This window comes from Engraulis encrasicolus, chromosome 6, assembly GCF_034702125.1.
Source record: "Engraulis encrasicolus isolate BLACKSEA-1 chromosome 6, IST_EnEncr_1.0, whole genome shotgun sequence".
In the NCBI taxonomy this organism is placed as follows: Eukaryota; Metazoa; Chordata; class Actinopteri; order Clupeiformes; family Engraulidae; genus Engraulis; species Engraulis encrasicolus.
In genome coordinates this window covers 45,043,997-45,111,963 of record NC_085862.1, presented here as the reverse complement: position 1 = coordinate 45,111,963, position 67,967 = coordinate 45,043,997, and the positions used below count along the sequence as shown (strand labels likewise).

The following is a 67,967-nucleotide window of genomic DNA, read 5'->3' as shown; positions in this document are numbered from 1 at the left end:
AAAATGGCTGCTCATTCCAGTTCGCCTTCCTCTGCCAGGCAAAAAATTGCGCACATCGCTCACAGGCACTCACTTTGCCGTCCACCGGGCCTCCCTGTAGACTCCAGTCTAGTGTCATTTGGTGCCCAGTGATGAAGGCACGGGAGGGAGCCATTTTCATACACTGCCACTTCCTCTTCTCTCCACTGGCTCCTGCATGCGCCATAGCAACTACTTTCAAAAATATGAGAGAGAGAGAGAGAGAGAGAGAGTCACCTGACCTCAGAGCGCCTCCGCAGGCGACACGATCGAAAAAGAAAAGAAAACCTGCCTCCAGCAGGGGTTCTTTCAGAGGAAAGCATTTTTTATAGGATTTGCCTGTGGGGGGAGACCTGAAATTCAGCCTTAGAAGAGAAGAAAAGAGAAATAAGGGAAGAGAAGAGAAGAGAAGAGAAGAGAAGAGAAGAGAAGAGAAGAGAAGAGAAGAGAAGAGAAGAGAAGAGAAGAGAGGGGATGATGGAAGAGAGAGAGAGAATAAGGTGGGGTGGGGTGTGAAGGAGAAGTGGACTGTGTCATTGTTTGAGGTGCCATGCCTGGCTGTGTAGCCCACATGTTGGGATATGACCCAGATGTGCAGTGCCCTGAGAGGCAGTAGGCGCTGGTAACTACTGTATGAGCAGCCCTGCCACGGTCATTATTTTGCCCTGGAGGAAGGCTCCTCTCTCTCCATGCACTCCTCTTCTTTACTCTCCTCTTCTCTTCTTCATTCATCTCTCCTCTCCTCTCTTCTCTCCTCTTCTCTCCTCTCCATGCTCCTTCATCTTTCCTCTCATTACCGCTCTTGTTTTCTCTCCTCTCCTCTCCTCTCTTCTCCACTCTCATCTCCTTTCTTCATCTCGCTTCCCTTCCTTCTACTCTTCCACTGCTGCTTCCTGATGCCTGGTGCACTGCTGGGCTAGCCACTGCAGTAAGGTCGCTCTACTCAATGGCAAAAAATGATCTTACATCTCTAAAAAAAAAAAAGATCTTACATCTCTAAAGATATATCAAGCCCTTTTTATATATCCAAAACATCTTTCTAGTGTTGCAACATCCCAGGCTTAGGGGAATGCACTCAGACATTAACACATGCACACAGACAGGCAGTGCTAAAGTGTGTGTGTTTGTGTGTGTGTGTGTGTGTGTGTGTGTGTGTGTGTGTGCGTGCGTGCGTGCGTGCGTGCGTGCGTGCGTGCGTGCGTGCGTGCGTGCGTGCGTGCGTGCGTGCGTGCGTGCGTGCGTGCGTGCGTGCGTGCGTGTTTGTGTTTGTGCGTGCGTGCGTGCGTGCGTGCGTGCATTCGTGCGTGCATTCGTGCGTGCATTCGTGCGTGCATTCGTGCGTGCATTATTTTTTTGTAAACCTTTCAGAGGTGTTTGGAACTTGAGAATGACATCTTAGATGTCAATGATGCCTAATGTCATGATAATGCAGCCAATCAAAAGCTTTTTATTTCTAAATGCCAGTGTTGCACATAATAAAGACAAAATGAATATGTGTAGATACATTAAATATAAAAGAGGAAAAAGAGCAGTCCTAGGCAAGGCAAGGCAAGTTTATTTGTATAGCGCATTTCATACACAGGTGCAACTCAATGTGCTTTACAAGATTAACAAATGCAAAAAAGAAAGGAAACATGGAAGAAAGAAGGAATTATATTAGTCAAAGAACATTTAAAACATTAAGATAAAACATAAGGTAAAATGAGAATAATAAAATAAAAAATAAAATAAACATAAGTCCTATACATGTACATAGCAGCTGCATACTAGTAGTGCTTCTCACAAAAAGGGTGTCATCAGAAATGAAAGAAATTGATGTAAATGTGCCTTAAAGTTAATGTTTAGCATACATTAACATGACGACATCCAAAATACACAAGCTCAGATGTGACATGCACTCCTGAGGTGAAGAAGACATGAGTAATGAGGTTGCAATTTAAACCTTATATTGCCAGCGGTAGAAATGCAGTATGTACAGAATACGACTGAAATGGGAAAAGACCATTACAAGCTTATTACAGCAAAGAACCAGCAACACGAGGTCCCTATGGCTATGTAATTTAGCCAGCACAGGAAAGCATCAATACCAATTGACTAATTATGCAAACATCCTCCAAGGACACAGTCATGTTGTGCTGCAGTCCTGCACAGGACCGAAGGCAGGCTTGTCGATTAAAAGAACACAAAGAGGATTTAAGTGTGCAGACATTTTTCTGCATAGTTAACAAAATCAGTGTTAATTCAAAACTTAGAAACTCCTCTGGGTCCAAATGCACTCTATACAACGTTAAATCAACCCTCTAAGTGTTGAAATAGCACTACATGTTCCCTGCGTGCTGCAGTGTGCAAGGCTGTGTCTGTGTTTGTGTTATGTATAACGATGCCACTTGTTATTACATGTGCATGGCACTGATGCCGTCGCAGTGCCCTTCCAAATACTCAGTGTCCCATAAACAAAAGGCAGCGTCTAACTCAGAGAGAGCCAGGCCCAGGGCCCATCTCACCATTTGCTGTCAGAGGCAATATCTTACCCCACTGCACTGCACTGCAATGCACTGCCCTGCCCACACATAAACAAAGCTCTCCACGTCCTGTTCAGGTTTTTATTGCCACTACAGATCAATCTGATTCTCCTCACTCACAAACCTTTTGGAGGTAAAACAAAAAAAAAGTTTTAAAAGAAATTGAGCAGGAAGGTAAGAAAAATGAGCAGGGAGCTCCAGAGGCAGTGGCCCATAAGAATGGCCAATAAAGACGTCACCCAAGCTCAGCGGCACACCATTCGTTTTATTCCCCTGACTTCAGTGTTATTTACTATGCCCGTTCTTGGTCCACCTCCCCAACTCTATAACTTTAACTTGAACAACAACAACAACAACAACAACAACAACAACAACAAAAACAAGGCAATGCAGAACAAAACACCTGCACTAGAGCTCCTTTTAGCGACTGCAGTGGGTTCGGTACAGCAGCAAGTGTGGGTTAATGATCAGGGGACTGGTGTGTGTGTGGTGGGGGGATAGGTCACAAAAGGGCGCCCAAATTAACGCCCACACACACACACACACCGCTTTTCCCTTTCTAATTCCACAGGTAGCATGCAGGGTCCAGGACCATTTTGTGTCCAGGGACACTCAACTTTTTAATCTATCCATGGTACAACAAAAGAGATGCTGTATAACAAAAAAAAGTATCCTCACTTTTCACACCATGCCCGCACAGGAGTCATCATGGCCCATCTCTCCCCTTCTCTCACTCTCTCTCTCTCTCTCTCTCTCTCTCTCTCTCTCTCTCTCTCTCTCTCTCTCTCTCTCTCTCTCTCTCTCTCTCTCAATCTCAATCTCTCTGATCGGCTGGGTTTTTATGTCCTCAGAGCCAGACGGAGGACTGGGGAGGTTTGGCCAATGAGGAGATCTTATAATGAAGGGGCTAGAGTCCAGGCCTGCTGCCAGAGGCTCGGTAATGACTAGACTGACCTGGTCAGTCAGCATGGGGTTTCTTTTCAAGCCATTCCCAGCAAGCAAAAAAAAAAAACCTCACAAGTTGCTGCCGTGTTGGAGTGAGCGCATGTGGCACTCCTCTCTCTCTCTCTCTCTCTCTCTCTCTCTCTCTCTCTCTCTCTCTCTCTCTCTCTCTCTCTCTCTCTCTAATTCATTTTCTGTCTGTCTGTCTGCCTGTGTCTCTCTCTGTCTGTTTGCCTGTCTCTGTCTCTATCTCTCTCTCTCTCTCCCTCATCTGGAGTGCTGTCAGTGGGTAGGGGAAATCCGCGGTCCTCCTCCACGATCTGCTCCACTCAGTGCCAGACCATTAGCAGCAGCCTGCACACTAATTGCTTAGCATGTGGATGTGCAATAGAGCCTTCATCTAGAATTCTAGAATTCTCTTGAGTCTTCTAGAACCGTGTGGCAATGCAGCTTGGTGTGTGGTGCATTACATTTGTCTGTCTGTTGTTAATTGAGTTAAACCGTCAGGTACCCGTAAATGTAAGAAATGTCTTGCATCGCTGTGCACACCAGGGGCCTATACTACAAAGTTGGAAAGGAGTAAACTAGGTTAACTTAAGAGGTAAATCATCTAATAGAATAGCCTGTCCTCATGAGGAATCCAGGCTATTAGATGATTCACCTCTTAACTTAGCCTGGCTTACTCCTGAACCAGCATGATAGACCCCAGATATAAGATAACTGAAGTTGTTTTTGTTGGCTTGTATTTGAAAGGAGCATGCACACTGATGTATGGATTTAATAAAAACCACAGAAGTGTGCTTTGATTAAACTACCTGTGAGATGTGAGAAGTAGGCTATGCATTGTGCATTTTCATTTCCAAGGACAGAATGAAACATTACTATGCATCACAGAGCCTGAGATAAACAGAAATCTTATTTTAAATTAATGCATGGCGAGTCAGAGTAGAAAAATCTATAAAATATATAACAGACAGACCAATGTATGCAAGACACTACCCCACCGCTCTTCGAAAAGGGCCACAGTATTGCAACATCTAGGAAATAGCTATTACTGTGTGTCATCTGAATGAGATAAGAGCTCGGCAATGCATGAATATTTTATTTTGAAATGCAGCCTGGTATGGTGGCCTCTGTCTCAGACAAACGCAAGTGTGGCTGTGAGCACTTGCTGCACATTGTGCACCAAGAGTCTATTATGTCCAGTATATTTCTTGCTTCCTCCAAGGTGGTCATGTGTTCACCAGGGTTTGTTGTGGTTGGAATGCAAAAAAAATAACCTAACCTGGATTCATTAGGTGCCACATATATCCAAAATGACCTGATTTGACATACCTGTCCAATTCAACCCAGTGATTGCCTGGCTGAGTGATCACCTGGTTGAGTTGAACAGGTAAAACCGGGTCATTTGGAATATGTTGCCCTGGGTTGTAATTAATGAATACAGGTGGACCATCCCCGCTACCAACACCTAGAGGCATCATTTTGAAAAGTTGCCAGTATGTCGGTAAGCACAATGGCTCGATTTTGGTGCTGATCTAGAGCAAGGCGGAGGGCTGCGCTTGACGAGAGCTCTTTTGTTCTGGTGTACTCTGTCTGATCAGCTCTGTCATCAGCTGTATTTTCTGACACACGAGTGACTGAGCATTTATGGGCATGACCAGAGTGACCACACCTCAGCTGCATTTCCTTTAGAATATACTTACCAAGCTCTTATTTCCTCTGTGCGTGCGTGCGTGCGAGCGTGTGTGTATTACCATACACAACACGTGTGTGTTTGTGTGCATGTGTATGTGTCTCTGTCAGAGGAGTACTTAGTTTCCCTGTCAAGGCGTATTCATAGAGCACAGAGCACTTGATGGCTGGAGTGACCTTGTTTCCCCTACTCAGACGGGCTCAGCATTTAACTGTAATGGTTTGGGTTTGCTGTGCCAGCCTTGACTGCTTGATCAGAACTATTGTAGCTCCCGGACTCATGGCAATTGCTCTTATCCCTAAGTACCCCTGGTGTGTATCTGTATGTGTATGTGTGTGTGTGTGTGTGTGTGTGTGTGTGTGTGTGTGTGTGTGTGTGTGTGTGTGTGTGTGTGTGTGTGTGTGTGTGTGTGTGTGTGTGTGTGTGTGTGTGTGTGTGTGTGTGTGTGTGCGTGCGTGCGTGCGTGCGTGCGTGCGTGTGTGCTCCTGGTATTGCCATTACATGATGTGGGGGATCAAATGGGGATCAAAAGTTTTGGGAACCAAATCTCGGTTTGGCTATGGAGTGTGCAAAGGGTACTCTTGGATTAAACCAATGTTCCATCGTCTCTGTCCCATCACTCATCTGAGTTCCTTAATTAAACCAAAAGGCATTTAGTCTGAGATTTGCTGAGCCATTATTCTTCCTGAAAGAGATTTTTTTCTGTACAAGCGCTTTCAGTAAGTGGTGTCAATCAGTGGAAGTAATTTCTCTCTCTCTTTTTTTTATCAGTCTCCATATTTGGTCCTCTCTTAATTGCACACTCTCATTCTCTGTGAGTCTCCCTCTCATTATTTCATCCTTTCTCCACATCTCTTCTTTCTTTCTTTCTTTCTTTCTTTCTTTCTTTCTTTCTTTCTTTCTTTCTTTCTTTCTTTCTTTCTTTCTTTCTTTCTTTCTTTGTGTGTGTGTGTGTGTGTGTGTGTGAGAGAGAGAGAGAGAGAGAGAGAGAGAGAGAGAGAGAGAGAGAGAGAGAGAGAGAGAGAGAGAGAGAGAGAGAGAGAGAGAGAGAGAGAGAGAGAGAGAGAAACTAGGGCACTGAGAGCAGGACCTCTGCCAAGGCCAAGGGCCCTGTCTTGCACATTTTTTTAAGTTAAAAAAAAAGCTTCATCAGCTCTTTGATGCTTATCCAGATTTCAAAGGGTTCTCCTCCAGCCTCATACTGCCTCTCCCACTGGGTATGGGGAATTTCCATGAAATTCTGCAACACAAACAAATAATAACCTCCTCTACAAATTTGTACAGAGGATAATGAGAGAACATGAAGGAAGTACATGATGTGATTATTATTAGAAATGAAACATTCGGAAGCACAGAAAAAAATACTATTGTGGTAGATTGTGTTCATATCTCTACATATCCTGTGGGGGAAGTTAAGACAGAAATTTCCTCTGCTTGGTGACTTTTAGATTTTTAAGCACTTTAGGCTGATGAACTTGTCCAGTGGTCCAGTCTTGAACCCATGACTGAGTTTTAATGAAAGCTGCCAGGTTAGGGAGTTTAAGTAGCAAGCGTGGTGGAGAAGTCTTTTGAGCAGCGAGCTGGAGTACCAAGCAGCCCCCTTATGCCAGATAATTACGTCGCAAAAGGCAGCGTTTCTCGGGGGGAATCAGAACGAAACCATTTTTAATTAGTTCTTAATGGAAAACTATATGCGGCGCTCGAGCGGGTGGTTTCAAACGTAAGTAGATGGAAGGGGAGCGCTTTGTTAGCAAAATTGTGGTGCCTCAGCAGATTCCTGAAGCATTACTGCTGAGCTGGTTTCATGCTGGAGGTAAGATGGGGGATGAGAGAGAGAGAGAGAGGGAGAGAGAGAGACAGAGAGAGAGACAGAGAGAGAGACAGAGAGAGAGAGTGTGTAAGTGGGGTGGTTGGTTTAAAGAGAGAGAAACAGGAGTATGAGTTTGGGTAGGGTAGGGTGTTTGTGGGTGTGGAGGGGTGGGGCTGGGGGGTCTGGAAGTAAAGTGGATTTGCAGAATGAGAGCATGAGAGGACATGAGAGGTGGATGGTTGAGAAAGAGAGAAGGAGAGTGGAGAGTGAAGAGGTAGCCATAGGCTGTAGTTGGGCGACTGAGTGGTTTAGAAAGAAGTCGAAAAATGTTCGAAAGATGTTTGAGTGGAATGGTGGAATGTGTTTGAAGGGTTGCAGACACAATGGGGCAAAAAGAGAGCTTGAGAGTAAGGCTAAATCCCATTACACCCCCATTACACCGCCTTTCCCCTTCCCCTCCGTTTTGCGCATTCATGTGTAGGGGTAGTGGCATCTAGATTCACGTAAAGACAGAGGGGTAGGGGTACGGCGAAGGGCTTTCCACCACTCAAAACTGAGATTTTCCGACTAGAGACCACACTCCAGACGGAGGGCTACGTCAGATTTCCCTGAATGCATTGCGAATTACCGGTACTTTAAAAATTTGGCGGCAAGCCGCAGCATCCACACCTCCACACAAGTATTTTCACCACAATTGACGGTTTTAAAGTGGTATTAATTATTCCATTGTACTAGGTTTAACATTGCCCCAATGTGTCATTGTCTCCGTGAAACGCACATGAAAAAAATCACTATTAACTTCAACCTAATGCATGGAATTAGTGACAGCTGTGAGTGTTGTTCCGTGATTGTTGAAGGGGTGTCTCAATTCGTAGGGGTTGCGTTTAAAGCCCTACACCTTGCGGTTTCGTTGAAAAGCACGAGGGGCAAGAGGAAGGCGTAGGGGTAGAGATTAGTAATGGGAAAGGCCCTAAGTGAGGTGGATGGTTGAAAGACAGAGGAGAGGATAAAGTGACGAGTGAGGAAAAGTTAGTTACAGAACTAACAGAAGAAGAGTGAGTGTGTTTGTAATAAGAGAGTGATGTCTTACACAATACATTTAGTCCTGAGGGGCATGCAGGCCCACACCCTTATATGAATGATTCAGCATGTATTCTTTCTCCTTCCAATCCCCACATCCGTCCTCCCTCCCGCTTGAACTCTTTACCCCACAGGTATGATGAGCCAAAATGTGGCTGCAGAGTCTTCTGGGCTTTTCCAGAACTAGCCTAACCAGGCGGGCAGGAGGTGAATATTGGGTGTTAAAATATCTGTGTATCTGTGTCGGTAGATTCCCCCATAGCATTTATACTACATCACAGCTTGTTGTTGATAGAATTGTAAGTGCAATAGGCTCTTGACACAGGGTAGAGCACCATATCTCCTACACTGTGTGTAAACCGTGTGTAAAATTGTATACTGTATGTGTGTTAGACTCCCCATAGTTTTTATACATCACACAACTATTGATGTATTTGTATTTCTATAACTAAACAGGATAGAGCTCCACATCCCCTCCACTAACAGTGTGCTGTCCATGGCGGTCATTTTTGCCCCTTGGTTGTATGTTTCTGGGGGATAATATAGGTGATAGACTGTCAACGCTGCCAAATCCCAGGTTCAGAAATGCTCAAACCCTTCCATGGTTTCATTCTAACAGAGATGATTTTAGTCAAGTCAAGTCAGGTGTACTTTATACAAAAATCTGTGTTTGCACTAGTCAGTGTGCCGTAAGAAGATAGACACACACACACACACACACACACACACACACACACACACACACACACACACACACACACACACACACACACACACACACACACACACACACACACACACACACACACACACACACACACACACACACACACACACACACACTTTACTGGTGTCGCTGGTCTACCTGTCCAGGGTGCTCATTACGAACTGCTAATTCCTAACTGGTTGGATCACATTTAGAGCAGGATTTAAAAAAAATCTTTCTTTCAGTCTTTCTGAACCTCGTATTGGCAGCTCTAATAGCGGTCTTTCATATTGCTCCATTCCACCAATACTGTTCAACAGACCACACAATTTCCTCGATAAAACTAATTCACAGATGAAGGTGGGGGGAGGTTTTATGTGAATTATGTGCCAACGTAGATTTATCGTCCCCTTGTAGAAAAAAAAGAAAATGATTTGTGTGTGTGTGTGTGTGTGTGTATGTGGTGAACGAATTAGATCCCTTTTGTAGCGTCCAGTTTTGTCCAGTACTCCCTGCTGTGAAGTGTAATTTGTCTTCTGTGTGGCTTTTGTGTTGCGTTGGCGATAAGGAGCCCACTGCCAGGAGTCCCATTGCTCTAGCTCTTAGTGAAAGATCTAACGCATTGCATTCCTCAGGGAGGGAGATGAGAGAGAGAGAGAGGGAGGAGAGAGAGAGAGGGAGGAGAGGGAGAGAGATGGATGGAAGGAGAGAGAGAGAGATGGAGGGAAGCCAGTGTGTCGTTCTGGCCTCTGATCAGAGTTTGCAGGCAGCAAAGCCTCCAGTCAATGGAGAGAGCTCCCTCTGCAGTTCACACACACACACACACACACACACACACACACACACACACACACACACACACACACACACACACACACACACACACACACACACACACACACACACACACACACACACACACACACACACACACACACACACACACACACACACACACAATCTCTCTCTCTCTCTCTCTCTCTCTCTCTCTCTCTCTCTCTCTCTCTCTCTCTCTCTCTCTCTCTCTCTCTCTCTCTCACACACACACACACACACACACACACACACACATACACACACACACAGACTTTCTCACATGCACTCACACACTCTCACAACACGTGCATGCACTGCACACAAACTCTTCACACTATACGTACAGCAATACACACTTTACTATCGCAGATCTGCAGCAATGCAGTACTACATTTGGACAGGAACTCTGGTTTGAAATATTGTTCCCATAAAAGTGACAATAGGCAGATATATCTAAAATCTGTATCTGAATTGACGTGTAGTCCCTTTGACTCGCACAGAAACAAAATTTGCATACAGTATCGAATCTGGAGAAAAGGATTGTGGGTAGGTTGGGGGGTGGCTTTGCAATACAATATTGATCAGATGGCTAATAATGCTCTGTTCATTGCACATTGAAGTATATGTCTCCATTAAACTCGGAGCCAACACTCACACATCCAGATGCTGCTGTATTGTTTGTTTACTCTGAGCCCTTGGTTGTTGGTACACACACACACACAGAAATGGCAAATGGGGCAGTATTCCTTTTCCTTAGAACAATTGAACTGCTACCAATACAACGGCTCTTTTTCAGAAACATGTACTCTCGAACATACAATGTAATATCATACAGGATATGTCCTCTATTTTAAAAAAAAACACATTACACCTGGAGGCACAACATTGTACCGGATGTGTCCCTTTATTTCTCTGTGTGTACACCCTCCCTCACTCATACATCAAGAAGCTGTAGTGCGCCCCTGCGCCCTGCGATCCTGCGCCCCTTGGTGATCATATTGTCTGCACTCTGCATGTCCTCTTGCCTGCTTACATGTCTCGCTTCCTCCATCCCCCAGTAGGAGTCATGTGTTTAGAGGGTCATAGTGGGTGTGGTGTGGCTTGCCTTGCCTTGCCTTGCCTTGCCTTGTCTTGCCTCTGGTGCCATGAGGAGTCTGTAGAAGTTTTATGGTGTATGTGCGTTTGTCTGCATCTCTTGTCTTTGCATTGTGTCTTTCTATCTATCTCTCTGTCTGTCTTTCTTTCTCTGTCTTTCTCACTCTCTCTCTCTCTCACTCTCTCAGCCCCGACATGAGTACTTTAATGTGCCAGTGTATTAAATGCCTGCTGTCACTGCTGCTCCCGCCGCTGCTGCTGCCGCTGCTGCTGCTCCTCCCGCCGGCCGCCATTGGTGCAGCCAGCTGTCCGTCAAGCATGCCGCGATGAGACTCGTCCCCTCATGTTCCGCCCACTGCACCGCCCCTGCATCCACTCGGCCGCGTCTCCTCCTCCTCCACCTCCTGTTCCTCAGCCATCACCTCCTCCTCCTCCACCATCACCTCCTACACCTGCTTGTACACCACCACCACCACCACCACCTCCACCTCCTCCTACTCTCGCATCGTCATCAGCAGGGAACAGTCAACACTCTCCGGGGCCATGTGGGGCCTGGTTCTCCTCCATCACTCATAAACAACAACACAGCAACACCACTTGCAAACAACATTAAGAAAATCGCAATCATACACGTTTTTTATGTGACTGCTGTGTATATGGTTGGTTTGTTTTTTAGAACTTCCACCATGTCATTCTCATGCACTCATCATGACATGTTCTGGTGAGAGAAGCCATAATTTTGGTCACTTTTCTGATTTTTGAAATTGTGTTGCAGACACATACAGTAGGTTATTGTGTAGACATACCGTTCAAGTCAGGATGATTAGGAATGATGGTCAGTGTTGTAGGACTAGAACAACTGCCAGTGTTCTACTACTCCATGTAGGCTACATTACGTTACAATTGCCGTCTGAATTACTGTAAAACTGATTTAATAGGATATTTGAAACTGAATTAAGCCATTTAGCAATGCCATGAAACTTTTTGAAGCACTTCTTATACAGTATATGGACCTATTTAACTGTGTACATCACAGCAGGGTATTTTAGTGAGACATTTATTGTAGATTTATTTGTGTAAAAGTAAACATTTTACATGTATTTTGGATAAGCCTTTAGTAATGAAATTCTCTCTTTTACCATGTATGTGTTTGGATGTTGCATAATCAAAGTATTAGTTATTTCAGAATTTGCACAGTATGATAGTTAGTGAAATTATTTATTCATGTGTTGTCCTGACGATAAATAAAATTTGGTCAGTGAAATGTGTTTGACAGCATCTAATGTAACTGATTATTTGATATTTAATTCGGTATTCCACTTGAATCCCATCATATTGTGGAATACTCAGCATGACTGATTCAAGTGAACCAACCCTGAAGTTTGTGTTGTCTGAGGAAAATCTCTGCCTTTGTTGAGCACCTCACTTCTAAGGAAGATTATATCTAAGCATCTCTTATAGCATTCATCAATGCGTCTCATTATTCAGGCATAATGATCCCATTCCTCCTTTCATTTACATTCATTGCACGGGTGAACTTTTGTATCATAGGTGCATCTTAGTCCAATATTTTCCAGTATTTTAAATTCCCAAGGACCTCATCTGACTCATCAGATGTAGATATATTCAAGGATAGGTCCTCAAGGACAAAAAGCTTAAAACACAAGCTTAAAAACAACTCCTTCTCAGACTATAAAAATGTCTACTAATGAGGGAGGGTATGAACTCCTTTTGGTGTTTTTTTGTTCCCATTCCCACAACAAGATACTTTAACAAGATGTTATTTCAGAGTCAGAGATGTGATTAGGATATCATTCAGACAGTTGTCAGCCCATGGAGTCCGTAAGAAAATTATGGGCGTCTGTACCGCCTGAAACGGAATGGACTGGAACAAAATGATGTCCCTAAATTCTATTACACTTTGAAAATGTTAATGATCACGTTTTTTGGGGCACACTGTATTTCCTCCGTGTGACGCTGTGAGCTTTGCCCCCCCTTGAATCGTTCGGATATTACCAACCCCCACCCCCAAGTTGTTTTAGGGGCTCATCCCTGAGGGACCTATTAGTGTTATATGTAGAATATGAAATATAATCCAAGCTATTTCATCTCCATCACCAAAGATGAAAAGTACTCTGCCCTGCCGTGGCTCAGGCGGTGGGGTGATGGGCCGCTGCTCTGCTTCAGCGGCGACCCGGGTTCGATTCCGGCCCATGGTCATCTACTGATCCTTCCCCGTCTCTCTCTCTCCCGCTTGCTTCCTGTCTCTGCCTCACACCGTCCTGTCAATAAAGTCATAAAAAAGCAGCTGAGAAAAAGATGAAAAGTACTTTAAGTATTGCTCTAAATCAGCAATCCTCCAAATGATTCCCTATAAGCAGCAGCTCCTTGGCACTCCTCCTCAAGAGCCTCCATCGGCCTACACAGCGAAGCACGCGCTGCGCTGGGGTCTCCAGATACATCAAGAAATTAATTTGTCTGATTTTTGTTCCCCCGTTTTGCGCTGCCTCAGCAGCTTGTGGCGTTTTTGTAGCTGATTACTTGCATACGGAGGCAGTATTACGCTGCGGCAGGCAGGCAGACAGGTAGGCAGGCAGGCAGGCAGGCAGGCAGGCAGGCAGGCAGGCAGGCAGGCAGGCAGGCAGGCAGGCAGGCAGGCAGGCAGGCAGGCAGGCAGGCAGGCAGGCAGATTCCCCGTCCTGTCTCTGAGGGATTTCCTCCTAATGAGCTGGTGGCAAAACTAACTAATGCTGCAGACAGCACAACACACACACACACACACACACACACACACACACACACACACACACACACACACACACACACACACACACACACACACACACACACACACACACATCACAATCTCTCTCTCTCTCTCTCTCTCGCTCTCTCTCTCTCTCTCTCTCTCTCTCTCTCTCTCTCTCTCTCTCTCTCTCTCTCTCTCTCTCTCTCACACACACACACACACACACACACACACACACACACACACACACACACACACACAATTTAGACTTCATTACCCACCATGTCATGCCACCAGGAATCACAAGCTGAAATAACATTAAGGAAGGCCATGCAGGCTAGGATGTAGTTTAGTAATGACAGCATCATTGATAGCAGGAGGTGACACAAACTACTGCATTTTCTGGGTCTTGTGCCAGGTCCATATCAACACAACCACTACCTACTGTACGGCATTACATACTTTGTCCATTTTATTGCAAAACCTTTAGAGGGGTGCTTGTCTAGTGAGTCGTGATATACAGTATACACTGGTTTGTGCTAATTTATTGAATCCCTATATAGAAAAATCTCAATAATATAAAAGTTCCCTGTATCAACATTACACTACATTACATTACATCGCATTTGGCTGACGCTTTTATTAACCAAAATGACTTACAATCGAGGGCATAATCATAGCTGACATCACTTGTAGAAACACAGGAAATATACAGAACAACAAGTGCAGATGCTAAGTAGGGTTAGTTTTTTTTAAAAGGTACATTAACACATGGTTAAGTAGAGTACAATCTCACAATACACATCAGTTCAAGCATTAGTGTAGTAGATGGTCAACGGAGAGAGGAGGCCTCAATTAAAATACAACTCAACAGACCAGACATCCAGGATGTGATTTGTAGGGGGGTATGGGTGGGATTGTCCCCCCTTCTGATTTAGTTTTTAATGTATATCTACATTAATGTTGCTTAATAAATTGACACCCCCTTCTGTTTTTTTGGTCACATGTTTCACAAATTATATTATGAAAAATTATACATAACTTGGCTGAAGCACTCACTTCAGCCTTTTTTGTGACACACAGGCACGCACAAGCTTTCATTCCTATTGTTGTGGGCCACTCTCTTATAAAAGCAAAGGACCATGCTCAAACCAAGGCAACAGTTTTACTTGAAGTTTTGTCATTAACAACAAAACAACCAAGAAAAAAAACAATTGCAGATGCACGCTATGCAGGGACACACACACACACACACACACACACACACACACACACACACACACACACACACACACACACACACACACACACACACACACAAACACACACACACACACACACAAACACACACACACACACACACACACACACACACACACACACATACAACCATCACGGGCAGACAAACAAGACGTACAGACACACACACACACACACACACACACACACACACAGACCTGGTGTCCTGAGATGATTGACAACATCTGGGGATGGCTATGAAAGTAAGGCTCAATCCTGACTCTAATTGGCTTTTCCATCCATCTTTAACTGTAGGCTCTACTGTATATGATCATGAGTCATTCGTCAGCATTCAGCAGGGCTGCATAGGAGCAGTGTTGCCAGATGTGTCTGACCAAATCCTGCCCAAAATGCATTCAAAAACCGCCAAAATGTGCTAGATTCCGCCCAAATTCAACAAATTACATTGACTTCTATGGGCACAAACCGGCTGAAAAAAACGCCAAATGGCCAATTTTTCCCGTTTTTACCCGCAGACGCTTGTCGCAAGTAGCCCAATCTGGCAACACTGCATAGGAGACAGGGTACAGTCAGCTCTAGCTGTAGCTGCAGCCTAGGCGCCCCACTTGCCAGGGTGCCCCAGTTGGCCAAAGGGGGGTGGGGAATGGGAGGACAGAATTGTGAAAAGAGGCAGTATTGAGATTTGTCTGCAAATACTGTATGTTACTTCTTTTTTTTGCTCGTAATTGTGATGCTGGCTATGTAGTTTTGCAGTGAAATTTGAATTATGAGGGGTCCTCCATCAACCTGTAGCCTAGGGGACCCAGTCCATCTTAATCCGACCCAGGGTACATCACTAGGGTAAAGGACCATGGAACGGCAAAGAGTCCATTCTGATGCCTCTGCGGCCATCTTCAAACCCGACCATCTTGAAAGCATTAGCTTCCAAAAATTAACGACTTCATATGTCTCTTATATTAGCACACAAGTTTTGGGAAAACCCGCGCACCCATTCAAAAGTTACAACACAACACTGCTGTGTCGTAGGGCCACGGGGTTTGTCTAGTCTAACTGGTCTAGCTATTGCAACTTCAAAGCTCTGCAAGTGTTAGTCTGGCAAAGTTGTCTTGTAAACCGATTTCTCAGAGGGTGGGCCTTAAATCGTGTCTATGAAACACCTCCGTATGCAATTGGTTGAAGCTGCAATCAATCAGACGTCTCTTTCCTCTGATTTAGCTACCAACAAAGCCAATGACTGAACTGTCAGTGGCGTAAAGATACCCCATACAGAGCCATTGAAAATGCTCAAATTCTATTTGAATTTTGAATTTCACAAGATAGCCAACTTAGCCAGACTGACTCGGCCGCAGTACTTTGTGTAACGTCACAGGGTCAGTTGGATGGGCCCAGGGCCAGGCCTCCAGCTTCATGGACTAATCTGCTGAGAATGAATAACCTTTGCTCTTGTTCACACACTGCTCTTCTCTTTACTTTGTGCCAAACATTGTGCTAGGATGCCAAAGTAAGTGCCTTTTTTTGCTTCAAATGTCTTGTGTTTGTGTTGTGCACCTTGACCAAGCTAAACCATCCCAGTGTGTGTGTGTGTGTGTGTGTGTGTGTGTGAGAGAGAGACAGAGAGAGAGAGAGAGAGAGAGAGAGAGAGAGAGAGAGAGAGAGAGAGAGAGAGAGAGAGAGAGAATGTGTGTGTGCTCATGCACGTGTGTGTTTAGCATTAATCCATCTCCTGCTTGCCAGCTGTTTTCCTTCTGCTTAAAGACAACCAAGTGTTCTCTCACAAGACATGGATTATTATTTGCACATTTTGTGCCTGTTTTAAAATATTCACTACGAAATTGAAAACCTTAAACTTTATATAACCTGCAATGTGCTGCCAGTATTATATAATAAGACTTTAATAATTTATTGTCACAGAACACCCAGATGCGGACTTTCCATTAGGCAAACCTAGGCAATTGCTTGGGGCCCGTCCAAATCTGTCCTTCATAGGGGCCCCAACTGTCAGACCAATCACGAAACACAAAAAAGTATGCTTGATCTTGATCAAAAGTAAGCTTGTCACTTATGTTAAGTAATTGAATATATATATGAGACAAAACACTAAAACAGCACCAAAACACAGACTTTTTTTATGTCTATATAATTACTTGGGGCCCATGATTACATTTCGCCTAGGGCCCCAAAATGGCTAGATCCGCCCCGGAGAACCCTGAAATTACGTTTTTTTCCACTCCATCATTTTACATTCATACTGCCTATTCACATTATGTAAATAAATAACAAAGCAGCACAGCATATAAAGCGTGTTTAGTTTAGTTTGGTTGATCTACCAAGATTAGTTTAACTTTAACAATTGATGCCTGTCCCTTGGTCAGATGTAGCAGTCTACACAGTGCCAACCTTACACAAATCTAATGCAAAGGGAGGTAGACATGTTGACTGTGCTCTTGTCAAAGCTCAGTATTTCGCATGGCCTGACTCAAAAACAGTCCCACCCTTCCACTCCCACCCTTCCACTCCACTACCTCACTCCATGACTGAGATGTCCTTGAGCAAGGCACCTACAGTAATCCCATACTGCTCTGGGGATTAGAACCAATACCCTGGATAAAAGCATCAGCGTCATTAACATCACTCTGGATCCACAGAGCCTGTCCTTTGGAGGGGTGCATTTCAACTCTGTGTGGGGTCTGTACCATTCTATTTGCCCCTTCACTGAGCGTTGGCATGAAGCGGTCAGCAGTCAACATGGTGAAATAGTGATGTATTGGAATTTCCTCTCAGGCAAGGCAATTTTATTTGTATTGCGCATTTCATACATGAATGCAATTCAATATGCTGAACAGTAAAGTAAGATAAAAATTATGTAAAAGAAAATAACATGAAATAAAATAGAAATAAAAGCATAAGGCATGCCTGGTGAAAGTAGAATAAAAAGTAAAGATAAATGCTAGCCTAGAAATCTACAGCTTTTTGCTGTACGGGTCTGGCTGCGCTAGGCTAGATAAATGCAGGAAATAAGGGGTGGGGGGGGCAGTAGTTACATACTGTATGTTTGACTTTGGTCGCTTCCTCTTCTCTCCACTCCTCCCCTTCCCTCCCTGTAGGAAGCAGAGACCCCGCGGAGTGTTCTGGAAGAGATCGGATTGACATAAGCAGCACCATGGCCCTCATCTCCTGGCTCTCCCCCTTCCCCTCCCCCTCACCACGCCAGCTACCTGTCTATCTGTCTGCTCCAAGATGTAGCACGCACACACAGTTACAATCAAATGCACACACACACACACACACACACACACACACACACACACACACACACACACACACACACACACACACACACACACACACACACACACACACACACACACACACACACACACAGTGTGCTTCAGTGTCTTTTCCTGTCCAACCATTCCTATTGACATTTTACCTGCTGACCTGTCATAGTGTGTACACACACATGAAAAAACATAAAAGACATACTGTGTATAAACACACACATGCACATTATGTAGCATGGTAGAGATTTGCATCATTAGACGCGATCACAACATTGTTACCTTACAGGTTTTGTTACAGCCTTAAAGTAGATAATCAGTATTTAAGACTCATACACTGTCATTGCACCCACAACCTTACAGCAGAAAGACAAGACTTAAGGAAAGTTCATGAGTTTCAAATTAAACAAACAAACAAACGAAAAGCATTTGAGCAGCTATTAACGAGTAGACAAATGAGACCCAGACAGGTACACGTAGGTGGTTGATATTGGACTCCTTCTCGCTGACCCATTGTTTTAAAAAATGTAATTTAAAAATGTGCTATTGAAAGTGCAATCCAATGGATAGAAAGTGCAAAATACTGTAATGCGATTGTGTGTCAACATTTTTCATTTAGCATTGTTAAGACATGTTTACGTAAAAGGGAATCATTGTCCAAAACCAAAGATTTCTGTTTCCTTTTGATTATTATTCATTGTTTTTTCTCCCTTGGTTTACCTTGAGCAGTTACTGTAAGGCAGCATACAATGAGTTACACCACCAACACCTGTAAACCATTTGTAATCGGCTGTTACCGTTGAAAGCACAAGCGGGAAGTGAAGAAGAAGAAGAAGAAGAAGAAGAAGAAGAAGAAGAAGAAGAAGAAGAAGAAGAAGAAAAAGAAGAAGAGGAAGAAGAAAAAGATCATGATGTCACTGCCCCCTGAACATTCTCAGAGATTATTCCACCGTGTTTTGTGGTGAACTACTGTAGTATATGAGGTTATTTCCAGTGCAAGTGCTACTGAATTATGTCCAACTGAGGTATTGTATGTCTGTCACTGATGTCGTCTGCATTTGCAATCACTGCTGTGTATAATCCAGTTTACACCCCCACCCACCCACCAGAAAAACAATCCCCACCTGTTTTGTTCTACTACTGTAAGTATTTAAGGCATTATTTCAGTCATGCGTCTTATATGCCATGTGTAATTATGTCTAGTCATGGGGAAGTGTTTCTGTACCTGTACTTTGTTGTCTGTAATTCTGTGCAGCAGTGTTTGGTGTTTGGAACAAAGAATAGAAATAAATTTGTTTACCGCCGTTTGTATGACATGGCGTACACATTTCCACATTTCCATTGACAATTTGGCCACTTTCTTTTTATAAAACTTTCATGGGTCACGGAATCAAGCATTTTTCATGTAGTAAATCCCATGTTTAAAATTTGATTTACAAAATTAGCCTAATAAATGAGACAGCAGCAAACATAAAAGCAATCAGTGAGGACCACTATTGCACTGCAGGTGACTCAGAAAAGGGGCTGAATGTGCTAAACAGTGGACTTGACTATTTAAAAACAGTGTTCATAAAATATAATCTTTTTATCAATCATCTATTCAAGCGGAGTCCTCTCTTTGTGGCAGCTGTTTTTGGCACGGTGCACAATGAACACTGTAGCCGGCCATTTTATTTGTGGGAGCCAGGGGCAGTTGAGTGCCCATGAATTTTGCAAATACATATAGTGTTGTTCACAGCCCAACAACTTGCCTGTGGCTCCCCAGGGATCCAGGCAGTCCTTGTTAAGTGCATTTCTTTATTGACTGCAGTGTGGCTGGCTGGCAACGAGGAAAGAGCCCCAGCCAGAGACTGATCAGCAGCCAGCCACATGCAAATCGACAGACTAACAGACAGACAGACAGACAGACAGACAGACAGACACCGTGGGTAGGCATGCAGACATGCAGTACAGTAGGCTACTGATTCCCAAAGTTTTTTCTGCAAGGACCCCCATTTAAAGCTAAGATCATTTTTCGACTCACACCATACGTCTGAAGAAGTGTTTCTTTTTTAACCATTTATAGAGTGGCTATATGAAGCATATGTTCAAGGTTTTATTCAAACAGTCCCTTCTCTCCATGACCCCCATCCAGTTCCTCAACAAGCCCCCTTGGGGTAACGACCCCCAGTTAGGGAACCACTACAGTACAGACAGACAGACAGGCAGGCAGAGTGCCATGTATTGGGCTCACACAGCCGTGTGAAATGCTGTTATTGGTTGGGGTTTAATAAGCTGAACCTCAGTCCCAGCGCTGTGCCAGTGGTGCCAATTACGCTTGTAAATTAGCCCAGCATCATTCATGAGGCTCGAGCTCAGCTCTCCAACCCCCAAATGATAGAAAAGCCTCCATCTTAAGGGAGATCGAATTCTATCCCTGATTCTGTACCACGCCACATTTTAGTCTAGCTAGGCTACTATTTCAACTGCACCTCAGTCTCAATAAGAGTTTGATCTGCAGGCTTTCATTCTTTCATTCTCTCAGTCCCTTTCGTCTCAAAGTGACTTTCATCTTCAGATGAACCTCAGTTCTCTTTATACCCATTTTCTCTTCGTACAAAAAGGGAATATACATGTACTACTCTCATTTGGGCATCAATAGCATTTAAAATTGCACTAATTTCAGACGCAGCTGTGGCTTATTGAGTGGAAAGGTGGCTTCAAAACAGAAGTCATGGCTAAAGTGCCCTTCGTTAATAACCTACAGGTAGTAAACAAGACCAAACTCTACCAGCAGAATATTTTGTTTGCCTGGCGGGTTGGTCTAGCCTTGCACCATAGGGGCTAATCGTAACTAGGCCATGAATCTGGCCTGGCTCTGTCCTCTAATTACATAACACTTGATGTAGTTTTGAATCTGTGTAGTGAGGCATTGAGATGGGCTTAGCACCACAACTTTAACCTATGGGGCTAGCCCAGACTACACATTTCTTGTTTTTGGTGCTTTTAGGGCTTTTGCAATTAACAAACTGGAGGCCGTTTTTCAGGAAAGGCAGAAAATATTAGTTTTACAATCTATTACAAAAGATTTGGAAGAAACACGTCTCTCATCCATGTACGGTAACTCTAAGAGTGCACTGAGTTATGAAACACCTGAAAGAGAGAGAGAGAGAGAGAGAGAGAGAGAGAGAGAGAGAGAGAGAGAGAGAGAGAATAACCTGGGGACTGTGCAGCTACACATTCAAGCATTCAAGTATCTTCAACGAACCAGACACCTTCCTCCAAGCTGTCTTATCTGCACACAACCTTCTAGCCCGTGGCTGCAGTGAGGGCAGTGCAGCGGGAGGGAGGGAGGGATGAGTCTTTCTTGGGGAAGAGAAAGCGCCGCTCCGATCTATCCATCTTTGTCCAATTATCATTGCGCACTGTGGGGGCCTTCTCCATAAGCCATCACTCTCCAGCGCCAGGGCCGCTCCCAGCTCCAGCGGGAGGGTAATGGAAATCTCTGCCGCCATTGATTTCCTTTAGACGAGCTTGCTCAAATATTACCTCTCTAAGCAGGGCCGCTGACAGCTTTTGCCGGGCCCAGGAGAAAATCATCTGAAAGGGCCCCCTACCCAATACATATAATGTAATGGGGACCCAATTCTCGGCCCCCTATCTTCCTGGGTCCGGGACAAAATGTCCCCCCCCCCCCAATGTCGGCGGGCCTGTCTCTAAGCACTGGCGGGTGGGGAGGAGGAAGGAGAGTTTAACTGGTCTCTCTCACTGGTCACTATCCCCCTTACCGTATAGCTGTATCGGAATGCAGCACGTCTGACAGACAGGCTGAGGATTCCACCCCAGGAGGTTTTTAAAAAAACATTTTTTTAAAGGAGTTGTATTTCCATGCCCCCCTGATCTTTTTGTCTAATCCTTTCTAAGCACTTTTGAAGAGCTTCTGGAGACACTCCATTTTACGATGTCTCCTTTTGAGTAACTACATAAACATGTAATATTATGCACTTACACAGCGTACCAAACCCAACCCCCCAACCCTATGCAAGTAGCCTAAATAACGATCCATGTTATTACATAAGCCTGCTTTGTTACACTGTACCTAATTAACATAACAGGGACAATTGTAATCAACAGAAGTTAACATGAAATAGTGATACCTATGCACGGTACATAACACAGTATGTAAACAAATTGAATGATTTATATTTTATTGATGTCTCTCTCTACTTTTACACTATAACAAAGTGAAGGTGACAGAGGTTAGTCTCAAGGTGCCTGAATTTCAGAGAACAAAACCATTACTTGAGTTTTGAATCTGAAAATGTACAACCCACTGTGGGTAATGTCTATGCTAGCCTCTAATCACATGCTTCTTCTTTGTCAATATGAATATTGGACGTGGAAAATACAGGATGTTGCGTGCAGAACCTAACAAACAAGATACAGTTAGGGCCAGAAATATTTGGACAGCAACACAATTCTCATCCTTTTCCACCCTATACCCCACCACAATGAATTTGAAATAAAACAAACAAGATGTGCATTAACTGTAGACTCTTAGCGTTAATGTGAGGGTGTTAAAATCCAAATCGCATTAACAGGAAAGAAATAGCAACGTTTTTTGTGTGTGGTGCCCACTTTTCAAGGGATCAAAAGTAATTGGACAGTAGGCTGCTCAGATATTCTCCAGTCAGATGTGTGTTATTCCCTTACTACACCATCACCAAGATGTCAACAAAAGGTCCTAGAGTTAATTTAAAGTGTTTCATTTGCATTTCCATATATTTTTACGGAATCTCCATGAGATCCAAAGTCCACCTGTCACTATCAGTGATGCAAGCCATCATAAGGTTGAAAAAAATCAAAAGAAACCCATTTGAGAGATGGGGAAACATTGAATGTGATCAATTCAAGAGTTCAGAATATTGGAAAAAAGAAATTTCAGAGCAACACCAAATTACCTGGCAGACATGGAAAGCAAATGCTGTGAATGACATTATTCTGTATGTGGTGAACAAAAACCCATCTCCCAGCAGTTGGCCAGATGTAGAACAGTGTCCAAGAGGACGGTGGATACATGTCCAAGGCAACAATCAAGAAAAAGATCAAGAACATTCAGGAACACTTCACCATAGGAAATACAGAGGGTTCACTAAAAGATGTAAATAATTGATTGCATCAGAAATAGCAATACCAGATTCGGCTTTGCCAAACAACGTCTAAAAAAGACTTTATAGGTCTTGAGCTACATCCTTTGGACAGGGGAGACAAAATAATTGTGTACAAGAGTAATGGGAAGAAAAGAGTATAGAGAAGGAAAGGAACTGCTCATGATTCAAAGCATACCACCCAATCAGTGAATCATGGTGGTGGCAGTGTCATGGTATGGGCATGCATATCTGTCAATACGATTTTCCCCTTGTATTTATTGATGATGATAACTACCGACAAAAGCCACAGGATGAATTCTGAAGATTTTCAGGCTATATTATCATGTCATATTAAACCTAATGGTTCTGACCTCATTGGACAATGCTTCACAGTGCAGATGGACAATGACCCAAAGCTTCATGGGAAAGCCACTAAGCCATTTCTACCCCAAAAAAGTGGAATATTATGCAATGGCCCAGTCAATCACCTCACCTGAGTACCATTGAGCAAGCATTTCACTTGCTGGAGGCCAAACCGAAGGGAAAATACCCTAAGAATAAGCAGGAACTGAAGACTGTTGTAATAGAGAGCTCACTATAGCATCACCAGGGATAAAACCCAGTGTCTATTGATGTCTATGGATTGCAAATTACAGGCTGTAACTGACTGGAAAGTATTTGCAACCAAATAATTAAAAATTGAACGTTTGATGTATAAATACTAGACTGTCCAATTACTTTTGGTCCCTTAAAAATTGGGAGGCACTGATAGAAAATGTCATAATTCCCTCACAGTTCACCCGATTTGGACGCAAACACCCTCATATTAAAGCTGAAAGTCTGCTGTTAATGTACATCTCATTTATTTATTCTCAAATCCATTGAGATGGTGTACAGCGCCAAAAAGATGAAAATTGTGCAGATGTCCAAATATTTATGGCCCTAACTGTAGCAGCACACACACTCATGCGTGCACGCACACACACACACTCACGCGTGCACGGACGCGCACACACCTGTTTACAATTTCAAAGATATTCTCTACGAAAAAAAACATGGGACTGATGGGAAATAAGTTTTCAACCTGATCCTTGATCTTGTTGTTTGTCTGTGTTCTCACTGTATCACATGTCAGGCTGTTTCATTGTTATGTACAGAGTGTTCAACAGCCTAAGGCACGATACACCTGCTGCTGCTGCTGCTGCTGTTAGGCTGGTTTAACAGGCCTCTGCTCTGGAGACACATGGGTAACAACAACCATATGATTTCACATACCAGACATACATACAGCTAGCTTCTTTCCCACTGTGCCTGCCATCACTCTCCTGAACTGTAGATAGGTTGGTCACCACCAACTGACCACATATAGGCCCACCACCACGTTTTCAGGCATCTTGCACTGCTTTCTTTTTGCACTACTTTTTGTCACGGTTATTGTGTCACCATTGTTTGCACTATATATGTTGCTGTACTTATTATTTTTTGCATCTTTTTGAGAACGCTACGGAAGACTGAAGACAAAGTCCTTCATGCATTTACACTAAAGCAGATTCGGATTCACCTCCTCAAGGTTTAAGCAGCACCCATCTTCACTGCTAACTATCTACCCACAACACTCGGATATGGGCCAAATTAAAAACATCATGCTGAAAGGCAAAGTTTTTATTTTGATAAGCAGAAAATGTCGACAGCACTGTAAAGAAGGACAAGCTTCGGCTTAGAAAACAAAAACAAAACAAAACAAGAGGGTGCATCACATAGGTCAAAGTGATTAATAATGGACTCAATAGTATAATCATGTCATTAATGGGAAATGTACTAATATTCTCTCTAATTCAGCTCATTTGGTGTCGTTTACTAGTTCAATGTTTACAAAAAACAATCCATTTACAAACTTTCCCCCAGTGAAGCAAAATATGGTGCATATTAACCTTTAAAAGACGGATGAGTGCATAAAAGCACAAAAATAAAAACACATCACACTCCACCGATCAGATTGGAAGGTGCTGCTCCCTAAATATGACATACGTCTATGCCATTAGCAAATGATATAAAATCATGTAAAATGTATGTGTGACAGTCTGAAGGACAGCAACAGGTTCCATGGTTGATGGGAAAACAAAACCGTTAACATCATTTTTGTGTGCTTAGTAAGTAATGTAAATTGTACGTCAAGGGTGACAGTTCCCGTCAACATTACTGCCTGAGGAAAAATATGTTACATCACACCAATATGTAAATCCGTGTTGGCCGACAAGTTAAGTGTTAACGGTGGCGCTGCGCTGAATGGGCGTGGAAACCTCGAAAACACGGGAGGTTTACCAATTAGCCCTTTTCATAATGTCAGACACCTTCCATTCAATGCAATGGCCAAAGGACAAGAAGCATCCGATGCCATAGACAGAGACTAACACCCCACTGTTTTCTATGGAAATCGGTAGTCCTTTTCCCTGCTTTGTCTCAAAACAGGAACTTGTTTGACATAATTGTGAAAAAAGGCTAATAGACTGGAGTTAAGAGTTCTTAACTTTACACTAACAATAAATGTTTCAAGAATAGATATCCCTGTAGATTGCACAAGAAGGAATAAGACAGGGCCTGGAAATAATAATAACAATAATAATAATCATATAAAAATGCTCTACAAGTTATTTTTTTCTTACTCTTCCCAGAGAGATGAATGAAACAAAACGAAAAGAATTTCAAAACCTCTGACAGTTGCCCACTATAGTCAGTTAACACAATGCAGTTTGGCACTGCAAGACAACAATCTCCATCTCGAAAACATGTCACATACACCGTCAGAGGGGGCGTGGGGAGTGGGGGCGTTCATTTCATGTCATAACTGCTCTGCCATGATAACACAGAACAGTCTTTACAGACCTCCCTTCAAATGTTTAGCTCGCAAGAGGTTAATGACTGATTCATCCGAGTTACCTTCAACCAGAGGCTTCCAACAGGGGGAAGTGAGAGAGTGATGTCAGAGAAACCGGTCTTCCAGAAGATTTTTTTTTTTATTATGCAGTTTTGGAAACTTGCTGATCCATGTGGTCCTTCATGATGGTGATCTGTCTCTCTTTCTCTCTACCACTGTCTCCTTCTTTCTCACCCTCTCTCCTCTCGTGTGATGAGAGGATGAGAGAGAGGGCCGCTGTCTCTAGTCGTCCGCCTGCAGCATCTCCTCAATCTCTTTGTCCCAGTTATCGTCCCGATTCTCAGTGTCGGCTACCACCTCGTACTCCTGCAGCTCCTGCTGTAGCTCTCTCTCCCAATCAGCTGTCTCCTCTGGAAGGGGGGAAAGAAGGGGAGAGAGAGAGAGAGAGAGAGAGAGAGAGAGAGAGAGAGAGAGAGAGAGAGAGAGAGAGAGAGAGAGAGATGGGAAGAAAGAGACAGAAAGAGAGGAAGAAAGAGAGATAGAAATAGATACAGGGAGAGAGAGAGGAAGAGGGAGAGAGAGAGGAAGAGGGAGAGAGAGAGAGAGAGAGAGAGAGAGAGAGAGAGAGAGAGAGAGAGAGAGAGAGAGAGAGAGAGAGAGAGAGAGAAAGATCGAGAGAGAGAGAGAGAGAGAGTAAGAACCAGAGCGAGAGTAAGAGTGAGAGCGAGAGAGAGTGCCAGAGAGAGGGCAAGTTAAAATATGTGCACATCCATTTAAAAGTAAACACAGGTGCTGGGTAAACTTATTACACAGTACAGGAGACGCAAGGGCTCTCTCCATTATATGTATTCTAATGAACGGCGGGCAAAATTGACAGACCTGCCAAGTTACAGTGAATTAGATTTTGTAGAGCAAACAGATTTGTTTACACTCTCCATGTCTTATACTGCGTTTCTGTTTCTGTTTTGGTGATATAATGTGGCACTGCTCTGTATTGTGACTGGACAACTGGGTCTTGCTTGACTAGTGGGCACTCGCCTCACAATGTGGTTTTGATGCGATATAAATTTGCAAAAACTACCAGACTGCACCTCGGACACAGCAAGGCCCTAAGACAGTATGATGCAAAGTTTGCATCGCATACCTGTGGATCACGGGCATAAAGGTGTGCTTCTGGGAAGCAGAGTACCGTCTCGGGGGGAGGCACCAAGGTTGTGATACGGAGGAGATACCTTGTCCAAGGGCACTGCAGCCATGGGGTGTGGGAGTTGGGAGACTGTACACTTGCTCCCCACTGGTAACGGTGAGATTTGAACCAGCAAGAGTGCGATTCGGGGTAGCAGCTTACCGTCTTGGGGGGAGGCACCAAGAGTGCGATTCGGGGTAGCAGCTTACCGTCTTGGGGGGAGGCACCAAGAGTGTCCCTGTGTCTCAATCCACGCACTTGTGCACTATGTTTCAATGCATAGGGAGTCAGTGCACTGAAAGCGCCCGGATGATCCCCTAACAATGGGGGAAATCGTAGTGATTGAACGATGGATACTGCATGCACTAAACAGATGCCATGTTGACAGTGAAACGGAAGAAACGTGGCGTTCGATTAAGTAGAAAAGTGTGGCCAACAGTCTCCAAATTCACCTTTGGCTAGGGCCCACCCTAAAATGCTATTTGACCAATCACAGCGCAGCAAAGGGAGAAGGTCGGACAGAACTCGGACAGTTTGACAGCGCTCCGTTGAACTCAATGCAGAAATTGTATGTTTTCAAGTCGTTTTTAGCAAGATAATACGGTCATATTATAATTAAAAAATATGATTGGAAATTGTGCCTGGGGTATTCATAACAAATGTGTAAGTTTCCCCGCTAGGTAACCGCTTTCCCCTTTCCCTAAAACCGGTCTAATGCTTACTGGCAGCTGGATAGTCGGCCTTGAAGGGTCTCGGCATCCTCACACTCGACTAGAAAGCACACGGATCAAAAACATGGCTCTACTTTGTGTGCTACAATCATGCCACCATCTCATTCGTGTCACTTTTCAGTAAGATTGTAAGCAAACCACAAACCTGTTTCAGAGTAGGATTTTGGATTTCTGACCTAATTGATGAAGAAACACCGCTAGCAAAGTTAACTATTGGTCACGTCAGGATTGTTTTGACTAGCAGCTGATGGACGTGATTTTGATAGGCTACTGAGGATATAAACGCCAAACGTTTGTTACACATTGATGTGGTAGCTTTGAAGATGACTACAGCCATCACGTTGTGTGATTTCGTTTTCGTCTAGCAAGTTTGAGTCAGGGCTCAAAGATATGCGAGTTAGCTTACCATGGTGCTGGTTACAATGCCTATCGATACCCAGGTGAGAATATGAGAGCCCATAACAGCTTAACAGCTGTGATGCATGACAGTTCAGGAAATAAATACTTGCATTCACAATACTATGAATGGAGGTTTTTTTATTTATTAGGCGTGAATAACTGCTGCGATTTGCAGTCACTGCATAAATCACGTTGATATTTCAGCATTGAAAGTTAATCTGGCCGACCTAGCAACTGTAACTAATGAGGGCGGGGCTTGGCCAAAGGCGAATTCTGTGAATTCAGTAAGCTGAGACACCAACCTTTTCATGCCAAGCCAAGTGTTGTATGCGTGATAGTTGCCCTTTGGGGTGAAGGAAATGTAAATACAAGCAGGAGACGCTGTGCATTGTAAACAGTAGCCAACCGATATTTTGGCGAGCTAATGCTATGCTCAGCCGTCACTTCCAACGAGGGCACAGTGCATAGTGTGCACTGTGCACTAACCGTCAGTGCACTGACACAAGACCGTGGATTGAGACATAGGGTGTGATTCGAGGTAGCAGCTTACCGTCTTGGGGGGAGGCACCAAGAGTGTGATTCGGGGTAGCACAGCTTACCGTCTTGGGGGGAGGCACCAAGAGTGTGATTCGGGGTAGCAACTTACCGTCTTGGGGGGAGGCACCAAGAGTGTGATTCGGGGTAGCAACTTACCGTCTTGGGGGGAGGCACCAAGAGTGTGATTCAGGGGAGTAGCTTACCGTCTTGGGGGGAGGCACCAAGAGTGTGATTCGGGGTAGCAACTTACCGTCTTGGGGGGAGGCACCAAGAGTGTGATTCGGGGTAGCAACTTACCGTCTTGGGGGGAGGCACCAAGAGTGTGATTCGGGGTAGCAACTTACCGTCTTGGGGGGAGGCACCAAGAGTGTGATTCGGGGTAGCAACTTACCGTCTTGGGGGGAGGCACCGTCCTTCTTGTCCAGCGCCAGGTGCTCCATCTCCTTCCTCATTTCCTCCTGGTCGATGCTGCACGAGTCAAAGGCGTCGCTCACAAACTCAGACACGCCGGGGCTGGTGGAGATCTCCTCTTCGTCCTGCAGAGCACACAAGTCAGGAATCAAAAATCGGGTGTAAACAAACAGCATTTCAACAAACAATCAGCATTCCAAACAAAGAATCTAAATTAGATGCTTCAGACGTTCCAACACAAAGACGTTTAATTTCTGTGTATAACTCGCTTCTTACGTTTTTAGTAATACACACTTGTGTCTGGCAGCGCGATGAACGCGCACATTGGCCAGTGGTGTTGCTGCGGTAACCAGTGCATACAAATAATGAATTGCATAAGCTAGGTCTGATGAGTCTCATGTATCATGCGAAGAGAAGACATGTATCATACAATGGGTTATGCAACATAAGTATAATGGGAAAACTGCTTTTATACAGCCCAATTAGCATATGTGCCATATATTATAACAATGAGAATATGAATTGTCATACAACTATTACACATGATATTAGTGCTATATGAGAACAGTGTTGGAGTAGCACAATTTGGTATTCAAGTTGCAGCTGAAAGCCATCAAGGTATTTTTATGGAAATATAATTTTGCTTCTTTGCACTTCAGCAGGCCAGAGTTCAGTTTGCCGCCCTGCCGTACCTCATTTGCCTTTGGCTTAGCGTTGATGGCAGTGGGAGGGGTCTTCGGTCGGATGGTCTCTGCAAAAATAAAACAGCCCAGTTATAAAAGCAGTAAAAACAATTTCTGGAGGTCTGTATTACCATGGCACTGTACAGTCAAACAAAGTGAGCTACATGTAATAAAACGTTTCAATGGTTCATCATCGACTTGTAACGAGTGAAAGGCATCGATAAATTCAATTTTGACGCCTGTCACATGACAAGCCACAACCACAGGGTGTCTTGAAAAGTGTACACACACTTGAAATTATTGTTAACACTGGTGTTTTCACATACTGTATGTTTCAAGTGTAACAGAATGTACTAACGTGAGTCAGTTTGTTTGTTCATTTGTTTACTTGTTCACTGCCTGTTTGAAAATCCATTCTGTTCAATGCGACTCACATACAATTCTCTTGGAATTTTTGTGCAATCTAAATATCTGAATTCACTTTCAGTGACTGTTGCAGGTCTCTTACAGCCGACTTCAGACATCAGTTTGAAAAATAGGCAGTGACAAACCAATAAAGCCTATGTCTGTAAATTCTGTTACATTTTAGACATTGCATGAATTCCAACAAGCTACATTACGGTGATTAAAAGTACATATTTTTGGCCATTCAGTACATAACCGCACTTAACATCTTTGAAAGAGCAGAGCGTCTTTCTGAATCTACAATGTATCAAGGCATTCCTTTCCAATATCCGGTTGCATGCCAGGATTTTCTTGAAGGCGCGGTGGCAGGACCCCGCCAACCAAGCAGACCCCTGGGGGCCCAGCCCCCAAGTTGGGAACCAATCATTTAAATCACACTATGTGTTATAATAGTACAATTGACCTGGCTGCTGCCTAGGACCCAAACTCTCTCCTTAATAATGTAACCAGAGATGCAAAGACAGTGCCACCCCCTCTGTCAAAACATTTTTTTCCCCAGGAGTGTAACCGTATCACAGTTCCCTGTAAATAACTGCATTCACACCTAAAAAACACACTGCAGTAGGCCTAATAATAATGCAGTCATACGCTAGCCTACTGCACTGAAACAGCAGGTTTCTTTATATTGCAGTACAACAGTTTTAAGGAGGCCAACAAATTATGTTTAATGGTACAAAAAGGCACAAAATAAGAATATGAATTTAAAATATGAATGGGTAGGCTATTTGGATATATATAGGCCTATAAGCAAAATCACACCATAGCCAGTTATTTTACATTTAAATGTAGTATATTTCTCATACTTCAGTGTTTTCAATGGTAGATGTTCAGCCCAAAAGCCCAATTCAATAGCTACTGTAGCACAGTCCCTGTTGCTACGGCGCTTCAAGGGTTAATTTAAAACGCATGTTGGATAACCGTGAGAGGGACGCTGACAGTCAAAAACAATACTAGACCGCTGGAAGGACGTGCAAGGATACCGTTCTTTTATGCGTTGTTTTATGTTAAATAAACAACAGATTTTGAGAGACACACAGTAGCGTTTTGCTTTGTGCACGGACACAAGGGGGAATAATAGTAGGATTTTTTTGGATAACACGTGTATGCACTGCAGAAGCGCTTTAAGGACAATCACTCGCAGGACAGTCGGGACGAGTGAACACGTTTTAGCCTACTGAATGGTTATTTACCAAGATGATGAAGCATATGGAAAATATTTTATCATATCAAGACCCATATGTGTATTATGTGGCCCTAGGCTAATTTAACATATCCTAAACGTTGAGGCAACACACCGTTTCTTTCTAATAATAGCCTAGGCCTACTTTGAACACAATGTAGACTATCGTTTGTTGCGGTTCTCCCCTTTTATTTTATAATATCAAGACAGAGTATCACTGCTTAGCCATGCAGAGAGCTTAGACTTATAACAACTTCGACATTTGGAACAACTATCCGAAGTGGGCACGCATAGTTAATAGTTCTCTCGGTCAGGCTTGGATGATGTTTTAGCGCATGTAACATGATGGCAGATCACAGAACTTTACGCAGTAGCACAATGACTAGAAAGCGGCATATTTCCTTTCTTTGGTTGAAAATTCCTCCTGTTTTAGCCTACATTGCATCAGGTCTTAGGTAAATGGAGGAAATCAAATAGTTATTTGCTTTTAATTGAGAACTAGTTTTACGGTGATGGCTTTTAGCAAACACAAAATTACTTTTGGACATAACTAATGCCATGGCTGCAGCCAGGAGGCCCCCACCTGCCAGGGGCCCCTAACTGGCCAAAAGTTAGTCTGAAATCTAATGCAGAGCTCACAGAGATGACTAAAAACCGTCAAAATCCATGAAAAAGTGTTAAGTTTGGCAGAAGGGCCTGTGCTGGCATTGATCTGGCTTTCTTGTACAAATAAATACAGACAGGACGCCGATACTCTGAAAGCGGTCCCAAAATCATAGCGTTACGGCCATAACGGGCCATAGCCTAACGCAAGTTTGCGCTTCCTAGAACCCTGACAGGACTCCGAATTTTTCCGAGGTGTGGCGGGCCACAGCGAAGGAGTGGCGTCCCGCCACGGTGAAATGAATGTAGCGGAAACCCTGCATGCATAAAAAGAAAACTTCATTGTATTCTTCTTTTCTGTTCCCCTCCTTCTCTCCCTCTTTATACCCTCAAACCTCACTGCATGTCATGTTTTATTATGTCAAATTAATGCATGTGACTGACGAATTATAAAATCATTGAATCATTGTTCAACTTCCTGGACAAGGATGAAAGTATTGAAGTAAGTGTTTGAGTATGGAATGGCAAAGCCATATAGATGAAAAGACAAGAGCAGCAAAATTGAGAGGTCACTTCGCCGAGTGCAGAAGAGCTAAAACTACTCTGGGGTACATTTCTCGAAACCATAGTTGCTAACTACGTTAGCTACTTTGTTGTTTGCAAGGCAATTTCCCAATGGTAACAACCCAAGTTGCTAACTGCTAACAACTGGACTTGTGAGAAATGCACCCCTGGAGTGCATTTCTCGAAACCATAGTTGCTAACTACGTTAGCTACTTTGTTGTGTGTGATGCCATTTCCCATTGACAACTACCTAAGTTGCTAACTGGCTAACAACTACACTTTAGAGAAATGCACCCCAGAATTGCTTTGGAGCCCTGTATTGCAGTACCTGGGATGTCTCCTGTGGAGCTGGTCTCACTCTTCTCCTCTTCTCGCTTCTCTGCAGCCTGCTGCTGAGCTGCCAGGGCAGTGAGCTGTGCAGACTGCTTGATCAGCGACACGCGGTAGAAGTAATTCCTCCAGAACACATCCTCCTTCACACTTTAGGGGGAAAAAAAACAAAATCAACAAAACAGTACTCAAATTAAAGCAAGAAACAGCACAACAGTGCAGATCTCAACGCTTGACTTAAAAGGTCACAGGTAAGCACTGCTTTAAGCCTTGATTGTCACATACTTGCCTTGACATTTAAAAAAAAAAATGTTGACAGCGCTACCACCAACTTCAAAACACCGAGGACACAGAATCTTTGTGATCTTGTACTTATCTATTACACTGGGACTACAGAGGAATGGTAACCATGGTAGAAAGTCAACGTGTTTGTCTCTCCAGCATAGTAAACAATGTATTTGCTTAACTCCTTTCTAGCAGCAGCAGTAACAACAACACTAGATTACATTGGACTTAGTATTCACTTTCATCCAAAATTACCCAGAAAGTAGGACACAAGACCTACAAAACAGGACATACGACAAGCCACAAATGTGTGCAGGGACACAGAACAAGTAAGACATAGAAGGGTTAGGTCCAGGGTCGGATTAACACACAGGCTAGATATGGCTGCAGCCTAGAGGCCCCCGCCTGCCAGGGGCCCCTAACTGGCCAAAAGTTAGAAATGACCGAATTGTGACAAGAAGCAAAATTGAAAAATCCATCTGTCGTGTTGAGCACACTTAGTTAGATAAGTTATCCCTTAACTCCTAGCTTGTAATTATGGCACTATCAATGTAAATTTCTCACAAAATTTGCCTTCCGGGGGCACCACAGCAACCTAGGGGGCAACCTTGTAGCCTAGGGGCCCCAGACCATGTCAGTCATGCGCTGGTTAGGTCAACCAACAAACAGGAAAGTTTTGGTAAATGGAGTTACTCGTTAGCCTGGTCTTACCATACCCCTGTTTTAATATTTATTTATTTTTGTATAGTGAGGCTGGAACTGGCCAGTTGAGAATTGAATACTGGTGGGAGCCGTGAACGCTGTTTAAGTTTCAAAAGTGCACCTGATTTTTATACAATCACTTAGGTTTGGTCATGATAGGTAATCTGCTCGTAGGCCTATGATGTTTTCTGATAACACGAGTAGCCTAATCTTGTCCCAGAAGACCCAACCCAGACAAAATGTGTGGGGAAATGTGAATTGACTGGAAGTTTACGGGTGGCAAGTTCAAGTTAGTTACTTTTGTTATGAAAGTACTGACTCAATAGTTTCACGCCCGGGCGGTCGGTCGGGGGTTGTACTTATGTCTTACGTCATTTGATAATCAAACAAAGGGTTAGGGTTAAGGTTAGTGTCGGCTGTCACGGCGACGAACCAATTTGACGTAAAACGTCCGGGCCGACCGGGCGTGAAACTAGTGAGTCCCTACAAAAGGGAAGCACTCACTGTTTGGGCACCAGGTCAAAGCGCATGCGATTGAGCAGCTCATCCTCCTGCAACATCACCAGGGCAATCGGGAACATCTGATCGAAGTCGAAATGAAACTGAACGCCGGCAGGTGGATCACGTAGAAAGTTCCTTTTGTCCTGCAAAGATCCAAGACAGAGTTTACATACCAAATACAATGTACAAAAACATAACTTTTGTTCAAATACAGTTTGTAGTCAGAAAGCATTCTAGCCCAAATAGTCAGCATATAGGTTAAAACATGCTTTGTAGTCGTGTGCATGATCTCCCCCCCAATCACAAATGCACTCTGAACGTACACATGTATGCAATGTTTTCTCAAAAGCACAATGACAGTCTTGTCATCGAGATACATACCGCTGATAAGGCCAAGATTTGCTGCTGGATGGTCTCTTCCTCGTTGTATCCAACCCATGGCGGCACAGCGACGTCTGAGATTAAAAGAAAACAATGTTCCATTTGACAGAAATGAAGGTGCCATTGTTTTACGGTGTATAGGTAATTGAATAAGCAAGCATGCAGAAAGTAGATCTAACCAGTTCTTCTTGCATTCTTCTCTTGGACAAACTTCTGTTGCTCCTTCTGAAAATCTCCCAGAATGGTCTGTGAAGCAAACACGCTTACATATTTAATACATTTCATTCGGAGAGAATTGACACTTGCACTTCAGAAATCAAGCAATATCTGGCCTTTTAACACGTATGACAGTTTGGAAACATGAAATTACCTTATCGATGATGCCATCAATTTTCCCTTCCTCCACACTTTTCTTGATCGTCTGTGCTGTCTCGCTTACAGATTCGGTGATCTTCTTAGTAGCACTGCTGGCGAAGTTGAGAATATAACCTAAAACAACACATGGGTAAACAAACAAATCAACAGGCTCAAGATAAGCGAACCTTGGCAACTTAAGCTAGCCATTGCTACGTTAGCTGTTGTTGCAGAAGCGTCAAATGGCGAGAAGCTAATATACAGCTTAAAAACCCTCATGGGCTAATTGACAACTGTAGTTTAATTAGCGTTTGGCATGACTACTAAGATAGGACACATTGCCTTGCATTAGCAGAGCAATCGAGTTTCTTACACGGATATGTGGCGTAAGGATGGCTCTGCTATGGCTAGCTAGCCAGTTTCTGTTGAAACATGAAAATGTCCTGAAAGAACTTCATGTCAGTACTTTTCGATCATGTAGGCTACAATAAACGTGCGGTCTTACCACTAAATCCCTTTGTTAGTTGCATCTGTTGGTCGCCGTTTTCTTCATTCTGATCTGTAATTAATTTTTGCTTCATATCTTCTGAGTCCTGCACATCAGGTGAAGTTTCCTCCTCTTTTTCGACAACATCGGTGGACTGATCAACTTCTTCGTTTGTTGATTTCGGGCCATCAAGGCCTAGCCAAGTACCCCAACCTTTGAACATCTTGAGGCTTTGGGAGTTTTTTTTAAACAAAGGAAAATGTGATTATGTCCATCAAAACATACAGCAAACACACATCGCGTTACGCCATGATCAGCTTTGAGGCAGCCAAACATTGAACGTCATCAGAAGATCTCACTTCCGCGTTGATAGTTATTTCGTTGTTTGGGTCCTTTTGCTTGCCGTCCTCCTGCAGTTGTCATGGAAATGACTTGAATTAACCGCCGGAGAAAGCCATGCCAGGCCCATGTCTGTTAGATCCACCTTTTTTGTCTGTGGCAAAGGCAAAACTGCTGGTAAGGCCTAGCCAAGGAAAGTTTTGGGTTTTACAGAATGTGAAACTACTCCTTGTTTTTATTTTTGCATACCCGATGTGAGAAGGGCATTTGCCCAGGGGCCAAGGCCCTTCCGTATTGTGGTGGGGGCCCTAATGTCTTGACCTTGTGGCACTGGCTATTAATGCAGCCTACGTGTACCGGTATGTGTGTGTGTGTTCTTGCACACTCTCTCACACACACTCTTTCTTATCTGACACGCACACATTCTATCTCAATGCACAAAGCTTCCTTTTCCCTGACACATGTTTCCATGTACTGTAGGTGTACACAATACACATTGCATTGTATTTTCAAGCTCAGAAAAATATGTATAGACCAGAACGCCAAAATACAGCAAAGAATAATTAGAGAATAAATTCTCTACCAGGGCCTGAGAAGTGATCAGTGCTTGCCCGAGTGTCTATCACACTGGTGTTTCTCCACACACCGTGAGCTTTGATAGATGTACAACCATTGAGAGTAAATAGAATGTGTACAACACACAACTGAGCCTGACACAAAGCTTTATCCAAGCAGCTACCAAGGAATTATGAAACAAGCTGGATCTTTGACTGCACTGTAGCAGAAGAGCATCTGGCCTACAGCTATGTTGTAAGCTTGTGTTTGCTGCACTCCAGTGGCCATTTTGAAGAACACTACCGAACAGACCTGTTGGAAAACACTTTATCATTTTTTTTTTTATTCAATTTTTTTTATTATTATCATCAATTGACACACTTAAACACATTATTTCCTGCCATTCATTTTTGATGTCATTGCCATCCTGTGTAAGTAGGGGGCTCATATACAAAAAGATATAGGGCATTTTCTGCTTTTTATTCAACATTACAAACGTTACATGTACAACGTTACATGTATGTTTAAGAATATACCAAGAATATGATAAAATTATTAAATTACCTTATAATAGCAATACATCCAACTTGTGTCAATTCATGTTAATTACATGTAACTTTTCCAGCATCTCTTTCTCAAACACACATGTATTCATACACTAGAATGCAAGCATACCAGTAACGATGCAAGACAAGGGCCAACTCTGTTTCACCATCTCTTTTCACTGTGTCAGGTGTCCCATCTGACCCTTCTGTTCACGTGCATGCCTCCCTCCAAGTTTCTCATACTCCGACTCTGTGACGAGGAATAGAGCCTCCAGCCTCCACCACCCTCAACTTCCTCCTCATCTGCCCCGTTCACAGGGCTTCCTCTCTGGCTGACCCTCTGGTGGTGACTCCCCTGATGTACCATCCTGTTCCAGTGCTTCAGTAGTAGTAGCTTCCGAAGACAGCAGCCACACAGAACAGGCTCTCCTGAGGGTGAACACACAGCAAGTCAACATGGTTGTACACACATCTCCAGCACTGCATGTCTTTTTGATTTTGATTTTTGGGGGGCTTTTCTTGTCTTTCTTAGACAGAGCAGTTTGAACAGAGACAGGAAAGCTATGGGGGAGAGAGACAGGGAAGGACAGGGAAACAACCTCGGGCTGGAATTGAACCCAGTTCTCCGGCATACCAATCAGTGCCCTCGCCGTTTGAGGCATGCCCGTGGCCATGAACAGGGCCGATCTCGAGAATGAAAAGAAGGCTCACAGTCCTTAGAGGTCTACAATATATCATTATGTGATTTTACAGTGTATTCTTACAGCTGGGTCACAGACAGTCATATAAACAACTTCAACAGCAGGGCCACAGTCTCACATATCCAACACTTCAACTTCGGAGTGTAATGTAAAGCAGTCAACGCTCACATTCATGAATATGTCCTGGGCATAGCTGTCCGTGTCCGCATCCCAGAAACAACGCGCAGCCATTCTGGAAAGAGGGGGAAAAAACGTAATGAAAATGATTTAATGATTAAATGGTTGGTAAATTAAACAATAAGAAAAACACACCACCTTTAATTTCGCCTCTACCTTCCTTGGTCTATGCACAGTAGCCAATTGTTTTATTCTGCTAATCTAGCTGTTTTTTTTTTTTTTTTAAATACCCAAACTTGTTTGGCAAGTAAACAAACAAAACAATTTAAACCTTGTTGTGAAGTTGTGTTTTTTCCTGCTTCAGTAATGTCCCATTTAAGACACCTAAAAACAAGTAGATCTGCCCAATAAGTCTTGCACATTTTGACCTACTGACCACATCTTGCCAAACTCATTGGAATAGTATAGCATGCACATCACATTACAATAGGGTTGTGGTGGCACTCACTTGACCCCCTCTCCTCGCTGTTCGCCAAGGGCCACTTGCACTACCAACTTGTAACGTTCAAAGCCAACTCCTAGATGGGGCACATTTGAAAGCAGATGATGAAGCTACATTAGTTTGTTAGTTAGTCAGTGCATTACGATAACAATCATTCATTTTATTGTTGTGGAGATTGCCACCACTCAGCTTTAAACTATTCAGTGCATTGCGATAACAATCATTCATTTTATTGTAGTGGAGATTGCCACCACTCACCTTTAAGCTTGTCTTTAATCGTGTCTGCTAACAGTTTGGATAATGTTGGGACATTTTCTGGGTCGTACTGAACACCCATAAGATGATTCCTCAGGACTTCACGAATGCACTCCTTCGCAACTGCAGCTTTGAACCTACATAGCAGGCAGAGACAGTTTATGACTTTAAGGCAGTTTTGTAAGTTAACTGTTAACTGTTTCTAAATGGCAAGTTTGAAACAACAACACAATACAACTTCACCACCCACAGTAAGCTAGTTTCCAGTGTATAAAGTTGAAGAAGAAGTAGGCCTGGCCCACAGTGAATTTACCCAATTAGGTACAGGGGAATGATTGGGGTGTAAGGTGGTGTATACAAGTGTTGCAATTAGCTGCTACATTAGTAAGAAACAGTGACAGTAGGTAAGAACCTTATGTAGACCTCCTTGGTAAGAACACTTCTAAGCTTACTACTTTCTGCTAGGTTCACACATGTGATAACCTCGCTTTGAATGAGACGGCATTTTAACTATCCAAACGAAGTGTTTACTAAAGGTACAGGTACACACGGCAACTTTTTGAGCAATGTTGCATTGTTACATCAGCATTGGGTATTCATTTTCTGATGAAATGGTTGAAAAAAGTTGTTTATGGCACCCTACGAACTCAGAAACGTTGCGCTGAAAGTTGCCCAGTGTGTCATCATCACCTTAACAGCAAAGTTCTCTTCCCTAATACAATCTCTGTTAACAGCCAGGCCTTGCTTTCAGGCAAACCAATGCCAATTTAGTTGACTGTTTCATTAACATGGTTGGTTGTCATTTCAGGCTTGATCAAGCTAACGTTAGCTTAGAAGACACGTCTTACTTGTGCTGGTAATTTGGCCTGATGAGATAACTGTTAACTCCTGTTTCGGCTCCTTCCATTACTGATGAGTTATTACATCTGAGGGGTTGACGGCAGTAACCATGTGCAAATATCAGACCTTCCACAAACCATTTGCTCTCGATTTCGAAAAATGTAAGCTAGCTTTCGTCAAATCCTCAGGGCGACAACGTTTCCTTGATACCATGGCAACCCATTTTCTTCTGTCATAGAATTTCACCTAACACAACTAGCTCAACTTCGCTGTTATCTACTACTGCCACCTACTGGTATGGCATTTCATTGACGTCAGCAACTTGTTTACTGCGTCTACCAGTAAACAACATCTCGAGGATCTTGACAGGGGCTCTATAATAATGTTTGATTGTTATAGATTTTCTGTATTTCATGGGCAGGTGATTGATTATAAAATCCAAAATATATATATATATATATATTTTTTTTTACAAAACCTTAGCAACAAAAAGGTCACATCACTGTTTAAAAAACACTCTCTAGTTTCATTTCTTTAAGTTTCATTTTTGATGAAATGGTTTGAACTGCCCACAGAACCTTTGCCCAAACACATATCTCCACACAGCTACAAAGCAAACGCATAGCCCATATGACAGCCACAGGGGAGGCTATATTGAAAAGTAAAAATTGAGCATGTCCCGTAGGGAATGGCAGGATATTTTTGAAGAGGTGACAGGGGAGCTTGTGGAAGACTATGGGGATGACTGGATTATTGAGTTTGATGATACAATTGAAGCTTACAAGCCAGCCAGAGACTGGTATCAGTACATACGTGGAGCTTTCGCAAGGTAGGCTAGCCCCCTTTATTAGTTTTAAAGACAAAATGTGTAGTCAATGTGTAAATAGGAAATAAGTGTAATCATGTGCAATGTAATGTAGTGTGAAAGAGACAAGTTTAAAGGGTTAAGACAATCTGAAGTTGTGGATGGGCAAATATGTTCTAATGATATAGGCCTATTGTTTATTTTGGTGCATTATGTGGTCACTCCAATAATCTATGTCAAGCACCTGCATCATCCCTCCGATTTAGTCAGCTGTTCTCTGCCTTTTTGCCTTTTTGGTGCTTTTCAGATTCAGATGCTCCAAGTGTGGCAAGACCTGGCCTTCCAGAAGAGTCCTGGTTGTTTTTCACTTCCGCCTAAGCAGAAAGAGTAGGAGAGGAACCGTCAAGTTTCGCCCTTTCCGTCAGGAATGCCGAACATGCCGGGATGCCGAGATGGAGAAGCCGAAGTTTGCTCCGGACAACATTGAGGCTCTGCTGCAGAAGGTGGAGGAGAGGATCCGCGTCAGGTGTTACAGGGAAAACTGGGACGATGGCCACGTGCCATTACGACCTGTTGGGAGGTCCGAGGGCCCTCACGAAGCCGCCCATTGTGAAGCCTGTAGAAGAGGTGTCTGCAGACAATCAGAGTGAAAACATTGCACCATCTGGGCTTTCATGTACTAATTCAAACAGTTACTTTCATAATTTATTCTGGCATTTCAGACAGACCCATTGACTCTCAAACAGTATTAAAAGCAGGAAAAGATTTATTTTTTAATATTTATATTTTAATTGTATAGGCCTATGTGACAAAAGAGCAATACCACCTTTTATAGTGTGTCAAACCTAGGAGGAATGAAATTTAAAATCTGTCATTTAAAATGTGCAAATAAACGGTATTTCCACCAGGAGTGTCTTTGATACATGTATGAGTTGATGCATCAGAGCAGGGGCCCATTGCACAGGAAGAGGCAGGATGCCAAGTACCAGGGCCCATCTCATTATCTGATCTCCCGTCCTTACCTTGTGCTTGTGGCCTCTTGCTTCACTGACGCCTAACTCTGTGGCGAAAGCGAAAAAGTTTCCCCACTGTCAATCTAGGCACAATCACATTTGGGGGACTTTTCACCATTTAACATTCCGATTTCAAAGGAGAAATTGACCTTTGAATTGTGCTTTTGCAAGTCATTGAATAAAACATCTATTGTCAATGATGTCCTGGGTCGCATCGCGAGGCCACAAGCACAAGGGAGGATGGGAGGTTAGATAATGAGATGGGTAGGTGTGTCGTGCTGAAACGGGGTGCAATACACCTACACCTGGTTGTTGATCACAAGTCAACTATGCATGGTTTACTTGACACATAAATACAGAGTGCTTGGAGGTTCAGTCTATGGCATATGGCCTACACCAGGGCCTAATAACACAGCTTGTGATTTGGCAAGGAAATGCAAAAATATACTGATATTCTTTGTGAGGATGTGATTGCAACACTTCCTGCTTCCAGGATGTTCGTCTACTCTAGAAGTTAATTGCAAGGCTGAAAGTGGGTAATCTTTTGTGGTTGGCTCATGGCACTAGTATGCTCTTACATTAATTTCTCCTCATATTGTATAGCTATTAGTGACAAAAATAAACAGAAACGTTGGATGATTGCCAAGAACAGCAGGCGTGTCATAAAAGATAAAACTCTTAGGACAAGGCCCACGTTAGAGAAACTTTCTGTTGATGGATCAAGTTGTAAAGCATTGCTGACGCCCTGTATGGTACGTTGGCCTATATGGTGTCATAGTAGTGTGGCACCAGTACCTCAGCTCAGCATGTAGTGTACTATATTAAGTATTTTCTATGATCAATACAGCGTTCCACCAGCAGAACAGTGAACACAATGAGGCTACAAGAAACCCACATATTGATGAGCAGAGTGGACTGGGAATGGAAATCATGATATTTCAGGTGTTTACGTAACTTTTGTTCCTTGTGGTGGTGATCATGTGACAAGTACATAGTAAACTCATTCATATGTCTCGATCATGGACAGGTTATCTGGACTTCATGAAGCAAGAACATTGTTGCACTGAAGATGCATAGAGAAAAATAAACAGATGCATGGATCCATATGGAACTGTTCAAAAGTGAAAGATTAGTCTTTTTTAGCGTACGAACCTACATTCACCTTTGAATCATGACTTCACAGTCCACATGTTTTTACATCATTTCTCTGAAGCAGCTGAACTTGCACGTCTCTGCGAGTGGGTAGAACTTTTCCAGGGCCAAGTTTAAACATTTTAATGACAAATGATGGAGCATTGAGTTTAAAGATCACTTCTTGTCTAGTCGAGTGCCTATACTACCTTTTTAAAATATTGATATTTAGCATTTTTAACATAAACTGATGTTGTATGACATTGGAGTCCAAGAATGTTTTCTATGAAGCCCTTAGAAATAGACTTAATATTTTGTCAGGGCATGCAAACACCCTCGGTTTTGTAAATATACAAGCAAGACAAGAGCAAGCTTAACAGTGTCAAGGAAGTATATTTTTCAAAATTATATTCGGCAGGGGTTTGAAAAAAAAACAACTACACTTAAAAACACTTATTAAAAACATAGATTCGACCTTGTGGTGCTGAATTAATTGAGATGGCCTGACATACGATACCTCTCTGTAGGCTGCTAAGAGATTATGTGGCCATGGAACTATGGAAATGGAAATGGAAATTACCGTCTATGTCCTTACAGAGTCTCAGCAGAGCTGGCAGTATCATACTGTGGTCAATACAGACTGGCAATATTACTGCGGTAACACATTTTACCTTTAAGGGGCAGCTAAAATGAATAGCATTACTCCACTTACTAAGAAGGTAAGAACATCTACAATACAATCAATACATGCAATAAATTATAATAAAGTTAATATAAATGAAAATGAATTTCCATCCATCATCAATGTGACAGGGGCTGGAACGGAGGGTGTGGAGTCTAAGCATCCCTGTGCTGCTATTCATCTTCACACAAAGTAAGTTGAACAATGAAATACGGACCTAGTGCACATTTAACCCCCTAAATATATGAAAATACAAAATAATAATTGAAAATTGAACATTGTTTTTAATTATTCTTTTTTTTTTTACTTTGTTGTGATGTTGTATGTGATATGGATTCCCCTGGGTCTGAAATAAAGAAATGAAATGAACTGAACTGAACTGCCATCTCTGATTGCTCTAGTTTAGAATGCAGTGACTCCTTAAAGGATAACTTCAGCCAATTTCAACATGCAGTTGTAATGCTCACACCACCCTGTACTTGTCAGTATCTGAGGGTTTTTTCCCCCAGCCTTTTCCGAGATCCTGGTCATTGTAATGGGGGGAGGTGTTTGTTTACATTTAAAAAAAAAGAACATCTTGATTTATTCCCAAAAACATCCAAAAGGATATGCAACATCAACAGACAACTAGCAAACAGCGATACCTTTTGGAAAAATATTTTGAGTAGGACTATGTTAAGAATTTTTAAAACGTAAACAAAAGCTGCTCCCATTAGAATAGCTCAGATCTCAGAAAGGGCTGACCCAAAAAATGCAGCATCACCGAATACTGACAAGTCAAGGGAAGCGTGAGCAATACAACAACATATTGAAATTGGCAGAAGTTCTCCTTTAAATTATCGCACTATGCCAGTTCTTCCATCCATCAGTATGTGGGCCTTGTTAAGCTATAGCATGGTCACACTTGCTTTCTCTGCCAGGCGTGGTCTTGCAGTCTGCTGAGGGCTTCAACTGCTCTCAGCCAAACTCAGTCTCTCTCCTGAGTGCTCTTAAGGAGAATGTGTTGAACCTGAGTGACATCCGGCCTGTCCAAGATCCAAACCAGCCTGTCATCATACAGTTGACCTTTATACTCTACGGGATCTTGGGAGTGGTAAGCGAAACCGTTTTAAATCTGCTTTTTTAACCTTAAAGTAACTCACCTGTTTGACCCCAGCATCTTAAATGATTACAAAATCAGTAGAAACCAAAACTTTGGCACATGTTCATGTGTCAAATATTTAATGTTTTTCTGTTGGTGACATAAAATGTCTATTAAATATGTCCTAGCAATTCCACAAACACCCCACGCACAAAAAACCTAACCTCAAATTGACCCCAAGGAATATGAATGTTTCGAAATGTGCAGCACTTAGGAAAAATATTTTTGTGGAAATTTCACTTTTTTCAGATTTATCCCGTCTATTCAGGAAAATTCATCAAAGATCATGTTTTGTTTTTAAAAAAAGATATTTGTATGGGCTTTTTGTGCCTTTATTGATGATAGGACAGTAGAGATTGACAGGAAATCAGTGGGACAGAGAGATGGGGGTAGGGTTGGGACATGACCCAGGCTGGACTCGAACCTGGGTCCCCATGGGCATGCAAGCCCAAGTGGGGGGCTTAGCGCGCTGCGCCACAGCACCCCCAAGATTATGTATTTTTAAGAAGTTAAATATTGAATGGGTTCAAATAGACCCCCAGGATAATAGGAGGATTAAAAGCAGTGCAAAGTTTGCTCTGCCGTGGCCTAACGGTAGGGCACCACGTTACGACGCCGGCGACCCGGGTTCAATTCCGGCCTGGGTCATTTGCCAATCCTCTCCCACTTGCTTCCTGTCACCATCTCCAACTGTCCTATCAAATAAAGGCAAAAAAATCCTTAAAGAAACGCAATGCAAAGTCATTTTTAAATATATAATATTTCGAAAACTATAGGTTATAACTATAGCCCCGGTTCTCTGAGGAAGATGAGTGAGACATCTCACTATGGGATATGTGTCCATTTGCCGAAGCTCTCTTCAATCATGGCATCTAGGCCTATGAGCTGTGCAGTGGGTGGCTGTCCAGCAGCACATAACCACTGTATTCAGCGAATTGACTCCAGTCTGAGGCAACCATCTCTCTGAGCCGTGTGGCACTAGGGTATTCTGGTGAGATGTCTCACTCATCTCCCTCAGAGAACCAGGTTTACAGTTGGAACCTACAGTTCTCTTTCGGTCGAATCGTTTGACTTCTCACTATGGGACTTTCCAATCACTCCCGATTGACGGCCAGTCCCACCAAACACAAAGGAAACCCCCAAGAGGCCGACTTGAAGACAGTGGTTATGTGCTGCTGGGCGGGCCGCCCACCACACAGCTCATTGGCCTAGACGACATGATTGAAGAAAGCTTCAGCAAATGGACACGCAGAGATATGTCCCATAGTGAGATGTCAAACGATTCGACCGAAAGAGAAATATTTCAGTAGTTCATGAACTTGTATGGGGCACCTTAGTCACACCCTCTACTTCCTGGTTCATGGGGCAGAGGGAGTCAAAAAATTATTAATGGGCTTGAAAATTAGTGATTTTTGGATTTGTGGTGCATAGGTGGAGGTCCAAGGTCTGGGTTGGTGTAAAAAAAAAAACCTAATTTTCAAGCCCAGTAATTATTTTTTGACTCCCCCTGCCCCATGAACCAGGAAGTAGAGGGCGTGACTTAGGTGCCCCATTGGAGTGAAGCACCTCTATCTTTGCTGTCATCTATGAGATAAAACAACTCTAGGCAAGCTTGGAAGAGTGGATCGACTGAACTGTAGTTCAAGTGAGAGACAATGACACTTCCAATCTCTGTGTTGAATGTACGTAGTCAACTTTATCGCTCGCTATATCATCACGTGGCCACGAATCACCGATCTATAATCTATAACGTTCGGCGTGGCGTCATGATAAAGCACCGTTTTTCGTGGTTGGTCCACACTTCCGCGGCCAATGCATGAATGGGCTGTCCAACTCGTGGTTGATTTACGATTGATGGCCCAATTCTGACAGAAAACTGATTAGGGAAAGATTATTAGTGAAGGGATAAATTTGACAGAAAACTGATTAGGGAAAGATTATTAGTGAAGGGATAAATTGGCATGTATGCCCCATCACACTGTGAAGTAAAACAAATAAGTTGGGCAGTGTGTTTTCCAATGCAATGTTCGCTTCTCTACACCATACCTACACTCCGCTTCTTCCTCATCACTGGTGTCAGAGAAATCACTGGTGTTTTCAATGTCATCATTCCTGTCATCTACTGAATGATAAAGGCTTCACAGGTCCATCAATCGTAAATCAACCACGAGTCGGACAGCCCATTCAAATGCATTGGCCGCGGAAGTGTGACCCAACCACGAAAAAGGGGGCTTTATCGTGACGCCACCACTACCGTTATAGATTAATTTAATTTCGTGGAAACACAACGCATCTCGTGCGACAGGGCTGACATAGCCTATATAAATGAAGACAATCACTACTTAGTTTGCCTCAAATGCACAACACACACAATTCCAAAACTGAAATCTCACAGTGTTGTTTTATCTATCTACATAGGATGAGAAGGCACAGCTGTTAACAACCCTCCTTTGGCTAAATATAGTAAGTATGTGGTGTGTTTTCAGTTGACTTTACGTAATAAGTGGCCCTTCAGTGGACAACTGCTTGATTGAGCTGGGGCACTTTGACAGGCAATGGGTACTTTGATGGGCATAGGCACCTTTTGTCTCAACAGGAGTTTCAAAATGAGTTTGCACACTGGGATCCAGAGGAGTGTGGCAGACATAAAATCTCCGTTCCCCGGAAGAGCTTGTGGTACCCAGACATTGTCATCAATGAAGCGTGAGTAACTGTGTTACAATCGTAGTGTTTGCCATCTGAGCCTTGGGCTTACCAGGCTAAAATTACATGTTGAGTCATTGATCATTCTTAAATCTTCAATTTCCTTGCGTCTCAGGTATGAGTGACTGTGATAACAGCCAGAGAGGTGTCCATTCACTGTAATCAATTGAGCTCAGTCAATGTTGATAAGTTACCTGAACTGCTTGCGTAAGCAGATGTTATTCCTTACTTGATCATCATGTCTCAATTATCTCAATTTCAATGTGAGAACGCATTTGCCAGAGAAATAACATGTGTTGCCAACTTATTGTCCTTTCTGCTCTATGGCAGCACGGAAGCAAACACAGGACCAGAAACCTACTATGTGTACCTATATAGCGATGGGACAGTAAGTGACTGGCTTTCAATGAGAGTAGTCAGTTCCTGCAACATGGATATCTATGCGTTCCCTTTCGACACTCAGAACTGCTCCTACGCCTTCAACTCCTACTTACACACCGGTACAGTGCATGTAACACATCCAGTATACACACACACACACACACACACACAGGCACACAGATAGTGTGATAGATTAATGAACACATTCAATTCACACAAACACATAGCATAGCATGAAGCTAGAGGTAAACACTAAAACATGTTCACAACTTAACCTGTCAGAGGGAAAATGGCTCATCCCTTTAAAATCTGTTTGTTTGGTTTTTTTGCAGCTGATGACATTCAGTTGGTTCTTGACGACCCCATTGAGGCAATCCTAGAGATGACAAACAATGTAATGGAAAGGAAGGGAGAATGGATACTCGTGAACATGAGCGCATACCAAAACAACAAAAACAGCTCCAATGAATGGAATTATATATATGTTCATGTATGTGTGTATATGAGGATGATGGCCAGTCCATTTCTATGTCAATCTCTATTTGTTACGTCTATGTCTATGTCTATGTGTCCCCAATAACAATTGTGTTTGGCCAGTGCTGTGATTTGTGTGCAGAGAGACTTACTTCAAATGTTGGTGAAATTATACAGTTTGACAATTAATGTATTAAGAGCCATAGTCCTTTCATTAAAATATGGTTATGCCATGTGTGCTGTAGGGTGCTGTGTAGTAGCAAATGGGAAGCATTTTCAACGCCCATTTTCATGTCTAACTGGCTACGTTTACATGAGGCATTTAATTCAGAATTAACTCACTTTAATTCTGAATAAAGCGTAAGGCCCGCGCTATGCTTGCTGCAGGATATGCGTGCGGGGCACGATTCCTTCATGAACACGTTAACATGCGTATTTAATGTCAATTTCGTGCGCGTTAGACACGGCAACCAAACGCGTGCGTTAGGTGTGATATCTTCAAAGTCGCTGGGGGCGATCCTAAGAAAGAATGCACAGTTCCACGCAAGTGATTCTGGTGAAAACGACGATGGCAGCAAATTTTAAGAGCGTCTCGTGGAGCTTGTCCGAAATTACAAACATTTGCTATCATACTTCCCCATTGCAATTTGAAAAAGGAGCTTGCAAATATAGGAGCAGTAGCAGTATCGTCTCCTTGCCTGGGGAGTCCTTTTGTTTTTTTTGTTTTGTTTTCATTGTGTTCCCGATGTCCGCATCGCAATGCTGCGTGCTCTGGATGACACCGCCAGTATTTTGCGTCTTGGTCTACTGCTTTTAAAGCAAGCATGTGCATTCGGTTGCGTGTGGTGATGCACATAATTTACAGCATGCAGTAAGCGTGCCGAGGGCTTAATTCCACTTTGAAAACGTCATGTAAACACTTCACAATTCGGAATTAAATGAAAGATCAAAGTAAACTCGACAGAACTATTTAATTCTCAATTATTAATTCGGAATTAAAAAACGTCATGTAAACGTAGCCGGTGTAGCGCTTTTAACAACAACAAAACCATACTGTAGTTGTCCTACTGTATGGGCTTTCTCTACCTTTTAAAACCTTACCTAGGACATTCAGGATATGCATTGCCATAGTTGCTTTTTGAGTTGCTTTTGTGTTTTGGTTGGGGCAGTTCTATGCTCTGGTATATTCTAATCAATAACTATTATATCTGCTTCTCTTCTAGTTGATCCTGAAAAGGCACCCCACCCTGTACGTGGTGAACCTGCTGGTACCAAGCTGCTTCCTCATCAGTTTGGACCTCTTCAGCTTCGCCCTGCCCCCTCAGAACGTGGACCGGTCGGCCTTCAAGATGACGCTCATTCTAGGCTACACCGTCTTCCTTCTTCTCATGAACGATCTGCTGCCTGTCACTGGAAACACCATACCTCTTCTAAGTAACCCAAACTAAATTCCTTCCTCAACTGTGAAGTTCTTCAGAATATACCATATCAGGACCATTCTGGTCATTTTTAAGGAGACTTCCAGTCAATTTAACATGCAGCTCTATTGCTCACACTACCCTGGACTTAGCACAGCAGTACACAGCATTTTTATTACTGCTGTTGTTCAGTCCGTTCTGAGATCGTAGTCATTCGAAGGAGTCTTACACACTAGGGCGGTAAAGCGTCGTGGAACGGCCGCGATTTTTACCGGCGTCAGTGAAAATACATTGAAACATATTTGTCCTTACACACCAACCGGCGGTAGTGGGGCGTCAGCGGCGCGGGAGCCGGCTCCGCGCCGAGCTGCATTTGGAAAATAGAACTCGAGCGTATTTTTCACGCCGTCGACCGGTGGTGTCTCATTCAAATGAATGGCAAAGTAGCACGCTAGCTTTGGCTGTGGGGAGGGTTTTGAACAGGACTGGAGGGTTTTGAACAGGACTGGCCACGCACGCCGACGCTGTCAGTGTGAAGACAGAGTAGAACACACCGGCCGAATCTAAGCAGAAAGGCCGCGTTCGTCTCGCGTCCGTTCCGTTCAGCTTTGGTATGTCTGACGCCTAAGGGGCAAAACATACCAAAGCGGAACGGAACGGGCGCGGGACGAACACGGCCTTTCTGCTTAGTTTCGGCCGCTGTGTTTTTCTCTGCCTTTCACACTGACAGCGTCGGCGTGCGCGGCCAGTCCTGTTAAAAAAAAACCCACAGCCAAAGCTAGCATGCTACTTTGCCATTCATTTGAATGAGACACCGCCGGTCGCCGGCGTGAAAAATGCGCTCGAGTTCTATTTTCCAAATGCTGCGCGGCGTGGAGCCGGCTCCCGCGCCACTGACGCCTGACTACCGCCGGTTGGTGTGTAAGGACAGATATGTTTCAATGTACAGTACTTAAACGCGGCCGTTCCGCGACGCTTTACCACCCTGGTGTGTAAGACCCCTAATGAGGACATGGTTTGTGTTTATTCTTTAAAGCAGGGGTCAGGAACCTATGGCTCTAGAGCCACATCTGGCTCTTTTGGGAACTGTATATGGCTCTTACTTACCTAGGATTTCAAACCATCCCAAGTAATACGGAATAGTTCTTTATTTATGAATAAAAGTACGGGTTCCATATTGAGTTGAAACGGGACACGGGAGGTTAAAATGTGTTAAAATGCAGGAAATTACATCTAAGAAATACAAATTTTTCAGGGAGAGGACTCCCAGACCTTCGCCATGATGAGGTTGACGGTTGACAATCCTATATTTACCTGTTATCAATAAAAGTAATAACTTTACAGTACACTATAAAATTGTTGGGCTTAATTGAAATACATGCTTTTCATTGTATTCAGTTTTTTAAAATGGTATGGCTCTCATGAAAAAATCTTGTAAAAAATGGCTTTTATGGCTCTCTCCACCAAAAAGGTTCCTGACCCCTGCTTTAAAGGATGTGCATACATACAAATATAATCCCAAAACGTATTGCTGTGCTCTGTAAGGTGTCTGATGATGTTTTTGGGATGATATTTGGATATATGCAATTGATGAGCACTACTACAAACTGTATCAGTTATTGTCTTCTGAATCTCAACACTTGGTGAAGGTGTTTAATCAGTAATATGGCTACTACTGAATTCGAGACGATTCGTCTAATGAATTGTTGAGAGGGGACCATTCGAACAAAACGTTGGACCATTCGTAGAAGGCATGGGGCGTTTCGTGCAGTACCTGAGGATTTTTCGTAGAAGACCTAAGGACGTTACGTTCAACCCATGCAGACCTTTCGTGTAACTGGGCAGACTTTTAGTTTAGTCTGCCTATTTTATTAGCCAATTATTTTTACATTTTATCAAACTTGTGTGCCTACCACCACAATGCAATGAAAACAAAAATCGAACCATGTAGAAAGTGCGTGCGTGCGTCTCTATTTTTTTTTAAATTAATTTTTCATTTTAGTTCAGGCTGCTTTTTTTTATCATTAGGCCTATTTTATAGCCTATTTTATAAATATACTATATCGTAACGGACTGCTTCTGCCTCCTCCGGAGTGAGATAGCAGAGTTACCCCCTGTGCACTACATCTGTCTATAAAATGGAGTTAATTTCAAATGGCGGGGGAGACTGTCAGGAAGCAACAAGCCGAGAGAGCAAGAGAGAGGGAACCATGAAGTGTGCGCCGAGAAGATCATCATTCGCAAGAATGCTAAGCCAGACATTGATGTGAGCTGTTCCAAATTGAGACCAAGCGCACAAGTCTGCAAACAAGGGTTTTGCAAAAGTGAACCACTAAAAATAAGAAAAGATATTCGTTGTGTTGATCTGAGTTATTTCTAATGTGTTGGTCACTGATTTGTATTCATTTTTGGAAAGGTAAAGGCAGTCTTATTGTTGCCTAGCTGGCGCCCATCTCATAACTTAAAACAGTCGGTTGCACCGCTACAATATCGACGAAATGTTTTAAAATGTAGGCTTACAACAGTAATTTAAAGGTAAGGGATAATGTATTGTCCACACGTGACTATAAGAAAATATTGCCCTACGGGACAAATAAGACTCCCGATGCCGAAGGCAGAGAGCTGTTATTCCGCTCCCAAGGAAATGTATTTCCGTAGTCACGTGTGGACAATACATTATCCCGCTTATCCCGCCTTTACCAACATTAGAAAGCATAGAATACATAGTTAACCAGTAGTTTATAGTAACAGGTTTATTGCCATTTTATAGCGTGCGCAAAGAAAGATAGTTCGTGGAACGCTCATAATATAAAAAGAAAGAAAGGAGTCGCACACTGGAGCTGAATGCAGAATCAAAAGCTGTATTAAACAAAGCTGAAAAAAGTAAATAAAACCGACAGACAGGGGACAAACGTTCCGGGTCTAGCCCATCATCTTCCTTCTCTTCTTTTTAATTATACTGCTCTTGGAATTACGCACCGAGCGATACGCTCCGGATAAGATATTGGCGCGGACGTCACCCCACCATTACGCACATAATTTAAAAAGGTTAACAAGCAACAGAGTTTGGCTACTTTCTAACTTGTTACAGCCACATTGCGCTTCAAACTGTTTGCAGGCTGCCTCGTTCACTGCGCGATATCTACTAAACTCGGGTTCATAACAGGACCATTTCTATCTGATCTGTGCGCCGGATTGTTGGCTGGAGGAGGCAACGCTAGCCTAAAGAGTAGGCTACTTCACCCTTAAGGAAACTATCAACGAACTCCTCACTTGTTAAAAAAAATACTACTGTTAATAAAAGATGTCACGACAGCGGCCGGCGGGCAGTGACAGTTTGCTTTCTTGAAATAACAACACTCGGACAATAGTGTAGACTTGTGCGCTACACGCTGGGGTGGGGCAGGGCTGCTGAGCTGTCTGCTACAAGCTGTCGTGCCGGGACGTGGACTGTATCCATTGCGTGCGGCCGGTCGCTTTGGGAACTGTGGGTAAGTTGCATTTGGGTAGGCTATTGCGCGTGTTATAGTTGAATTAAGTAATTGACGAGCCAACGTCCGGCAGCAGTGGCTGAGTGTGTAACTTAACTTAACTTTTGTAGGCTACTATCGTCCGAGTGTCTCCAGATTGTGATTATTTATTCATTTATTCAAAGACGATAGCAGTTTACAGACGCTGCTGGCTGCATGGATATTGTGGTGGTTTTCCCTCCTAATTGTATTTTATGAAATTGTAAAAATAAAACTACCATAACATTTACTCCTGTTGTCTGTCGTTCCTGAATCGTGGTCTAAATTTCACCTCTTTCACCTCTTACAATAGTGTTAGTGGCTAGTAGCAGAAGTTTTCACAAACCCAAAAGGCCGACCGGCTTAACCAAAACAAAGGAGAAAAGAAAAGGATGGGAAGAGGGGTACAGACAGGGCTGGCTGGAAGAGGCGCGCGCGCGCGCGTGTGTGTGTGTGTGTGTGTGTCTGTGTGTGTGTCTGTGTGTGTGAATGTGACGTGGGTAATCACAGTTAGCACGAGCAGCAGTCAGCTTACCGGTCCAGACAATCAGAAAGTAAAGGAAATGTCTTCACGGTACCTGACCTGTTCCGAGCGTCCCAGCGTTTCACAACTCCAAACGAAATACACAATTCACACTTGGTAGCAGTCCGAGTTGGTAGTCAGTCGGCGTGTTACTCTCGCCGCAAATAATGCTACTCCTCCACCAAATAGAACACACCGTTTACAGGCATCTCCATACTGGCATTCTCAATGAGAAATCTCCCCTAAAGATCATAATGTGATGTTGTTTAATCCATTTCGTGTTAGTTATGCTAGCGACTGGGCTTCTTTATGGAGCGTTCATGCTGGGTATCAGCTGCATCAAAATCTTCAAACTTGTTTTTAAAACTACCGCGTCTGTACTGTCTGTGTCTGCGCGCGCGTTATCGTTTACGCATGGTCTTCTCTATGGGATGTACTATATTTATTTTAGGAGCAACGTACGAATGAAAGGGTTGAAATCCATACTCGTCGCCTACATGTGCGGCCTTTTTATCATTTCGTGTCCATAATAATTTTAGGCACATAACGCTCACGCCCTCCGCAATTTAATATTGCACTCCAACCAACTGTATCGGGCAAAATCATTTAGCTATCCACTGACTGCTTCAGGGATGGCGAAAGCTTTCAGATCGCTCTGGCATTTAGGCACGTCTACAGAAGAGAGATCTGGGATCCCCAAGCTAACTGTATTTTGGTTCATCTATAGCTGCATCATCCTCTACTCGCGCAGACCCTCAGTGCTTCGTGCATCTTCCTGAATATACATCTGCGTGAGAACCAGGTTATCATCCTCTCGGATGGTGTGGGTAATAAGCAGCGGTGTAGTCTACTTTTTTGAAGTGGGTATACTGTATATTTGAGCATTTTTTGTAGTGGGTATACTGTATATATTTGTGCTATTCAAAACAATGGGTCAATCAATTTGAAGTGGGCATACTGAAATCCCTGAAATTTAGAAGTGGGTATACTCCGTATACCCGCGTTCTACGTAGACTACACCACTGGTAATAAGGCTAACTGTGGGCTCACTTGGTGGTGTCGTGGACCTGCTTTTTGAAGGGAGAACCTCTGCGATTCTGGAACCTGAAGTCTGTTGGACCTAAAGCCGTGGCTTTTTAAAATAATAACTGCGGAATGGTATCAGAAAAATTAATTGCATCGCGCTCACCATTCACCGGCCTGAAGTCATTTGGGAGCGATTATGCTTCAGTGATATGTAGACCGACAGTTGGTTATTGCCTTTAATGTAGGCGGATTTCGGGGGCATGATTTTGTTGACAAGTACTTATTTAACGACTTAAATGAAGATGTTATGTAGACTGTTTGACGGCCCCTTCCATAGGACAGCATCCATCCATCTATCCATCCCTTCCTCATCTTTACGCGTAACGGTAATAATAGCCATTACTTTTCTTGTAGACGTTGCGCGTAATATTTTATTCATTATCGACTTATTTCAAGCAGCATTCCACTGTCCACTCTGTGTGGCCCTGTTGAAAGGGTTGCCTTGTCTATGCGGGAGGGGGGATGGCTTCCACTGAACACGGCAGGTCATTTGCATGACAAGACTTCATGCCCATTAGCGAACACTTTGTTCTTAACAACTTCCCATTAAGAAATGGGTATTCTAAATGTGTTTGTCACCGTTTTCAGCAAGCCTGGCGTCGCCATGAGGACCTGATGTTTTCCACAGAAAACATGCATGGTTGCAACCACTTACAAAAAAAAAAACCTCACCGTTTCACTGAATTTAAAGACTCACTGCTCTGATGTAGCCTACTCTTTATTATTTGGTGTTGGAACTGTCTATGCATCGCGTGGCATGGGCAGACGTTGGTAGGCTTTACGCATGCATACACGCACACAAAACGGTTCAGTTCAACGTTTATTGACCAGCAAGCAAGCGGCGCAGTACCAGCTGATTTGCTCTAGAGTCGCGAAGTGAAAACTGACTTTCAAACCCACATCGCAATCACCTTCAAGCGAGAGCGCACGCTAGGAAGAATGTTCCATTCATGTTGATGTGGGCAGGGGAAAAGTGTTGCAAGAACATTGGACTCATTCAATATCATTGTGCAAAGTGTGTGTTGCAATATTGTGCTGAGGATATGTGTTGGGGATTTCTCGTGTGTCTATTTTGTTTGCGTAAAACGATTCCACCAATAGTGCAAATTACAAGTAGTTCTAGGCTATGTCTGACAAGTAGAACTACGGAGGAATTCTAACGAAACCTAAAACAAAATAGGCAGTTAGCTTATTTAATTACGAGGCCAAAATAGGTAGCTACCAGCTTATTTAATAAAGAGGCCTAATACAAATAAAATAATTGCTCAAGACTATTGCCTTTACAGTTAAAATGAGCGTGAAAAATAGCTGAATTACATTTTTTAATCAACAAAAAATGTTAGAATGAGCGTTAAAAACAGCTGATTTACATTTTGAAACATTTACAAAATAGGCAGCCTGAAGGCTTGAAGGGATTGGAGGACAATTTCCAACAAAAAAATATAGCAGCCTGAAGGGACGTTCTCTCTCTCTCTCTCTCTCTCTCTCCTCTCCCTCTCTCTCTCTCCTCTCTCCAGTCTTCTCCCCCCTCTCTCTCCTCTCCCATTCCTCTCTCTCCTCTCTCTCTCTTTAAACCGTAGCATGGATTTAACATGGGTGCATTCTGTAGGCTATGTTTTCCAACACTGTTGTATCTTTTCTGGTCATGCGCGAACTATTTGTTGTCATTCAGAATCAGAAACATCAAAGTGGCGGCAGACAGCTTTCTCTTGTTGCTGGTGCTTTGCATTTCATTTGAATAGTGAAGCTATAGGCCTACTCTCCACACGTAGGTATATTCCAGACCCCCAGAAGACGGTAGGTAGAAGCTTTCATCTAACAAGTTACCGGAAAGTCAGAAAACTCGCTGCATGACAACCAAATTTGCTCAGTGGTCAAGACTTCTAGACGCACGCTGCCCTGATTCAAAGCGACAAGGCTGTGCTTGGTCCCGCCTCTCTGCCCGCAGATGGGGCTACTCAAATACTGTTCCAGAAATGTAAGGAGTAGAAAGTAACATAGGCCTACAGATATTTGTCAAAAAATGTAACGGAGTAAAGTAACGGAGTAAAAGTGAAAAAAAAGCTTCTCAAATATTGTTCCAGAAATGTAAGGCGTAGAAAGTAACCTAGATAATTGTCAAAAAATGTAAGGCGCAAACGTAAATTGTCAAAAAATGTAACGGCATAAACGTAAAAAAACAACAACATACCAATTAAAATGAGTAAGTACATTTTATTTATAAAGCACATCTAAAAACAGCAAAAAAACAGCTGATTTACATGTTTTAATCAACAAAAAACAAAACTGACCAAAATGAGCGTTATAAACAGCTGATTTACATATTTAAATAAACAAAACCCGTGAAAATGAGCATTAAAAAAGCTGATTTACATTTCTAATATAGGCAGGCTGAAGGGACGTTTAGTTCAAACCTAAGGATCTTTAGTTCAATTTTAAGGACGTTTCGTAGGCTTTTGCGGTAGACGGAACGTCCTCGACGAAAGATCCCCTGCCTTATACGAATGGTCCAACGTTTTGTTCGAATGGTCCCCTCTCAACAATCCATTCGACGAAAAGACCTGTACCCCTACTACTACTCTTCCAATTCTACTTTGGTGTGCACTGTAATGGTTTCACTTCTCTCCTCAGATGTGTTCTTCTCCATCTGTCTGGCTCTCATGGTGGCCAGTCTTCTGGAGACCATCATCATCACCAACGTCCTGCACAACTCGCATGACTACTCTGACGTGCCACGCTGGGTCAGGTTCCTCGTCATAGACCTCCTGGCCCGCCTGGTTTGTCTGAGCAGGAAGACACCAGATGACAAGGCCACTCTGTCAGAGAAATCAGGTAGGGCCTACCACATAAGTGGTACTTTGGGCACCATATTAAGGGTGAATCCCATTACACCCCTTAGCCCTATCCGATCCCCTTTGCCTCCGTTTTGCGCGTCCACGTGTAGGCGTAGTGGCATCCCGATTCATGTTCAGACAGATGGGTAGGGGTGCGGCGAAGGGCTTTCCACCCCTCCGCACGGAGATTTTCCGACACCAGACTCCGTCGACGGAGGGCTTCGACAGGTTTCCCTGAATGCATTGCGAATTCATTTAAAAATTAGCGGCAAGCCGCGGCACCCACAACAGCACACAAGTTAAAGTATTTTTAGCAGAAATTGACGGTTTTGAAGTGGTAATAATTATTCCATTGTACTAAGTTCAACATTGTCCTGATGTGTGATGGCCCTTTTCTCCGTGCACCGCACATGAAAAAAATCGCTAACGTCAACCTAATGCATGGAATTAGTGACAGCTGTGAGTGTCATTCCTTGATTGTTGAAGGGATATCGCAATTCGTAGCGGTTGCGTTTCAAGCCCTACACCTTACAGCTTCGTTGAAAAGTACGAGGGGCACGGGGAAGGCGTAGGGATAGGGGTAGAGATTAGTAATGGGAAAGGCCCTAAGTGTCATATTATGTGCTTGCAAAAATAAAGGCTCGAAAGATCTTCAGGTGTCATTCCTCTTTTTCTAGTTGAGGCTCCTCCCCAACGTCCTGATGTGACTGAGACTGAGCTGGTCCATCAGGAGCCCTTTGGGAGTCTGCAGAGGGAGCTGAGAGCCATCCGGCAGCACATGGAGAAGAGTGCGGCCACCCAGCAGGTGTCAGAGGACTGGATCCACATCGCACAGGTGGTGGACCGCTTCCTGTTCTTCATCTACCTGATCTTCATCTCCACCAGCTTCATCACCATACTGGTCATGTGGACCAGTCAGTAGTCTGAAGACTGCATGAGAGAGGGAAAAATATGTAAGTCAGGACTATGATGATGATGTTATAACTTTAAATGCATGTTACTATTTAGATCTCACAGAATTGTTATTTGGCATTGGGATTTCCCTGTACGAAAATCAACCATGGTTTTGCTGTAGTAAGCATGGTTTTACCATGGTATGTCATGGTTACTCTAAGTACTCTGACCCAACCATAGTATTACTATGGCTTATCCATGTTGTTTTTGGGTGACCATGAAAACCGTGGTTCCTGACCAACAATGGCACATGGTTATTCATGCTTTTCATGGTCTTTTTTAGCTTGGTTTGTGACAATGGTTGGTTCGTCACAAACCATGCTAAAAAAAACATGATTAATTGTGGGTTTCATGGTTACCCAAAAAAGCTTGTTCGCTGCCGAGGTGTAATGGTTGGGGAGTTGGACTGAAGATCACAGAGTTGCAGGTTCGAATCCCACCTTTACCTCTCCCTACCATGGCTGAGGTGCCCTTGAGCAAGGCACTTAACCCCACATTGCTCCAAGGACTGTCACCAATATGTGCATTGGATAAAAAAGCGGCAGCTAAGTGTAATTTAATGAATAATTATAAACTGTGGTAAAACCATGGTTAGTTTTCAGAGTAGAGTAGAGTAGAGTAGAGTATCGTTTATTGATCCCAGGGGGAAATTAAGGTGTCAAGTAGCATACACGCATACATAAATAAAGACATTGCTCACAAGACATTACACACATACTTAGACATAAAATAACCATATATAGCTCACTGTTACACACATACTTAGACATAAAATAACCATATATAGCTCACTGTTACATACATTTGCCCAGGCATATCTCTCACACTCTCTCACTCACACACAAACACACACACACACCTAAAATAATAATAATAGAATAAAGTGTCCACAGTGTCGCATGTGCCTTAGCTGAGTGGCACATAGAAGCCAGGACAAGTGGCCAGTAAAGTGTCAAGTAAAGTGTCCCTTAGTGTCCATAGTCTCTCTGCCTAGTACAGTGTCATTGTATTCCTTGGGGGCAAAGAAAGCAAAGAGAGATGGAGGGTATCACACGTCGCCAGCAGTGTCCCCCCCCCCCCCCCCCCCACCCCCCCAAAGTGTACAGAGTGTCACATGTGCCTTAGCGAAAGTGGCACCTAAAAACCAAGACAAAAAGACCAATAAAGTGTCCAGGAGTGTCAGTAGTCTCTCGCATAGAGCAAAGTCCCTTGTATTCTTTAAATAAAACCATAGAGTAAAACCATGGTTAATTTTATATAGTTAAACCATAGTCAAACCATGATTGAACCATGGTAAAAAGAAACTGTGCTGAACCATGCTCAAAAAAACATGAAAACCATGGTTTACCATGGTTGATTTCCGTAAGGGTCAGCTTTGGGGATGTTGTGCTTATATTATAAAACTGTCTTAACACCATCTATTCTGCTGAGACATAAAATGGAGTTATCACTTTCACTTTTCGTGATACATCATCTGTATTTATCAGAAATGATTATGAATGGTTAAGTTTATAGAATCACTATGTATTATAACTGATAGTATGGCATGGCATTTTATGACTAAGCACTGTAAAGGCAACAAGCGGAGTGAAACCATATGCTGTCTGGATTGTCTTAAACAGTTGCATTGTGTTGCACAGTTGCATCTGTTGTTACATTTACATTAATTATTTTCAGTGGTCGGTGGCAAAGACAATAGTGTAAGACAAAAAGGTCATCAAGTGCTGCAAAAGCTTTATGTTTTAAAGTTAATATTTGTGTTAATATTTATATGACAACAGTGGCTGTAAAGGATGTCACACTTTTATTGTATTAAATGTTTAAATGTCAATGAAATATATAAGCATGATGTAAATAAACTCCATATCTCTTCCATCAGTGTTATGAATTTCATTCAGATACATGTTTGGACAGTACACATAATATCAACTTGCCAAGGATTCTGTTACTTGAATTTCTCCTCATACTGTATAGCTATTAGTGAGCGACAAAAACAAACAGAAACGTTGAAAGATTGCCAAGAACATCAGGTGTGTCATAAAAGATAAAACAAGGCCCCTGTTAGAAACTTGGGTAACACTTTATTTTAGGGATACATCTGTTAGCACTAATACATACAATATTAATGCCTGTGTAAGTAACTTGTAAGGCATATAGCAAAATCAGACAGTTGTTGGAAATGTCTTGTTCATGCACAATAAGGGATTTATTACCAATATAACCTTAGTAAGGACCTAGCAGACCTAGATTTCTATTTATGAGTAAGCAGTAAGGACCAGAATACAATGTGTATAAGTTCCTGGTACACTGTGTGAACAAACCCTAAACAGTGTGAAAACAGGTGTGGAATAAGGGTCCCTATTCTGAAGTGAGGCATTGGTCAGCCCAGATGGCTTAGGGCCCCCCAACATGATCTCCAAAAATTCCGTGCTCCTGGACACGGATGTTAAGGACACAAAATCCGAGTCCAGGAGCACGGATTTTGACAAAATTCTGTGCTCCTGGATACAGAATTATTTTCCGTGATGGACACACAGAAGTGCTCTCTCTATACTCCCACAGCTCTATGTTTCCACAGTCTTGTGTTTTCTCAGGATTTTTCTAATTTCAAAAAACATTTCTTACTGACAGGTTAGGGTTAGGGATTGTTTTGGTCTGGGCACAGCTAGTTTTCTTTCATTCATTATATGAATTTGATAGCCTAGCAACCAACTGTAAAAGATATTTCTTTAATGAGAGGTTAAGGTTAGGGAATGTTTTGGTCAGGGCACAACTTAAATTGCTATAGCATTATTTTGTTTATCATTAGAAAATACATACCAAATGCTAATCCTAGAGTTAACACAGTGCTGTGGTAATAGCACTTCCGTGTGCCCATCACGGAAAACAATTCCGTCCAAGAGCACGGAATTTTGGCAAAATACGTGCTCCTGGACACGGATTTTGTGTCCTTAACATCCGTGTGCAGGAGCACGGAATTTTTGGAGATCAGGCTGGGCCTCCGCACTACCTACGGCCCCTACTCAACCCAGCCCCCCTTTGGGAAGCAAAGTGTAAAAGTTACTCTGGTCCTGCATTAGTCTAAACAGATATGTATCACACTTTTTCCACTTGGTGCTGGAACAGGTTACAGGAAGCATTATATATAAAAAAATTGGACGTAAACTTCTCAATGATGGTGGGGTGGTGAGATGTCATTTTTTCATACACCAATTAGTTTTAATTGCAATAACCCTACAATAAATGTAGAATATAACGATGAGTAATAGTTTGGAAGCGAAACTAAGCTATTCCTTTGTGATAAATAAGTTAAAGTTTGAGAAGCTTAGCTTCAAGAAGTGCAGTGCATGATGGGTATGCCCTTAGTCAGAAATGCAATGCATGGCCAATGTAGCAATGATAATATTTCTGTTGTTACGAACATGGCAAATTGTTTGGATAACAACTAAATTCCATGAGTGAGGGGAGGAGCTAAGGACTTAGGTAGGCTCGGAGCCGGGTAGATTGTCTCAGAGAATCTCTAAGGGACAACGTTCACACTGATTGGTTCCCATTGTAGCCAGTTAGCTTTGCATGCATACTGCAGTAACTATGGAGTGTCCACTAGTTGGCGAGCGTCGGTAAGTCCTTCATGTGGGAAAATGTATGAAATGGAAAGGGGAACCCATATGCTAAATACACTGCTACTGCGATTTCCAGTCACACATATCATCAACAAAACATTCCTGGTAAGCACTATGACTGTTGTTTAACAATAGGCTGTATTGACAAATCGTTCAGGTGTGTAGTTTTACAGCAGGTTAGAAGATTTCAACCTGTACTCGCTAGCATCCCGCTAATGTTTATGGGTTTGGCCCCATAAAAATTGAGCTTTGTGACCCAGTATATAATAATCTAGTGGCGCAAAATAAAAATAAACTTTTTATTTCTAGCTTCGAACTTAATATTAATATTTCAGGACAAAAAATTATTTAAAAAATCACAAAAATTATAATGGTAGAAAACTCCATTGACACCCATTCATTTTGCACTTAGGTAGGATTAGGGTTAGCCAGTTGTGGCTAGTAGCTAGTTCCGTGAGTGAACACCCCCTGGTTGTCTGTATGCCTAGATTGTGTACCCATCATGCACTGCACTTCTTGAAGCTGTTCTCAAACATTAACTTATTTATCACAAAAGAATAGTTTAGTTTCGCTTCAAAACTATTATTCTAATATCCTGCATTCATTTCGGGGTTTTTACTATTAAAACTCAGTGGTAGGCCTACATGAAAAAAATCACCAACCCACCATCATTGACGAGTGTACGTTCAATCCTTGCAATATAAAGGCTCCTGTTACTTATCACTATTGTGATTAAGAGAAAGCTAGACATTACAGCTGAATAACAATTAGTTTTATAAAGTATTCTTACACTTTGCTGATCAGGGGGTGCTATCTAGTACGGGCCTGGGTGGTGTGGGGGCCCTAGGTAATGAGGGGGACTTTGGTAATGAGGGAGCCCTAAACCATCTGGGCTGAGCAAATAGAATAGGGACCCTTATTCCACATCTGTTTTCACACTGTTCAGGGTTTGTTCACACAGTGTGTCAGGAGATTATACACATTGTATTCTGCCACTTACTACTTACTAATAAATAGAAATATAGGCTTACTGGTCCTTACCAAGGTTATATAAGTAATAAATCCCTAATTGGGCATGAACAAGACATTTGTGAATACATGCTTAACAACTTTCTGATTTTGCTTAGTACATGCCTTACAAGTTACTTACACAGGCATTAATATGTTATGTATTAGTGCTAATAGATGTATCCCTAAAATAAAGTGTTACCAAAATGGGCTGTTACCAGAATACCAATGACAAAGTTACAATGCATTGCTGAAGCCTATATGGTGTCTGTTGTAGCACTAGTCCCAGAGAGAATACAAGACTAGAATAAGAAATCGATCTTACAATTTTTGCCAGTACTATGTTAAGTTTTTCAATGGCCAACACAGCGTTCCAGTGGCGGAACAGTGAACTTTATGAGGCTACCAGAAACTCACATAGTGTGGATCAATCTGGATGTTGAATGAACAATAGTCCCCCAAAAATTGTTGTGGCTAGGCTGACAGCAGGGAAACTTAATTTTTTTTCTCCACGGAGGCGGGGCGTCAGCTAAACGTGAGGCCACAAGCACAAGTGGAGGAAAGGAGTCTGCATATTTGAATGTACCCATTGATGAGCAGAGTGGACTGGAAATGGAAATCACGATATTTTAGGTGTTCAACTTTTGTTTCATACTTGTGGTGGTGATCATGTGACAAGTACACACTCTATTCATTTGTATGTGTCAACAATGGACACTTGGTAATCTTGTTTTGACTTAGCCTAGCGAGCCAGACCCGTACAGCAAAAAGCTGCACAGGGGTCTAGGTGAGCTGGGAGAGAGTGTGGGGGGGATAAACGGTTGTCTTGGCACTCAACGTCACGCAGTAGGATGGTGGAACAACCAATCCCCACACACTTTCAGAACGTACACGCGACACGCCCCTTTGTAGGTGAATCGGCAACTCCGAGCCGTCGTAGCAGTGAATGCGTGTGATCACCACAGCCAGAGCCATACAGAGAACAGAGTTACGCGATTGGAGGACCAGGACTTAAATTGCAGCCCCGCCTTTCAGCGAGATAAGGTTGTTCCTAAAGCGGCTGTCTTCCCATAGACTCAACATAGAACAACCACATTAACAGCCAAAAATAAGGACTAACGAACTATACTGCGGGGTAATCACCACAAATGTGTAAACTATCAACTGTCTCGGTGGTGATAATCACAACAGTTTTACCACCTGTGATGTTTATCTGAAGTTATTACTACGAACAGCAAGTCTTGTCATATTCCCTGCATTGCATCACATTGCATTTGCTGTGTGCTACACCCACTACTAGGAACTAACATTCGCAACGCTGAGCAGTACTGAGAAGCTAAAACAGCTAATTTTGCTAATGAGGAAGTTGGCCCTAGCAGACAGCGGAGATCGCCTGACTCTGTTCTCTGTATGGCTCTGACCACAGCCACAAACAAGTTTCCTAATAAATCGTGTTTTCACTTACACAGTTCAAAAATGCCTCGTTTTCAACCACACGGCCCTCCTTGATCAACCAGCGAAATGTTGAGCAATTTGGGGCTTGTTAAATGGTTATATTTATGATTGTTGTCAACATGGCATGTTCGGTGTTAGCTAGCTAGCTGTATACCCATAACTAATACACGGCTGGATACCTAGCTCTGTGTAATTGACGACAGGTTTGCTAGCCACTAGCTTGGTAGACTAGGTGTCATTCCCATCTATTTAGTAGGCCTAAGCTACTCAAAGACTTTCAAAGCTCCCAAATGTCTCGTTTTTAATGGCATGTGTCTTATTAGAAATTGGGGCAGCAATTTCATTCTACACCTACAGTAGTGGTCTGATAATGGCGTGTGACTATCTGGTTCTGTAAAATGCTCAAATTAGCTTACCGAGCTAGTTTAAAACATCGAATGATCAAATGGTAATGTGTTGTGATCTATTTGTGTCCGATAAGTTCATGGTGTATTATTACATCAATCCATGTCAGCCACGAAATGTATTATCATCCAGGCTTTTTAAATTAATTAAACACTTTCGTGCTGTACGTAGCACGGAGGCCACCATGTTTCTTCTTAGAAAGTTTCCTGTTTACTAGATAGCCCGGCCCCCCTCGCGATTTGATTGGACCTGTCATCGGATAACTTTCAGCCTCGCTAAACGACCGGGGTCCGCTAGACTGCCCCCGGGAGCAAATTCAATTTGCGGTCGATAGGGGCGTCTAGATTTCTAGGCTAGTTTTGACTTGACATGAAGCAAGAATATTGTTGCACTGAAGATGTATAGAGCAAAATAAACAGGTGCATGGATGCAAATGGAACTGTTCAAAAATGAGTTTTACGAATCTACACTCACTTTTGAATTATGACTTCACAGTCCATATTATTTCTCTGCAGCAGCTGAACTAGCATGTCTCTGCGATTGTGGGTGGACCTTTTCCAGGATCAAGCTTAGACATTTTTGGGCAAATGATGGAGCATTGAGTCTAAAGATCACTTCTTGTCTAGTTGAGTGCCCTCCATTGACATTTAATGTTTTTAACATAACCTACCTTTGGAATCCAAGAATGTTTTCTATCAAGGCCTTAGAATTACCGTAGATTACATAATTGGTGAGAGCATGCAAACACGCTCGGTTTTGAAATGTACAAGCAAGACAACAGCAAGCATAATATTTACCTCCACCAAGGAGGTTATGTTTTTGGTTGCGTTGGTTTGTCTGTCTGTCTGCTTGTTTGTTTGTCAGCAGGATAACTCAAGAAGTTATGCACAGATTTGGATGAAACTTTGTGGAGTTGTTGGCAATGACCAAAGGAACAAGCGATTTAATATTGGTGCTGATCCGGATTACGAACCAGAACCAGGATTTTTTTTTAAAATTCTTCACCATTGCTAGCCTAGAAATCTACATGCCCCTAGTGACCTCAAATGGGACAGGGCGAATTTTGACATTTCAGTTTCTAACTCCACTAAAAGAAGGCAGAAAGACTAAATAAAAAAATAAATAAATAAATAGGTGCATTTCTAGTTCAAAACTAATTCTAGTTTATCAAAACATAGGACTAAAACAACAAAGCATAGAGATGGCCTTGTGGTGTTGAATTAATTGAGATGCACAGTCATGCCGTATCCCTCTGTAGGCTACCAAGAGATTGTGTGCCTATGAAACTATGCAAATGACTGTCTGTGTCCTTATAGAGTCTCAGCAGAGCTGGCATTACTCATACTGTGGTCAATACAGGCTGGCAATATTACTTCGGTAACACACTCTATCTTTAAGGGGCAGCTAAAATGAATAGCATTTCTCCACTTACTCAGAAGGTAAGGAAATCTGTACTCTACATGCAATAAAATACAATAATGTTAAAAGAAAACTTCTACAACAGCAGCTGCTATATAAATGAAAATGAATTTCCATCCATCATCAATGTGACAGGTGTTGGGACGGAGGGTGTGGCGTCTAAGCATCTCTGTGCTGATATGCTTCATCTTCACACAATGTAAGTAGTTGAACAATGAAATACGGTTCGCGTTTAACCCCAAAAATACAAAATAATAATTGAAAATTGTTTTAATTCTTTTTTCTTTTTTTTTTTTACTGTGTTGTGATGTTGTATGTGATATGGATCGCCCTGGATCTGAAATAAAGAAATTAACTAAAGTAGTTGAACAATGAAATACAGCTTTTAACCTGTTATAACAAGTCATTGTGCATTACTAAAGGCCCTCTGTTATGTCATAGTAGAGTAATACTATGTTAATTAACCTTTCAATGACTATTACAGTGTGCCACTGGTGGTACAGCATGCATTAAGGGGCTACACCCCTGAACATATATAAAAATACAAAATAATAATTGGAAACATTACAACAATTCAGCAATACAACAATTCAGTCATGGTTGAGCGGTTAGGGCGTCAGACTTGCATCCCAGAGGTTGCCGGTTCGACTCCCGACCCGCCAGGTTGGTGGGGGGAGTAATCAACCAGTGCTCTCCCCCATCCTCCTCCATGACTGAGGTACCCTGAGCATGGTACCGCCCCACCGCACTGCTCCCCATGGGGCGCCACTGAGGGCTGCCCCCTTGCACGGGTGAGGCATAAATGCAATTTCGTTGTGTGCAGTGTGCAGTGTTCACTTGTGTGCTGTGGAGTGCTGTGTCACAATGACAATGGGAGTTGGAGTTTCCCAATGGGCTTTCAGCAATATTACTTGGGCATGAGTATATTTTATACTCTTTCCTTACACATTTTTGACCAACTAAATTAATAAAATAAGATACAATTGTACAAATTAAATCCCAGTACGAATAATTATGATGGTTGTCAGATATAGGTATAATAGCTGAAGGTCTTTTTTATACTGTAAATAGCACAATAGCCTTTAACATGGGTGATTTGCACATCATGACTCCATGACTTGAGTCATGCTCAAGGGATGTGAAACTTTTGTCTCATTTGAGAGAAAAACAACACACTTTGGATTAATCCCAATGCCACAAATAAGACGCTTTGAAAAAATCCTGAGCACTATCTTGTATCTACAGTCCTCTTGATGAAGGTCTAGGAAATGTAATATAGGCCTAGGTTAAAAAAACATGGTAAAAATGGCCACATATATCCCAGTAATATTAATATGCAGATATACATATGGAATATTATTATGTGGATGAGTCAAACATTCTCTTCACATTTGTGGACACATAAATGGGGATATCCCGTATCTCCTATATTAAAATGTGAACTAGAAAATTCCCTCAGACAGTGCTAAGGGTCCTGTTTGATAGAACATTTGAGTCTATTCTGCAATGGTGAAGAATCTTTTTCAAAAAATTCTGGATCCGGATTGATCACCAACAACATCTAATGACATGTTCCCTTGGTCATTTCCAACAACTCCATAAAGTTTCATCAAAATCCATTCATAACTTTTTGAGTTATCCAGCTGACAGACAAACAGACAGACAAACCAATGCGACCGAAAACATAACCTTGGCGGAGGTAATAAAATGATTTACATATAAATGCAACATGTATTAGCATAATAACAGTATATATGTAGGTACATGTGGAGGA

General features: G+C 42.8%; 5 protein-coding genes across 9 annotated transcripts in view; 3 read left to right on the top strand and 2 right to left on the bottom strand.

Moving 5' to 3' along the window:
- Positions 1-19,938, top strand: part of LOC134451354 (AP-1 complex subunit sigma-2) — a 52,268-nt gene extending 32,330 nt beyond the window's left edge. Inside the window, exons 5-6 of one of the 4 annotated variants that reach the window (XM_063201760.1) lie at positions 3,392-3,477; positions 17,799-19,938. In XM_063201760.1, coding sequence (XP_063057830.1) covers positions 3,392-3,439 — 48 coding nt within the window. In that variant the 3' untranslated portion in view covers positions 3,440-3,477; positions 17,799-19,938. Of the gene's footprint in view, positions 1-3,391; positions 3,478-10,873; positions 12,066-17,798 lie in introns of those variants that run through there. The other 3 variants (XM_063201762.1, XM_063201761.1, XM_063201763.1) reach the window with 3 other exon arrangements.
- Positions 19,939-24,748: 4,810 nt separating this feature from the next.
- On the bottom strand, positions 24,749-36,196 carry syap1 (synapse associated protein 1). Of its 2 annotated transcripts, XM_063201758.1 has the most exons (10): positions 36,135-36,196; positions 35,794-36,005; positions 35,305-35,423; positions 35,114-35,180; positions 34,935-35,008; positions 34,557-34,696; positions 33,064-33,215; positions 29,933-29,991; positions 29,221-29,365; positions 24,749-26,386 (listed from the first exon to the last, which is right to left on the bottom strand). In XM_063201758.1, the coding sequence occupies exons 2-10, from the start codon at positions 35,996-35,998 to the stop codon at positions 26,259-26,261; spliced, it is 1,089 nt and encodes a 362-aa protein (XP_063057828.1). In that variant the 5' UTR covers positions 35,999-36,005; positions 36,135-36,196; the 3' UTR covers positions 24,749-26,258. The 2 variants fall into 2 exon arrangements, with proteins under 2 accessions (XP_063057828.1, XP_063057827.1); XM_063201757.1 differs by lacking the exon at positions 36,135-36,196 and having other exon boundaries at positions 35,794-36,128.
- A 932-nt stretch (positions 36,197-37,128) lies between these two features.
- On the bottom strand, positions 37,129-39,860 carry dynlt2b (dynein light chain Tctex-type 2B). The gene is made up of 5 exons (XM_063201759.1): positions 39,638-39,860; positions 38,793-38,926; positions 38,541-38,610; positions 38,084-38,147; positions 37,129-37,643 (listed from the first exon to the last, which is right to left on the bottom strand). The coding sequence occupies exons 1-5, from the start codon at positions 39,694-39,696 to the stop codon at positions 37,596-37,598; spliced, it is 375 nt and encodes a 124-aa protein (XP_063057829.1). The 5' UTR covers positions 39,697-39,860; the 3' UTR covers positions 37,129-37,595.
- Positions 39,861-40,303: 443 nt separating this feature from the next.
- LOC134451577 (receptor-transporting protein 3-like) lies at positions 40,304-41,635 on the top strand. Its single transcript, XM_063202082.1, has 2 exons — positions 40,304-40,458; positions 40,742-41,635. The coding sequence occupies exons 1-2, from the start codon at positions 40,304-40,306 to the stop codon at positions 41,082-41,084; spliced, it is 498 nt and encodes a 165-aa protein (XP_063058152.1). The 3' UTR covers positions 41,085-41,635.
- Positions 41,636-43,233: 1,598 nt separating this feature from the next.
- Positions 43,234-58,251, top strand: LOC134451575 (5-hydroxytryptamine receptor 3A-like). The gene is made up of 10 exons (XM_063202081.1): positions 43,234-43,297; positions 43,392-43,452; positions 44,181-44,353; positions 46,820-46,864; positions 46,998-47,104; positions 47,435-47,604; positions 47,818-47,975; positions 49,183-49,380; positions 57,075-57,327; positions 58,007-58,251. The coding sequence occupies exons 1-10, from the start codon at positions 43,268-43,270 to the stop codon at positions 58,249-58,251; spliced, it is 1,440 nt and encodes a 479-aa protein (XP_063058151.1). The 5' UTR covers positions 43,234-43,267.
- The last annotated feature ends 9,716 nt before the right edge of the window (positions 58,252-67,967 follow it).

Coding starts and splice junctions, on each gene's coding strand:
- syap1 (XM_063201758.1), bottom strand. CDS start 35,998: ATGTTCAAAGGTTGGGGTACTTGGCTAGGCCTTGATGGCCCGAAATCA. Junction 35,181..35,304: donor TTGATGGCATCATCGATAAG/GTAATTTCATGT, acceptor TTTGCTTCACAG/ACCATTCTGGGAGATTTTCA. Junction 33,216..34,556: donor TTTGACCTGGTGCCCAAACA/GTGAGTGCTTCC, acceptor TTCCCCCTAAAG/TGTGAAGGAGGATGTGTTCT.
- dynlt2b (XM_063201759.1), bottom strand. CDS start 39,696: ATGGAAGGAGCCGAAACAGGAGTTAACAGTTATCTCATCAGGCCAAAT. Junction 38,927..39,637: donor AGGCCAAATTACCAGCACAA/GTAAGACGTGTC, acceptor CCTGCTATGTAG/GTTCAAAGCTGCAGTTGCGA. Junction 38,148..38,540: donor CAGCGAGGAGAGGGGGTCAA/GTGAGTGCCACC, acceptor CCCTCTTTCCAG/AATGGCTGCGCGTTGTTTCT.
- LOC134451577 (XM_063202082.1), top strand. CDS start 40,304: ATGTCCCGTAGGGAATGGCAGGATATTTTTGAAGAGGTGACAGGGGAG. Junction 40,459..40,741: donor ATACGTGGAGCTTTCGCAAG/GTAGGCTAGCCC, acceptor GGTGCTTTTCAG/ATTCAGATGCTCCAAGTGTG.
- LOC134451575 (XM_063202081.1), top strand. CDS start 43,268: ATGAATAGCATTACTCCACTTACTAAGAAG. Junction 43,298..43,391: donor TTACTCCACTTACTAAGAAG/GTAAGAACATCT, acceptor TCAATGTGACAG/GGGCTGGAACGGAGGGTGTG. Junction 44,354..46,819: donor TCTACGGGATCTTGGGAGTG/GTAAGCGAAACC, acceptor CTATCTACATAG/GATGAGAAGGCACAGCTGTT.